Below are 72,089 nucleotides of genomic sequence, written 5' to 3' on the forward strand. Positions count from 1 at the left end.
GGGCATGCTGTCTATATCTGTCACCTTTGTTCAGGGGAAACAAAAACAGGTGAGGCGCTGGAGCTCAACTGCCAGCTAATTTAGCCAGTTGGCTGGGGAGGTGGGTCAGTAGTTAGAAATGCCTTCTCCACAAGCCTGATGATCTGAGTTTGAATCCCCAGGACCCATATCAAAGCCAGGCTAAGACTTTAGTGTCTAACCCCCTGTAGCTCCTGGAATACACAATGGTGACAGGACCTTATTTAAACAGGGGGAAAGGTGAGGGACAGAATCTAGAGACTATCTTCTCATTTGCACACCCACGTTGTGGTATGTGCACAACTGCACACACACATTAATAAAAATGAGGTGAAGACACGATAAGACATCCAGTGTTGACTGTGAGCCTTCACACATATGCATACACACATAAACAAACATACACTCTATAGCATACATAGAGGACTAGATCTGCAATCATATGCACTTCAAGAGCTGTCACGAAGATTAAAGGACTCCATACACGATTCTTAACAGCTCTCCCTGAGACATCAGCGTCCATGAAGCAAGCCATCACTATCCCTTAAATGTGTTTCTGGGGACAATGGATATAGTATTTGAAACCTAGATTTTTCCAAGAATACCTACAACATATGGTCTCCAAAATTAGAGATGAAACATCCAATAAGCAATATGTTTCTGGGGGGAAAAAAGTCCCTTAGAAACAGGAAACTAAAGAGAAGTTGTTTTGTTTTATTTTTTTTTAATGGAAATCAAATTCAGTCCTCGAAGTTACTCTCTTAAGGGCGGCTCAAAATTGTTTAATAAAAGAGTCTTTCTTGAGACAAAAGATACTTTTATTTGACTGATTCGCCGTCGCTCTCTATATCATCCCCTACAAGTCGCCAGCACCCCCATTCATAATGACCCCAACATTCCCCTGCCATCTCCAATGCCCATTCTTGCTGCTGAGGGCTTTCTTTCCCATCTGATTTCTTTGGAGCCTCACCCCCGCCCCAGTACCCTCCCTCCCTCCCTCTGCTTTACAGTATAGGAACTTCCCACAGAGACAATGAGATCATTTCCTGCTGACTCAGCATGTCTCTGGCTGAGTCAGGACTTGCTGGGCCACCATGAAGGCTGTAATTAAGAGTGATTGTGGGAGTTAATACAAAGCCTCAGAAATGTCACATAAGGCCCCAGGAATTGGGGAGACCAATTACTGCACTACATCATCCTCATACACCCCACGGCCCCAGTGAATATCTCCTGGCTGGGTTTCTTCTTCGCATTACGCTTTCTTGCTGGTCGCCAGCCAAGATGGATGGCCCAGGCCTCTTGGAAGAGAGATTACACAGCTCAGGGCTCCAGCCCTGGGCTTCAGGAGGTGCTAGGGCTTAAAAGGAGAAATGACAAAAAAGAAAGAGCCCTACCCTTAGCTACCAGTGGTTTTTGTCTTTTCTCTGATGCTATAAAGATGGCCATTTATACTGGAGAATATTATTTATAAAGAACAGAGGTTTTGACTTGGCTGGTAGAATTGGAAAGTACAAGAGTTCAAGTCCCTGGTCACCATCTGGTGAAGACTTCCTTGATGCATTGTCGCAAGGGAGAATATCACATAGCGACACCTCAGCTTGGCCCAAATGAAAGGGCTTTATCACTTTTTAGGTTTTCATGGATCAGCTTCATTTCACAATTTGTTATGCTTGCATGGTATATGGTCGTTACTCTGTCGCCTCTCCTTCTCCCTCCCATCCCTAGAAAACATTATGCTAAGATCAAAAGTTAAGAGAAATGAGCAAATGCCTTTAAAAATGTTTACCTACCAAAATTAACACAAATGTTGCTGATGAATTGATATCCAGATTTCATATTCTTATGATGTATACTTCAGGCCCAAAGACCTTTCCATGGTCATTTCACAAAACCTCAATCCATGCCTTCAAAGATGAGAAGAGAACTAGGTTATTTTCTTTACACCTGTAACACCAGGAAGAAAGCAGAGGCAGGAAAATGGCAAGTTAGAGGCCAAAGTGTCTCAAAAGCAAACTAAAAGTGGGGAAAGTGGAAGCATGAAAATGTTATTCATATCTAAGAACATGAAGGAATCTGGTTAAATTGAGCCTGCAAAAATTAAGAAATTATAGAACAACCTGATGCTTCTGCAGAAACATGACCAGCCTCAAATGTCATATTCTATGTTCTGTTTCTTGCATATCAGCTATACTATAATAGAGATATGTGTGTCTACTATAAACCACAAACAATATGGATTTGTATCTGAATCCAAGATATACATAACATTAGAAATTTGGTAGACATAATTCACCGCTATAACAGACAACCCTAGACAACTTTTATACACTCAATAAATAGGGGGGAAAGTAGATGAAAATTCCAAAGTCATTCCTGAAAGGGAACTCAAACAACAGAGGATTTGAAGGGAACTCCTTTACTGAATGATAATTGTGAACAATGTCCTCACATGACCCACTCAACGAACTCTTTTCCTCTGAGCTGCCAGCAGGCACACCCTGCCCTCACTGTCCACCGAACGCTGGTGTTTGGCATAGGAGGTTCATATGAGAAGATCACACCGGGCGCTATTTTATTCCCAGCATTAAGATCAAGCCCAGCTGTGTTAAAATCTAAGTGAAGAAAGCAAAATAAAAACAGCACATGCCCTCAGTTCAGATCCCAAAGACTCACTTGCTGCCACCCTTCCCACCCCACCACCTGCCATGCTCTCACCCCCACCTTAGGTAGACATCCCCTGCTCAGTGTAGGCTACACCAGTCAGAAGGGCAGGGAAGATGCCTGGCTGCCTTCTGAGCCCTCACACCCAAAATCCCAAAGACCCAACTCACTGCCACCCCTTCCTACCCATTAATAGGACAAAATAGCAGCCGATAAAATGGAAAAAGGGTTTTTTTTTAAGTTTTTTAACAACTTCATATCTGAAAGAGGGATAATATCCAAAATATATAAAGAACTCAAGAAACTATATTGAAACAAACCAAATAATCCAATAAAAAAAAATGGAGTACAGATCTAAACAGAGACTTCTCAACAGAGGAGTCTCAAATGGCTGAGAAACACTTAAGAGAAATGTTCAACATCCTTAGCCAGAAGGGAAATGCAAAACAAAACTACTTTGAGATTCCATCTTACACCTGTCAGGATGGCTAAGATCAAAAACACAAGTGACAGCTTTAAGCTGATGAGGATGTGGAGCAAGGAAAACACTCCTCCACTGCTGGTGGGAGTAAAAACTTGTACAGCCAATCCACCTCAAGACAATCAATCTGCCTCAGACCCAACTCTACTATTTCTAGGCATATACCCAAAGGACGTTCCATCCTACCACAAGGGCACTTGCTCAGCTTTGTGCATTAGCAGTTTTATTTATAATAGCCAGAAACTAAACAACTCAGGTGTCTCTCAGTGGAAGAATGAATAAAGAAAATGTACATTTACACAATGGAGTATTACTCACCTGTACCAAAAAAAAAAAAAAAAAAAAAATGACATCATGACATTTGTAGGCAAATGGATGGAACTAGAAAAAAAGTCATCCTGATAACCCAGACCAAGAAAGATGAATATGGCATATACTCACTTATAAGTGGATATTAGCTGTAAAATACAGGAAGACTATGCTGCAGTCCACAGACCCAGAGAAGCTAAGTAACAAGAAGGACTCAAGGTATGTCACATGGATCTCCATGGGAAGAGAAACAGAATAGATTTTGAGGGTGAACTTGGGCAGGGGATGGAAGGAGAGAATACTGGGAGAGATGAGTGGAATTGGGGGCCATTTCAGGGGTGAAGCAGAAACCTAGTACAATGGAAACTTTCTGGAATCCATGAGGGTGACCCTAGCGAGGGCCTCTTATAATGGGGGATATGGAGCCATAATCAGCCATCTTCTGTAACCGGGCAAGGTTTCCTGTGGTGAGACCTGGACAGCAACCCACAAAACCTTTGACCTACAATTTGTCCTCCCTGCAATATGTGTTAGAATAAATGTGGCACAAAACTTGTGGGTGTGGCCAACCAATGAGGAGTCTAGTTTGAGACCCATGCCATGAGAGGGAGCCCACACCTCAAACTTCCTGGAAGAACCAGAGGCTGGACAGCCCAGGGAGCTAAGATAGAACTAAACATGACTAGCAAAAACAAAAAAGGCCAGTGAAAGCTCATAGATGAAGTCTAGCATAATTGTCTCAGAGAGGCTTCATCCAGCAACTAATGGGAGCAGATGCAGAAACCCACAGCCAAACATTCGGTGGAGCTTGGAAAAATCCTGAAGAAGAGGAAGAGGAACAATTCTAGGAGCCAGAAGGGTCAAGGACCTGGTCCACAGAATCTACTAATCAGGGCTCATAGGGGCTCACAGAGACCGAAGCTACAATCAGGAAGCCTTCGTGGGTCTGACCTAGGTCCTCTGCATATGTGTTCTGGTTGTGTAGTTTGATCTTCATGTGGGACTCCTAACAGTAGGAGGAGGGGCTGTCATTGATTCTTTTGCCTTCTTTTGAGACCCTTTTCCCCCTACTGGGTTGTCTCATCCAGCCTTGATATGAGAATATGTGCCTCGCCTTATTGTAATGTGTTATGCCATGTTTGCCTCCTGCATACTGGAAAAGCCTGCTCTTTCCTGAAGGAGAACAGAGGAGGAGTGGTTCTTGGGGGTGATGGGAGAGACTGGGTGGTGGGGAGAAGAGGAAGAGGAAACTGTGGTCAGAATGTAATATATAAGAGAAGAGTAAATAAATACATTTTTTAAAAGGAAATGTAAGATGATAAGGGAATTTTTCTCCTTATGGTTATGTTTTCAGACACTGTCCATCAAACCCAGAAGACCCATAAACAAGAAGCTCCTTCTTTAAAATGGGGAGTGGGGTGTGGGTGGAATTGTAGCTTTCCTGCAGGCCCGGGTCTGAAGCATGATCAGTGTTGGCTCTGAACGACTAAGGCTTTGTCTATGATTTCATGGCTGAGACGCCAGTAAACTGAGTCCCCGGGTAAGCACCAGGGGCTCTTGTTGGAGTGGATGGGACTTTCTTTTCGAGTCCTGTAGACCCTAGGTCCTAGTTTTCTGCTGAGGGACTATATTAGCTACTTTTCCCATTGCTGTGATCAAATGCCAAACAAGAAGCCACTCAAAGAAGGAAGGCTTGATTTTACCCTACAGTTTCAGAGAGGCACACTCAGCCGTGGAGAAGACACAGCCACCAAGGAGTCTGTGATGGCAGGAGTGTGTTGATGGGACTCCCTGCTCCCTCCCGTGTTGGTGGAACAGAAAGCAGAGTGAGTGCCGGAAGTGGGGCTGCTGTAAATCCCTATATTAGCAAATTTTATCTTGCTATGATAAAACCTCATGACCAAGGTCTTCCTTGTAGAAGGGGAGATTTATTTGGGGCTTACAGTTCCAGAGGGTAAGTCCATGATGGTGGATGTGGGAAGACAGCCTATAGTAGAAACAGCAGCTGAAGCCACAGGCTGGGAGCTGGGAGCTCATAGCACAAAAACCACTTACAGGAAGCAAAGACAGCAAGCTGGAGCTGACACTAGCTGGTGAACTCTCAAAACTTCCTCCAGTAACTCCACACCTCCCCAGTCTTTCCAAAGAGGACCGGCTAGGCACCAAGTATTCAAATGCTAGGGAGTAAGAGGGTGTCTGTCATTCAGGCCATGAGAAACCCTAGGATTCACTCCCAACCTAACCCATGGTGGCACACTTCCTTTAGCAAGGCTCCACCTCCTAAGGATCTACAGATTTCCAAAAATAGCACTAGCAGCAGAGGACGAACTAAGTGTTCAAACACCTGAGCCTAGTGGGGGGTGGGACATTTCACATTCAAACCACAGTCAGGAACTTGGTGACGCTGCCCATGTCCTCTTAGGTTCACTCTTTTGGACTAGCGCTCATAAGGCCTATATGTTTAATGTATGTGTCATACATTAAACCATACAAATAGTTGTTCCATAGTCACAGAACAACTATTATGAATAGACAGACTAATAGTATATAAGGTCCTAGAGTCTATGGCCTTGATGCCTGTTCATGGAGGGTGAGCTGACTCGGGCCTCATGTTATACCAGAGCTCAGAGAGATTGGCTCAGAAGCCACTGCAACTGAGGAGAAATGACAGGTGCCCATGGTGGGTGGCTGGAAAGGAGCCACTCCAATCCCTTACGGAGTCCCAGTGTGAGGTCTTCCAAAGGGCAGTGCACACCTGACCTCCTCACGCTTCCTTTGATAGAGTGGCACCCTGGGAGCTCCCTGTTGTATTTGGGGCTAGTGGTGTGTGATAGATGAGGACAGAAACTGAATGTGGGTCACTTTCAGTGAGATCTTTCAAGAACCCTGCTGAAAGCATCCACATCAAACCAACAAACTTCAAACTGGATGCAGGTTCCACCAAAGCCACACATTGGTTGAACTCTCAAAAGAGCGGCCCAGCGCTGTTTGCACGCCCTGCCCAGGCATGTGGCTTACAGTCCCACACAGTCGAAGGCAGCCACTGGGCAGCTGGAGCTGTGCCCAGGCAGCCTGTTACTAATGATAATCTGTAATGGAAAAATTTTTAAATGTTTCAGCATTTTCCCTTTCTCTTTTTAAATCATGCTTAGGGGAGATGTTGGAGGAAAGATGGCAGGCACTGAGCTTTCCTTTTGTAAGAGGGAAGATTAAATGGTTGCATTTCAGGGGCTACGGAATCACTTTGTACATTGAGTTTGTAAAGGAAAACATTAAAAGAACCAGGAAGCTTGCAGAGAAGGTGTCTTAAGAAATGACACATTCTAGAAACCCATTTTCTACTCCAGCTCCTCCAAAATCCCCCCGACAGACCTCTCTTCAACTTCATATCTGTTTTTGGTAACCCATTAAGTCCTGTTAGTGCTGTACATGTGTGTGCCCAGTGGAGCATGGAGAACCAACCAGTGATCACCCCTTACCACCAGTCAAAACTTTTCAAGTCAAAGGACTTCACAGTTAGAGGACCTCTTTTTGACTGAGCTATTTTAAGAACGTTGAGAGAGAGAGAGAGAGAGAGAGAGAGAGAGAGAGTGTGTGTGTGTGTGTGTGTGTGTGTGTGTGTAATAAAGCTAGAAGTAGGTTGTGAGAAAATGAAAGATCTTAAGGAAGATGCTAACAAGAAGGAATAAAATGTAAGTGACAGGAAATCAAAAAAAGAAATTTATTGGAAGAATGAGGGGAACCAGAGAAGAGCAGGGACACAAGAAAGGGCATGAGAGAAGGGGAACCAGTGAGAACTAAGCATAATGACACGTATGTGTGAAAATGCCATAATAAACCCACTAGTTAGCCAGCCGTGGTGCTCACGCCTGTGATCCCAGCACTCAGTGAGGCAGAGGCAGGCAGAACTCTGTGAGTTTGAGGCCAGCCTCGTCTATAATGCGAGTCCAGGACTGCCAAGGCTACACACGGAGAGACCCTGTCTCAAAACAAACAAATAAACCCACTACTTTAAATGCATACATAAAAACTTAACTGTAAATGAAAGGAAGGAAAAAGAAAGAAGTAAAGAAGAGGACATCTGGCCCATGAATGATAATTCTTCAGTAATTATGAAGCATTCCAGCGGAATTCAAAGTAGAACCAAAGTCATCATAAACATCATGACTGTGCCTGAAGGGCACAATAGTAACTGTCCTCAGAATTTCCCACCTATGTGGAAGGACAGTACTGTTAATAAAATATGCTGTTGTGAGTCTGACTACACACAGACACACACACACACACACACACACACACGCACACATGCATGCACGCCACTTTTTTCTTCTGTTACCACTGGCCATTAACCACGGATTACTTGGAGTCCCAGCTATTGATTGCACTGTATTTTCAAAAGCCGGAGTTTGGGAGTCTCAGCCCCTGAACTGAACTGCTCCCGGACAGCATTCTTGCCTGTGGCTTTTGAGGATGCAGTGTTGTTTCTTCTCGCTCAGGGGAGGAATACTTGCCTGGTGAAAGGCAACACCGATCTTCAGTGGTACCCACTCCCCCCATCCAGAGAAGACTTTCACAGAGGAAAGACTCTCCAAGGGGAGGAGGGAAGGCAGAGAGGTAAGGTGGCATTTGTACCGGAACACAGGCCCAGGGTCTCTGTGTTTAAATCTCTACTTAAAGGAGAAGCTCGTCCCTCAGTCTTCAGTGCAATGGTGCTGCCATCAGGTCCTCAGATTCATTTTACAGCTGGCTTAGTGAATTATAATCCTGTGAGAGAGCAGATTTACCTGCCTTCTTCTACGTTCCCCTGTGCGCTCACGTGGACAGTGCGCACGTATGCCTGGCCTCGGCTGAAGGACACTCTGACCTCGGAGGAACAGGCTGCTGGCCTTCTTGAGGTGTTCTGTGGCGGTGGCAGCACCAGCTTTCCTGGGAGTCCTTCAACCCGATGGGAAGGGGCTTGCACTGGGTGGTGGGTGTGGTGCATGCACATTGAGAAAGTCTGGTGCACGCAGCAATTTCAGTTACTATTTCGGAGAATTCTGTCGGGAGTCTTGACAATCAATGAGAACTGAAAACAATTAGTCACAGTTGTGGATCTCTCCGAGTTCACGAGCACCGCAGCTTCCTAGGGAAAGCCACGTCTGGAGGCGGAGGCGGAGGCAGTGTGCAATATTGTTTTTAGGGAGACAATTGTGCTGCGGGCTCAGGAAACAGCCCAACATTCCTTTTCTTTGTTTAATCAAAGTTCTTTACATCTGCTGAAGGCTGGCTGGTTTTCAGAAGTGCCGCTGAGGCCCCCATCCTAGACAGTGCACTTGGTGTTGAAATTTGTACAGCTAATCTAGGTAAAATGCATCCAACCAGTGGAACTCACATGAAAACAATGGCATTCTCGCCACCAGTAAGAGAAATTTCCAAATTCCCCCGCAGCAAGGCAGGGTTCCTGCTTTCTTTCATTCCATGGCAGTAACCCGAAGGACTGCGAACAGACTTGCAAAGCAGAAACCAATTCCTCAGCTTCTGGGAGCAGTGTCAGGAAGAAAAAGATCAACCCTGAAGCAGTTCTCAGAACGGAAAACCCATTTCTCCTGCTTTTCATGGTTAACTCGGTGTGGTCTCTGTTCTGGTTTGTATCTTCAACTGCTTGCTTCTGGGCACATGACAGAGCAGGGTCAGGAAGGAGTGCTCACCAAGTCCCTTTGAGAGTTCCCTTTGTTGGGGTAGGCAGCTGTTTGGGGCTGTGACTTCTAGAAGGTAGGAGGGGCTGGGGCAGAAGACTGTCCCAGAGTAGGTACATAAGGACTTCTTTCTAGGCTGGTGGTAGGGATGTGGAGGCATAGGGCAGGGCTTCACCAGGGGGAGACAGGTGCTCTTCATGCACACGTGTGGACCCACGTAACATACACAGTTCTGCCAGGCATGATCCTAGAGTGACTCTATAACTGTGGGCACCCCCATATAACCCCTGCAGTTTCTATGTCCTCCTCTGTGAGTTTAGGGTATTCCCCCTGACCTCCGGTAAATTTGTTGTCGAAAAGTTAAGTCATGGTTACATGCTAACCTTGTGTCATATACAGGTAGCACGGGTTTATTGTGTAACAGACAACACAGAAGTTTCACGGGGCTTGACAAATGTCATCCCGTCTTCATTGTGGGCTCCCTGGCTTCTGCTTCTATGGCTAGGAGACAAAGGAGCTGGGCTAGATGGTTATTGGTCTGATTCATTCATTTGACTTGCCTTTGACTTTCCTGTGTCCTTTATTTACCTCTTCTCTGTTGTTCCGAGCTCATGCTGAGCTCCCTGGCGGGGACCTGAGTGTAAAAGTGCTTGTCTGTGCTCACATAAGGAGCTTATTTTCCCAGAGCCGTCCTGCCCTTGTCCCTCCCACTGAGATCAGCATGCCTGTGTGTGGGAGAAGGCTGACCATGTGGTCACCCTCATTCTCTTTCCTCCATTTCCCAGCACCCTTGGGGAGGGTGACAGACCAAGAGAGCACTGTATTCCTCAGGAAGCAGCAGGAGGTTAGATTTGGGTCCAGAAACTTCTCCAGGAAGAGGCATCCCTGAAGGGAACCACTGTACAGGAGATCTATACAGCCACAGCCTCAGAGGAACTCCTACACTTCACCTCCCTGTGTTAAAAATTAGGTAAATCCCAAGCATGACATGAAAATTCACTCTGCATTGCCCACATCTAATAAAATGTATTTGGAGCAAAGGATGCTGGAGGGCAAGATGCTCTGACTCCACATCTTCCCCTCAGTTGCAATGAGAAGGATGAGAAACTGCTGTGATTCCCTGGGGCCAAAGTGAGCCACATCCATCCCTTATGGACCATTCTCTTCCCCTGATCTGTAAAACAGAAACAGCAGGAAACAGAGACAAAGGCTGCGGACTTCTCTGGGCAGCAAGCTAGAAGGATCTGAAGCCTTGAGACATAAAGCTGTGGATTTACAGCCCAGGCTTCTTCTCCTTAACATGACTCTGGCCCCATGCCCTGGACAGCACATTGGCCACAGCTGTTGCAAATGGATTTATCCTCTAAGGATAGCGAGCTGTTCCCCCTCACATCAAAGATTCGGCTGCTAGTCAGACGCTTTCTGTTCTTCTTGCTGACTGGTACTTTAGAGTGCAAAGAACTCAATTAATCTTTATTCTCCCATCCCTTCCTGTCTTCCAATTTTTCTTCCTTTTTTCCTCCATCTTTTTTTCCCTTCCTTTCCTACTTTCTTCCTTCCTTCCTCCCTTTCTCCCTCCCTCCCTCCCTCCTTCCCTCCTGTGTGTACACACTCCTGTGTGGGAGTGCACATATGGGTTTGAGTATAAGTATATGAAGGTCAAAGGACACTCTGTGGTGTAGATCTTCTGGGTACCATCTCTTTTTGCTTAGAGGGGGTATTTCCTTTCCTTCAGCTTCCCCACAGGCCGGCTGGCAGAGAATGCTAAGGTGTACTCAGGGGATTCTCAGGGAATGGTGTGCCACATGATTGTCAGAAAGACTTCAAGACAGATGTTGTTCTGGGCCACTGTGCTGTCTACGTTCTACAAAATGCTCTCTGTAGTTCCGTTGTTGAATTTTCTTGTCTTCTTAAGATGTTAGGAAGTCCGACTGCCATCCTGGAAGCTGAGCTGAAGAAGAGACATCCATGAATGGGAGTCCCTGCCCTACCTGGCCAGGAACACAGCCTTGAAGGAAAACCTGACCTCTTGAAGGAAAGAGTGGGACAGAGGTTAGAACTGAAACGAGACAACAGAGTCCACATGAAAAGCACAGGGTTTGTACACTAACAGGTACTTAGGAGTCCGTTGTGCCATTTTATAACCTGAGAAGAAACCTGCACATGCTTTAGCACCTTGGGTTCTTCTTTTTTATTATTACAGTTTATTTACTTTGTATCCCAGCTGTAGCCCCCTCCTTCCTCCCCCCCAATCCCACCCTCCCTCTTCTCCTCCCATGCCCCTCCCCAAGTCCACTGATAGAGGAGGTCCTCCTTCCCTTCCATCTGACCCTAGCCTATCAGATCTCATCAGGACTGCCTGTATTGTCTTCCTCTGGTAAGGCTGCTCCCCCATCAGGGGGAGGTGATCAGGGAGCCAGCCACTGAGTTCATGTCAGAGACAACCCTGTTCTCCTTACTAGGGAACCCACTTGGACACTGAGCTTGCCATGGGCTACATCTGTGCAGGGGTTCTAGGTTATCTCCATGCAGGGTCCTTGGTTGGAGTATCAGTCTCAGAAAAGACCCTTGGGCCCAGATTTTTTTGTTCTGTTTCTCTCCTTGTGGAGCTCCTGTCCCCTCCAGGTCTTTCTATCTCCCCCTTCTTTCATAAGACTCCCTGCACTCTGCTCAAAGTTTGGCTATGAGTCTCAGCATCTGCTTCAATACCCTCCTGGGTAGAGTCTTTCAGAGGCCTTCTGTGGTAGGTTTCTATCCTGTTCCCTAGTTTTCTCCCTCTTCAAATGTCATCCCATTTGCTTTCTTTCTTTCTTTCTTTCTTTCTTTCTTTCTTTCTTTCTTTCTTTCCTTTTCTTTTCTTTTAGGTCTGCCATCATTTATTTTTCGACTCTGCTGTTTTTTTATATTAATTACAGTTTATTCATTTTGTATCCCAGCTGTAGCCCCCTCCCTCATTCCCTCCCCATCCCACACTCCCTCCCTTATCTCCTCCCATACCCCTCTCCAAGTCCACTGATAGGAGAGGTCCTCCTCCCCTTCCATCTGACCCTAGCTTATCAGGTCTGATCAGGACTGGTTGCATTGTCCTCCTCTGTGGCCTGGTAAGGCTGCTCCCCACTCAGCAATAGGTGATCAAAGAGCCAGCCACTGAGTTCACATCAGAGGCATGTTGGGTTCTTAATGAATGCAGGAAACCACTGTTGACTCCTTTAAGGAGCATCTGGGGATAAAAGAGGATGAGTTACCAAGTGCCAGGCCTTAATGAAATACATTAGATGTTCATTCTGAACCCAGGGATGCCCTTGAATTCTGTCTGTGTTGGAAGGTGTTAAGACAGAGACTGGAATATAGTCTGTGTGGAAGGGGACATTGCTTTTAAAAGAATTCTCTCCTTTCTGCTACTCCCACCTCCACAGAAACATGCTTCCCAAAGACTTTTCAGCTCTGTGTAGTTATCGATTCCAGATTCCATTCTTGGGGGTCCTACATCCTTCTGAAGGCTTCAACCGTCCCATGTCCCTGGTTCTGAGACTGCCTGCCTGCACACAGCTGCTCCGGAGTACAGCTCACAGCCATATTCACAGGCAACCGGCTGGAAAGGGATTCACTGCAAGTGGAGCTCAGCTGAGCTGACCTGGACCTGGACCCAGCAATTGGGGCCACCTGCAATCTGTAGGCCAGTTCTTTCCCACATGGTGCTTCTGCCAGGATGTGAGAGTAACACCAGCGATTCTGTCACCATTTTTGCTTTGCCAACAGCACATTTCCAATTAAAAGCACAAGTTTGTGGGTGTGAGTCATGCAAATCATATAAATTCTGCCTTGTGATGACTTATTTTCTTGCCACCAAATAAATTACACACAGTGAATTTGGCCTACTTTCCTACCACCATGTTTATGGAGCCCAGGTTAACATACAGAGAATGGGTTGGAGTGACAAGTAATTTGACTCTATAATTTAGATCCTGTGAGCACATTATCTTAAAGGAGTGAAAAGTCAAAATGCCTTTTAGGAATCAAAGGATGGTTATCATCCCCAGGAACCTTTGCAGCTTCGAAAGTTAACCTGACAAGTACGTACTTGGGTTAGTTTAGCTTCCTCAATGGAAAGTTCAAGGCCCCAGGTCAGAGGGACTCACCCCTGAACTCTTGAGAGGTGCTGACCTGTTCAATGAGGCTTCTCTGAGCAGGGACAAGACAGCAAGCATTTCAAAGCCAAGTCTAACCTTGAACCTAACTCTGATGGTAATAAACTCTTGTCTCACTGGCCTAATTGCTTAAAAAATTATTATTATTATTATTATTATTATTATTATTATTATTATCAGTAGTCATTGTTTTATTTTGTTCTGTTCTGTTTTGTTTTGTCTTGTAATCTTGGGAATCAAATCTGTGATCTCAGCACATGAGGCAAATCTTCTACCACTAGTTTACACTCCCAAAAAGACAAGTTTAAAGGCAAGTGTCTTTTGTGTATGTGTGTGGAGGTTTGCAGGCAAATGTACACATGCTTGTGAAGGTAAGAGGTTAACATCAGGTATCTTTTTCAAGTTGCTCTCCGCCTTGTGTTCCTTGGACAGGCTCTGTCGCTAAACCTAGATCTCACTGATTCACCTAGACTTGCTGTCCAGCAAGCTCCTGGGATCTGCTTGTCTTTGCTTTGCCATTACAGATATTCAATGACACACCAGCTATGTGGACACTGGGGTGTGAATTACAGTCCTCATGATTTCCTGGCAAGCCCTTTTCTGACCACACTATCTCCCCATCCCCAGCGTCCCTTTTTAAAAGTCATCATGCAAGCCTGGTGAGCCTATGTTATGCTTCTGAGACCGGATACTGGTGCCAACTCCAACGGGCTATTCTCCCTCTGCTACTTAGAACAAAGGCCGTTAGTTTGAGATCATACAATGACAGACTTCAATTGACCAGGTCCTCCTACCCTTAAGCATTCAAACAAAGAAAATTAGACCTTCCCGAGGGAGGGTGGGAAGTTATATTAGGGAGAGTTACAGCTCTGTGGGGAGCACTGAGATTCCCTGATGATCAGCCTAGGGCTCCCCTGTTCCCACAGTACCCTTGCTGCTCAGAGGAACTCCTCTGGGGGCAAGCGTCTTGGCATCATCTAGGGGAAGGTCACAGGCACAGGCTCTTAGGCTGTGGTCAAACCTACCCCACAGAGTTTTCTTTCAGGCTAATAGTCCATGTGAAACCCAGTGGGTAAGAAATCAAGTGAAAAACAGTGGCATTAATTTGAACTCTGTTGAGTTCTGTGAGATGTTGCCTGGAGATATATGTAATTTCCTGTAATTTCACTAGGCACTTCATACAAGTGCAGTCATATGTACAATATGACCATCTTTTAATTGCCTGAAAGGGTTTCGGATGTTTACAGCACACTCTGCCTGCAGAAACCCTTGCTACTCCCTTGCAGCCCGTGCCAGAAATCCCAAGCTTCTAGCATTCTCAGAAAGCAATTAAAACCTAGATTGTCTACATCTCTTTCTTAAGCTGAGTCATCCATCGATTCACCTAAGGACTCAACTGTGTCCTCTACAAAGCACTGTGCTAAAGCCCAACTCTCCAGTGTGATGATAGTGTTTCATTGTGGTACCCACGGGAGACTGTCAGGCTAAGAGGAGGTTCTGAGGTTGTCTTTATTGCACTGTTGTCCTTACAAGAGACACCAAAGACCATTTCACCATCAGCTTCCTTTGCCTGGGCTACCCAGACATGTGGCAGGACATCATTCTGGGTGGGTCACTAGACTTGTCTGGCTTTCGGGTTTGGACTAAGTGTTGGCTGCTCTTGAATCCTCCTGCCTGCTGGTTTTCAGACTAAAACTTACTTCACTGATGCTTTTGTGTATTTGGGATACAGTGGCAAAAATAACACAGTGGATGGCCTAAATAAGAAACATGTGTTCTTCTTCATAGCTCTAGAGGCCAGACACTCCAGGTCAAGGGGCTGGCAGTGGCAGTGTCCTGTGAAGACTTGTTGCTGACTAACAGGCTGTAGCCTCACATGGCAAAGAGAGAAAGCTCTAACCTCTCCCTTCTTATAAGACTCCCAACCCCATTACTGGGGTTTTACCTTTATGCCCTCACCTGATCTCCATCATGTCCCCAAAACCCCACTCCTTAAAATCATCCTATTGAAGACATGGGTTTCAACATACATGTTTTTCTGGGACTTTATACATTTAGTTTTCACACATTACGATTCCCTGGTCCTACGAGTGAACCAGAACCTTCTATCTTCCAGGGTGTCCAGCTAGGTAACTGCAGATGTCCCATTCTCTGTAATTGTATGAGCTGATTCCAGTAATTATTCCTGTTCTGTCTATGTCTGTTTAACTGTCAAATTGACTCAGCCTAGACACCTGAAAAGGGAGTCTCAGTTGAAATGTTTACTGGATCAGATTGGTCTGTGAAGCATTTTCTTGATTGCTAATCTGTGTTGGAGGCCCCAGCCCACTGCGAGACATGCCATTCCTAGGCAGGTGCTCCTGATCTATATAAGAAAGCTATCTGCGCATGTGCGAGGAGACTAGTCAGCAAGCCCAGTTCTGCTGTGAGTTCTCTCAGTGATGGGCCTGGAAGTGTAAGCCAAGCAAACCCTCCCCTCCTCTAGGTCGCTTTTGGTCAGAGTGTTTCATCACGGCAACGGGAAGGAAACTAGAAGTCTCCCTACCTGGATAAGTACTTTTTCAGTTTCTCTGGGGACGTTTGAGTGGTGCAATACCTTAAGACAGCAATTGCGGCGGCAGGTAGCAGCCAAGTGCACGGGATGGTTCCTTTCTGGGCTCCCTTTCCTCTCCACTGATCTAGCTGCTTACCTTATAGAATCCCAGGAGAGGAAGTAATAAGCAGATAGGGACAAGTATGGTCTCCGGGGCCACGATGGAGGATTATCTACGTCCTGCTGAGGACAGACAAAGTACTCAGAGCGAGGATCATATCACCAGTGGACAAGGAGCTCAGACCATTTTCCTGGGCTCCCCTTCCCCAGCCGCTCCGGCTCTTGAATGAGGCTGAAGGCGTGAAGTCATGTGCCTCCAAGGAGGACAAAAGCAGCAGAGTAGTTCCTAGGAGATGTTCCTTCACTTCTTGGCACTCAGGACAGGAGAGGGTCTCAGCGGACCTCCCTACCATCTAAGACAAAACCTGGCCAGAAGCTAGTGACTCCTTCAACTCTTTCATGTTAATTTTCAATACTTTCCAATTTGGAGTCCATAGAATCTGAACGTTTTATGAGATGATTTTGTTGTTGCTGTTGTTTTAATGTAGGGTGGTGGAGGATGTTTCTCTTTAAGAAAAAAGTCACAGCTACAAAATGTAAGTGAATATTTATTTAGAATAAGAAAATCAAATTTTAAGAAGCAAGAAAGAAGCACAATTACCACAAACATCTAAAACAAAAGCACAACATTTTTTGTTAATTAACTGCTTGACACATCTCTAGGATATTTTTATTCTTACGTTTTTGGCTGTGTACTCAATGAAAAGTATTTCATTGGACAATAATTTGTAATTTTTTTTTTTTTTTAGATACAAGAGAGGGGTGACTTCTTGTAGCATGATTTATTAAAATCTGTTTTAATTTCTCACTGTTGGGATGTGTGAACTACACCATTCTAACATAGGTGTATGACTGTGCCTCTCAAACATGGGGACTCAAACAAAGCACATTTTATATGAATCATGTGTGTCATTGTGTTGTCTGGGCTCAGTATTCCTGCTGGAGGGAGCTTCTAGATTCCATAGGTATCGGTGCAAGCCACATTTTCATTCTGTGGTTTTTTTTTACATGACAGACGGAGCAAAGGATTTTTCCAGAGTAGTGTTCAATCTATGCACTCCCCTCTGCAACTAGCGTTTGGTAGGCCAGAACCACCCAAAGAGAAAAGCAGCAGCTGCTCATTTCAGGTGGCCAGAGTCAGCTCCCAGGGCTGACTTTGGAGAAGACGTGAGGAGTATCAGAACTTTGCAAGAAGCAAAAGGAGAAGACCTTATAATGGAGACTGCTGGCCTGGGAAGCTAGAGGCAGCTGGCTAGAGGCAGGCCATCATTGTTCCCTACCATCCGTCCTTAGAAGAAAGGACAAAAAGTAGAGATTGCTCCAGCGATTTAGTCAAGCCCGAGCCATCTGGGGCTCACTTCACAGAAATCATTGTTTCCAGCCTGGCTGGTCATTGGAATTGCAGGACAGCTTTCGCAGTGTGGCTGACCAAAGGTTGGGCTCCTGGGTTGTTTGTGGGGACAAGTGGGCTGGCTTCCTAGATGAGGTGCTGCAGGCTGAGGGTCAGAGTTTTATTTTTAGGACTCATCTGTCCAGTGTCTGTTTGTATATTCAGCTTCTGGCCCTGCTCTCCGGCAGGGGCGTGTCTGCTTCAGAAGAGCAAGCCTAAGCCCATTGTGTGTGTTTGTCTTTGTGTTTGTCCTGGAACCAGCTGAGCTTGAAAATGTGCTTTGGAACCAACCAGCGGTGTTTGTGCTCCTCCGGCAGCTCTCTGCAGTGCCCTGTAGACAGCAGGTGTTTTGTATCAGAATAGGCTTCTGTATTTAAAACTAATGTTTGAAAAATTAGTTATTTTTTTCTTGAGTCAGAGGCCTCCTATAGCCCAGGTTGGCCTCATACTAGATATGTAGCGAAGGATGGCTTTGAACTTGGGATTCAGCTGCTACCACTGCCTGAGGAATGCTGGGATTACAAGTGAAGCATGTACCATGGTGCCTGGTTTATACAGTGCTGGATTGAACCCGGGGCTTTGTGCATGCTAGGCAAACACTCTACCGGCTTCAGCCCAGGATATAGTTCTTAAGTAACTGTAATAGAAGAATAATGATTATTGAAACTGAGAATCCCTACGAGTTTTAGGCCAGTGTTGGATAAGTAAGCTAAAAGCCCAACTATGGAGTCTTCCTCCCTCAGGGAAGACGTCACTGTTCTTCATTTCTAGATTCCTGGGTTAATGCCACAGAAGGCTGAAAATACTATTTCCTGAAATTTATTCTCCAAACAGAGACAAAAATCATGTTGTCATTTTAAAATGTAAACTGTGTAAGAAAGAATTTGTTCCTAGCTGAGTTTTATTAAGGAGCTCAGACTTGATTAATTCTTGGCCAAGAAAAGCTTGTACCACTAGCAACTGAACTCTACTAATACTGTGATTAATTTATAAAAAGCTAATAAACACTATCTGGGGTTAATTTTTGCTCCTAAGATAGTTTGCCAAGAGCTTAGGAAACATCTCTAGAAGATTCTCCTTGTTAGGTCTGTGTACAGTTTGATGGACCCAGAATCCTTTTAGTAATTGTCAGTGAAAAGAAAAATCAATGCACAGAAATCTGTGCGCAGGAAAACTGAAATCTGATATGGAAATAGGAAAAACGTGAGGAATTTTGCATAATCAGCCAAATACGGTCCATCCTTAATGAACTGCAGCAGCTAGCATTGCCGTGGATTTTACCTTTGGAGTGACCCCTGCTTCAATATGCTCCAGGATCTTTGGGCACATGACTCATAAATAAAGCTTTAAGTCTACATTGTTAATTTATAGACTGAGCAGGTTTGGCTATGCCGTATCGCCCTTCGGTTTAACATTCCATTCCGCAGTGCATGCTGGGATGTTGCCTAATGGTCTCAATAGGATAAATGGAGAGTCCATTCATGGTCTGTGTACTAGGCAAAGCATCATGTTTAATACATCCTTAAGGAAGGCTTGCTTTGCCTTATATGCCTAGTATATATTCTCTAAGTAAAGAAATCCAAGAAGATGAAACTTATTACATTGGTATCATTATTAAGTGTTGGGGGTTGATCCCCAGGCTTTATACATACTAGGTAAGTTCTCTGTCACTGAGCCATACCTCCAGCCTTTAACAATACTTTTTCTGAAATTCACTTATAGCTAAACTATATACCGAAAGAATCAACAAAACGATGATCTACATTTTAGGGCAGATCATCTTCTTGCCTGTTTTCTTTTGTTTTATTTAGTTAAGATTTTTTTTTTTACATTGCCCAGACTGGCTTCTAACATGTGAATTTCAGTCATTCTCTTTCCTTAGCTTTAGGAGAGTGGGGGCCACAGTCTCCTCCACCATGGCTGTTCCAAGTCTTGTGCCTTAGCCAGAAAATGCCTCCATTTTCTGCCACTGTTTCTCAGTTTAGCTGCAAATTTCACCCTTAGTCAACGAGGAACTGGTGATAGGTGTGGAGAAGGAAGCCAGGTGGGTCTATTTGGGGTTTTACATCATTTCCTACCATGCAAGCCTTGTTGAGTGCTAAATCATACCTCCTCATTCTCTGGCGATTTGAGATGACATTTGTCCTCAGCTTGGAAGAGTAGTGAGTTAGACCTAAAGCTTGTTCTTCCATTGCACAACTTTTTGTGCACCCAAAGCATTTTTATTAGAGTGAGAAACAATAAAAACTGTTCTATCACTTCTCCATTCCCCTGCCCTTCTTTTTTTTTTTTTTTTTTTTTTTTTTTTTTTTTTTTTTTTTTTTTTTTCTAGTTCTGGCAGATTGAACCCAGAGACGTGTTCACTCTAGGTAAGCACTGTACCACTGAGCTACACCTTCAGCCCCTGCCCTTCAGATTTGTTTTTCTACACCAGGTTTTATGTAACCTGAGACAGTCTAAGAATAAGGTGCTCTGTAAAGCCTTCTAGTAGGTGGAGCCTCTACATAACTGAGAGCTCTTCCCTACTATTTTATTTTTCCAATTTCTCTCCTCTCTCCCTTTTTTCCCCCATCCTTTCCTCTTCCTTCCTTTCTTACTGTTCCTCCTACATACTTTCTCCCCGACCCCCTTCTTTTTAAATAAGACTAGGACTCAAGTATGTTATAGAGAGCCCTGTTCAGGGAAGAGAGTTTAGCATAGGATCTTAGGCAAGGTACTTAAGTGAGAGTGTGTGTGTGTGTGTGTGTGTGTGTGTGTGTGTGTGTGTTTTACTAGCAAACTGGGCCATGGGTGGAGTTAAGTTAAATAAATAAACACATGAAAAAACTGCATGGAATAACACCCAGGAGCCACTACCATGGGAACTACCATTACAGATAAAAGCCATCAAGAGTAGGGGTTGGGGCCAGGCACTGGCTGTGCTAAGGTCCCAAGCTCTGGTCCATTAGGAAGGAAAGCAATAGGAGGACATGGAAGCCTGAGAGGAGAGGAAGAAAGTAGACGAGGGGCTGGAGATTTCAATGAATTATTTGCCTGTATTAAAAATAGAAATCAGAACAGGATCTTCTCATGATGGCTTTTTTGCTGACTCAAAGAAGAATAAGGAAAATAGCAGCTCCAGTAGTTTCACACTCCGGGAAATGCCCACCTCTTAGGACTTTGAACTCAGGTGATGTACCTTTCTGTTGTAGGTAATGCTGTCAAAGAAGTTTTCAACCATCAATAATCCTTTCCATTTAAGAGGGCACTTCTCTCACTGCCTCAGAATTCAGGCTTTGGAAAATAGATCCGAAGCTATAAATCACACATGTGTATGTATATGCACTGGGGAAAATGACGGTGTGTTTGATGTTTTTGAGTAGTTTTGTATCTAAGTAGGACAAACCTTAGTTCGCTGTCAAAAGAAAACTCTGCTACAAAGGGGTGCAGCCTGCTGCGAGAGAGTTGAGTACATGGGTAGGATGAAGTTGTGACACAGGCAGGGTCAGGAAGAGCTTTTGCAAGCGTGTGACATTTGCAATGAGTTCTGAAAGCAAGGAACTAGAGATGGGAAGTGGGGTACCTTTAAGAAAGATACAAGAAGAGAGAGATGTCAAGTTTATATACTGAAGAGACAGCTTTCCCCAAAAATAGATTCTCAATAGACTACTTCATCAAATAGAAAACACCAATGTTGAAATGAACACTTGAGTGAAAAAACAAGGCCACAATATGAGCACACTTCACATCACTGTGGATAGACACAGTATCAGAACTGAATCAGGTACTTAACAAGCAGTTGTCAGTAGCATCCATAGAAAAGGCATCATTCCATTGCCTGGATGATGAACTGATATGAATTTACAGACATAAATTATATGTGATAAATGTGGTATGTATTTTATTTGATAAAGGCATGTGGACAATGTAAACAATGGACAATGTAAAAAGTCTATAATGTTGTATTATTTAAGAGCTGAAAGGCACTTAAACATACTAAGGTAAGAGCTGGCTGTGGGTAAAGCTTGCTGCTTGCCATCTTTGGTGTGTCAGCTGTCAGGGGCAAGGGAGACTGTTCCTAAGCGATGCCTTGAGATGCCCATGTGACCTGAGACAATATCCTTGCTGGAGACTGCTCACGCAGGCAATTAGGCCAACACAGGCACAAACGCATTTCTCTCATGCCAGCTTGAGCACCTCCATTTTCCATGCTGATAGAAAGTCTCAGATGAGAAAAGAGTGTTAACTCTTGGCCACACACAAGGTCCCAGAAGGGGACAGACTCATGATAGTCTCTGTGTATACAACGTGGCATCCCAGTGCTGGACTGGCAACATCTCAGCATCCAAGCCACAGTTTCTGACTGAAGGAAAATGTTGAGATGTTCCAAGGATGGCAGGAGGCCTTGTTTATTATGTCCACAGGGCTGTGAACTGTGGGAGATCCAGCAGAATAGGAACCAGGCTCTCGATGAGGGAATGTGATATTCCTAGCCATGGTTTAGATTGCTGGGAGGTATTGTGGTCTAAGAAACACATGTGTAAGTAGCAGCGTGGAGTTAGAAGTTGAGGCTCAGACCACTCCCTGCATTCTGCAGAGAGTTGTGCAGCATAGCCAAGGGCCTAACCAGAACACAAACCTTAATGAGCAGCTCTGCAGATGCCTGGAAGATCAGGGCAGTGACACTTTCCCACATTGTCCTCAAAGTGAAAGTGCAACCAAGAAGAGGTCAGAGACTGGGATTGTCGCCTGAGGCCGTGGAGGAGCAAGATGGCACCATATCTCAACTCTTGCTGTGTTCCTGTGTGATTTGGCTGACCCCACACAGTCCTAGCTGTCTTTAAACCATGAGGGGGTGGGAAGATGCTAACTCTATGCCTGGAACCTAGGAAGGGCAGGTCATAGTGTGCCAATGCTTTGGGCCAAAGTAAAAGACGAGTGGAGAATTTGGAGCCCAGGATAAATGTTTTCACTACACACAGTAAAGCAGTGAGCCTTTGCACAGAGAGGAAAACCTTTGGATGGAAATGTTCTGTGGGATGTGCTGAAATACAAAGCTGCTCATCATATGTCTGTTGCTTTACCACCTCACCTAGAGCACAACCCAGGTGGACAACAGCCTGTGAGCAAAAAAAAAAAAAAAAGGAGGACCAAGTGCATACACTTTTTGCAGATGACCCAGGCAACTGTTCATCTCACAAGTGTCAGGGCAGCTGCTTGGAATTGGAGAACAGGACTCTGAAATCTGAAAGAGATGTAGCTTAATTTGCAAGGGCTTTACCTCAGCTGAGGGGGTTTCCATCGCTTTCTCTGGAGACATAGGGGCTGATGGAGATGGTCCTGCAGCTTAGTAGAGTCCCATGATCTTGGGAGACATGAAATAAATACTTCCCTTTTCTCAGATGGTTTTAGTAGTTTTATTAAGAATAAGACTTTTTCTCTTTTTTTTTAATAATTTATTTAATTTTATTTTTTGTGCATTAGTGTGAAGGTGTCAGGTCCCTCAGAACTGGAGTTACAGACAGTTGTGAGCTGCCATGTGGGTGCTGGAAATCGAACCCAGGTCCTTTGAAAGAGCAGACAGTGCTCTTTACCACTGAGCCATCTCTCCAGCCTGACTTTTTCTCTTTTATATCCCTAGCTCAAAGTAGTAGGTCAGGCTGACCTTGAATTTGTAATCCTCTTAACTCATTCTATTCATCATTTGCCTATCATCATGGCCATCACAAGTATCTTATAAGCATTTCTTTCTCCTCCTAACTTTCTTCCCTGTCTTACCCTTCCTTCTCTTCCTCTTCCTCCTCCCCTTCTTCCTTCTCCCCCTTTTCCTTCCTCCTCCTCTTACTCCTCTTCTGCTTCCCCTTCCCTCCATTTCTCTTCCTCTACCTTCCTTGCTGCTATAGTGAGATATGTATCAGTTTATCCTTTATTCCTTGTTAATTTCATACTTGTATTTACTTAGTTTTGGTCATTTCCCCATCTCTCAGATCTATCTCTAATGCTTCTTTCCAAAAAGCCTCTTACTCTGATATCCTATTTTTGACCCACTGAGTTTAATTATAATGATTCACATGAGTATGAAAGGGGGACTATTTACTGGAGCATGGACAACCTGTCAGAAAGTGGCATGCCCTGTCACATATGAACTGTCAAAGACTCTCATGAGCCCTTCTCCCATGCAAAAGGAAATACCAGTGGCTTCTATCTTGTACAGGTCTTATATAGGTAACCACAGCTACAGTGAGTTCACGAGTGCAATGGCTTTGTCAAGTCCAGAAGACTCCACCTGGCAGCACTCCTTAAATGAACAAAATCATGTTTCTTCTGCTTTAAGGGCCCTGCTGAATTTTAAGAAACAATACTTTTATTCTTTTTCTTGGATCCCAGATTAGTGTGCTGCCAATTGCCATGTGGTTTCCATAGAGAGTTCATTGCATTGCCTTGGGCTGAGCTGAATTCTCCTCAGTAGATGGATGTCTCTTGAAAGCATGCACTAGTCATGCATAAACATCTTTCTAAGGGTGAAGCCTTCAGTTTGGTCCCCAAGTCTCATTTGGTTCACAGCTAGGATCTGTAAGTGAAGTAACACTGGATCCCAGAGACTCTCTTGCCCCCCAGTTGATCTTTCTTGTTCTCTGCATTTCCTAAGGACAGGCTTGGTGTTATATGTAAGAAAACCAATAAGCCTGAATCCGGTTCGGAGAGTGAAGTTAGGAGTTTGTGCACAGGTATTAATTAGTTCTAACCTGAAATAGCCGTGATGGAAACGTTCATGGAACATGATGGGGAATGTAGAGCTGTACCTCTCATCATGACACAGAAACTCATGGCAGGAGTGGCTCGCGGGGGCAACAGTATACAGTGGGGTGGTGAGGGTACTCCTGATGAGGGAGGGGGATGGCTAGAACCATCCATCTCCATCGCACTAAGGCTTTTATTCTTCTCGCTGACTGGTTTGGCTCTCCAGAGCAACACCAACTCAACTGAATTACTCTTTCATATGTACTTTTTGTATTCTGGATCATAGCTCTCATGTCTCTCCCAACTATTTTCTTTCTTGGGCTAGATGTTTTCCATTCCTTCATGTTTCCTATATTGAATGGTTTCTGAGGCCTTATATTCATGATCTTCTGTATTGCCTGTTTTCATTTGTGTTTTTTCTTTTATTAAATTTATTAATTCACCTTACATCTGTATCACAGGTCCCTCCCTACTGTTTTTTTGATCCTGACCTCCCACTTTCTTCCCCATGACCCCCTTCCCTTCTCCTCAGAAAAGGGGAGCTCCCCACCACCAACAACCCACCCTGGCACATCAAGTTGAATCAGGACTAAGCTTTTCCACTGAGGTCCAACAAGGCAGCCCAACTAGGGGAAAGTGATATAAAAGCAGGCAACAGAGCTCATGTCAGAGACAACCCCTGCTCTATTTGCTAGGGACCCTCATGAAAACCAAGCTGCCCATCAGCTGCATATCTGTGGAAGACCTGGGTTCAGTCATTGTCTTTAGTTGGTGCCTCAGTTAGTTGACTCTGTTGGTCTTCTTGAGGAGCTCTTGTCCCCTCTGCTTCCCTCCATCCTTCTCCTAACTCTTCCACAAGACTCCCCAGTCTCTACCTACTGTTTGGCTGTGGGTCTCTGTGTCTGTTTTGATCTGCTGTTGGGTGGAGCCTCAGCTATAATAGTCTCCTGTCTGCAAGAAGAGTAGTATATCATCATTAGTGTCAGGGGTTGGTTCGTTCCCATGGAGTAGGTCTTAGGTTGGGCTGGCCATTGTTTGGCCCTTCCCTCAATCTCTTCCCCATCTTCTTTCCTGCATACCATGTTGGCAGAGTAAATTTTGGTTCCAGGATTTTGTGGGTGGTGTGGTGTCTTCCTCTCTCCACTGGAAGTCCTGCCTGGGTATAGAAGGTGTCCACTTCAGTCTCCATATCCCCCACTGCTAGGAGACTCAGCTAGGGTCATTCCTGTATCTTCCTGGGAGCCTGCTCCATTGGTGGTCTTCAGCTTGTCCCAGAGATGTGCCCACCACTGGTTTCCTTCCTCTCTCCCAACTCTCTCACTTCCCACCCCTGCTCTCCTATAATCTGATCCCTACCTTTGTACCCTTTCCCACCCCCTCTCCCACCCAGTTCCCTCTTTTCATCCACTTCCAATGTCTATTTTATATTCCCTTCTGAGCAAAATTCAAGCATCCTCACCTGGGCGCTCCTTGTTATTTAGCCTCTTTGGGTCTGTGGATTGTAGAATGGTTATCCTATATTACATAGCTAATATTCAGTTATAGGTGAGTACATACCATGTGTGACTCTCTGGATCTGGGTTACCTCACTAAGGATAATATTTTACAGCTCCATCAGTTTGCTTGCAAAATTCAAGATTTCCTTGTTTTTAATAGCTGAGTATTGCACTGTATAAATGTACCAGATTCTTATTCATTCTTTGGTTGAGGGACATCTAGGTTGTTTTCAGTTTCTGGATATTATGAAAAAAGCTACTATGAGCATAGATAAGCAAGTGTCCTTGTGGTATGGTGGACCATCTTTTGGGTATATGCCCAGGAGTGGTATAGCTGGGTCTTGAGGTAGATCTATTCCCAATTTTCTGAGAAACCTCCAGTTGATTTCCAATATGGACAAGTTTGCACTCCCAACAGCAATGGAGCAGTGTTCACCTTTCTCCACATCCTTGCAAGAATGTACTGTCACTTGAGTTTTTGATATCAGCTATTCTGACCAATATAAGATGGAATCTCAGAGTTGTTTTGATTTGTATTTCCCTGATGGCTAAGGACAGTGAACATTTCTTTTAAGTGTTTCTCGGCCATTAGAGATTCCATTGAGAGTTGAGAACTCTCGATTTAGCTCTGTACCTGATTTTTAATTGGATTATTTGATTTGTTGGTAATTTTTTTAGTTCTTTTTGTATTTTGGATATTAGCCCTCTGTCCAACAGAGTGTTAATGAAGATCTTTTCACAATTTGTATGCTGCCAATTTGTTCTATTGATGGTGTCTTTTGCCTTATAGAAGCTTTTCAGTTTCATGCGGTCCCATTTATTAATTGTTGATCTTAGAGTATGAGCTATTGGTGTTCTGTTCAGGAAGTTGTATCCTGAACCATTGAGTGCAAGGCTATTCCCCATTTTTTTTTCTTCTATTAGGTTTAGCGTGTCTGATTTTATGTTGAGGTCATTGATTTACTTGGACTTAAGTTTTATGCAGGGTGATAAATGGATCAATTTGCATAATTCTACATTCAGACATCCAGTTAGACCAGCACCATTTGTTGAAGATGTTTTCTTTTTTTTCCATTGTATGGTTTTGGCTTCTTTGTAAAAAAATCAAGTGTCCATAGGTGTGTGGGTTTCTTTCTGGAACTTCAATTCAATTTGATTGATCAACCTGTCTGTTTTTATGGCAGTACCATGGGGTTTTTATTACTATTGATTTGTAGTACAACTTGAAATCAGGGATGGTGATAACCTCCAGAAGTTCTTTTTTTTTTTTTTTCATATGAAGTTGAAGGTTGCTCTTTTAAGGTCGGTAAAGAATTGTCCTGGAATTTTGATATTGCATTGAATCTGTAGATTGCTTTTGGTAAGAGCCATTTGTACTGTGTTAATCCTACCAATCCATGAGCATGGGAGATCTTTCCACCTTCTATCTTGTTCAACTTCTTTCTTCAGAGACTTGAAGTTTTTGTCATACAGGTCTTTCACTTGCTTGGTAAGAGTTACACCAAGGAGAGGCGGAGCCAAGATGGCGACTAGCACACACAGTTTCTGAGCTGTGGAATTGCTAACCATCTGAGTTGGTGCGTGGAAGGACCTCTAACCCAGGAAAACAACGGTGAGGCTTCCTAAACAACAGGGAACATCGCAGGAGGTGAAAACTTTGGTCTCGGGTCACCCGGAGACATAACTGCCTGGGATCTGCAGTGGCTGTGGCAGAGCTCCAAGCCCTTTAGCGGCAGGTGCCAGCAGTACCCGTCTCGAAGTCCCAGTCCGCGCGGTGGCTGCACCATTCTCCCAGGGCCCAAGTCTGCTAGACGCCATACTAGCTCCACAGGATCACGATCACTGACAGTACGGCCTGCCCAATCCCACAGTGACAGAAAATACGCTATATACTCACCAAAACCAGACAGAAATGCCACACTAGCTAGGCACACCAGGCGCTGGGAGAGCACAGTGAAGAGACCCCAGGACTTCCCAGAAAACATCTGGACCAGCAACCCAGTCTCCAGTTACAATGGGACTTTCTAATCTGATGGCGGAGCAGCACTGAGCTGGCGGGGCACATCAGCCCTCCAGTTTAAGACTAACCAGGGCCAAACGAGAAAACAGAAAGTCTGTTTACCCCGATTCCTACTGACGTGACCACCTTGAAATCTCCAGCTGCAGCAAGACCTCATAACCTGGCAGTGACAGCAGCACGGAGCTGGAGGAGCACATCAAAGAAGCAGGGCCAAACCAGAGAGCAGAGAGCCCAGATAACCCTGATCTCTGCCAAGTGACCTGCCTGTAAGTGAGTGCACCCTTGAGAATCTGCAAATCCCCAGATCCTGGGTCCTTCTAAAACAGAAGCCAGGCATCGAACCCCCTCCCACCCATATACCCACTTTGGGAAACAGAGGGGCACTTGGGACATTGAAGTTCCTGCTCTGTGGGTCTAATTGAGGAGTTAAGGCAGTTAATGCCAGAAATTGCGCTGCGATCATCACTAGAGCCTGCGACATATACAGTGCAGAGCCTCTCTCACACACTCAAGGGTTCAACATTAGCCATCACTCTGTCCCTCGAGACACATGCCCACGCCCACTTACACACACACACACACACACACACACACACACACACACACACTTGCATTTGCCTCTGTTTGCGCCTGCGTACTTTCCTCCCACAGGTACAGCTAGTCCTCAGCACACGCTAAGGACACGGGACCTCTCTCAGCTTGCTGAAGAACTCTCCAGATGCCAGAGAAAGACAGTACCAGTCTGATTTGCAGAATCCAAAAACAAACAGGGAAGGTTTCAGATAAGCCAATGGCCAGGGGTAGGTGAAAGAACACTTCCAACATAAATCAGGACATCATGACTTCACCAGGAAACCCCAAAATAGATGGCTACTCCAATTCATCAGAAGCACAGGAAAATGACCTTAAAGCCATGCTTACCCAATTATTTGAGGCTCATAAGGAGGAAATGAACAAATCTTTCAAAGAGTTGGCCAGTCAATTGGAGGTAAAGAAAGAAGAAATAGACAAAAGCCTTAAAGAAACACAGGCAAACATAGCCAAACAAATAGAGGCACAAGTAGAAATAAAATTAGTGGCATATAAAAAGGAAATGAACAAGGAAATAGAGACCATCGTAGAGAGACTGGAATCCAAATTCAAACAGATGAAAGAAATGGTGCAAGGCATGAAAACAGAATTAGAATCAATAAAGAAAACACAAAATGAGAAAACCCTTGAGCTGGAGAACTTGGAGAAAAGATCAGGAACCACAAAAGTAAGCATCACCAACAGAATACAAGAGATGGAAGAGAGAATCTCTGGAGCTGAAGACACACTTGCAGAAATTGATACTTCTCTCAAAGAAAAAGTAAAATCAGAAAAGTTCCAATCACAAAATATTCAAGAAATCAAGGACTCTATGAAAAGACAAAATATAAGAATAATTGGAATTGATGAAAAAGAAGACTCCAGGCTCCAAGGTCCAGAAAATATTTTCAAGAAAATCATAGAAGAAATTTTTCCCAACTTAAAGAAAGAGATGTTTATAAATATACAAGAAGCCTACAGAACTCCAAATAGACTAGACCAGAAAAGAAACACATCACGTCACATCATAGTCAAAACACTAAATCTACAGAACAAAGAAAAGATATTAAAAGCAGCCAGGGAAAAAGGCCAAGTAACATATGAAGGTAGACCTATCAGAATCACACCGGACTTCTCATCAGAAACTATGAAAGCCAGAAGGGCCTGGGCAAGTATCATGGAGGCTCTAAGAAATCACAAATGTCAACCCAGACTACTATACCCTGCAAAGCTTTCAATCAACATAGATGGAGAAAACAAAATATTCCATGACAAAACTAAATTTACGCAATATCTACACAGCAAACCAACCCTACAGAAGATACTAGAAGGAAAACTCCAATCCAACAAAAACAACTTCACCCAAGAAAACAGGGCATACAGATAATATCCCAACAAAAACGAAAGGAAAACAAGCAATGAAACAGGGTAATATCACCGACTCCATTACAAAAGGAACTAACATGCATTGGTCACTACTATCTATCAATATCAATGGACTCAACTCCCCAATAAAAAGATACAGACTAACAGAATGGTTGCGGAAACAGGATCCTACATTCTGTTGCATCCAAGAAACACACCTATGCAACAAAGATAAACACCACCTCAGAGTAAAGGGCTGGAAAAATGTTTTTCAAGCAAATGGTTCCAGAAAACAAGCAGGAGTAGCCATCCTAATATCTAATAAAATAGACTTCCATCCAAAGTTAATCAAAAAAGATAAGGAGGGCCACTATATTCTCATCAAAGGAAAAATCCACCAAGAGGACATCACAATCTTGAATATCTATGCCCCAAATACAGGAGCACCTACATTCATAAATGAAACATTATTAAAGCTTAAATCATACATTGATCCTAATACCTTAATAGTGGGAGACTTCAACACCCCACTCTCATCAAGGGACAGATCAACCAGACAGACACCAAATAGGGAAATAAAAGCACTCACAGAATCCCTAAATCAAATGGACCTAATAGACGTCTACAGATCTTTTCACCCAAACTCAAAAGAGTACACCTTTTCAGCACCACATGGAACCTTCTCCAAAATAGACCATATAGTGGGTCACAAAGCAAGCCTCAACAGATACAAAAGGATTGAAATAATCCCTTGTATACTATCCGACCACCATGGACTAAAGCTGAACATCAACAACAACAGAAACAACAACAAAAAAAACGACACGCACATGGAAACTGAACAACTTACTACTCAATGACAGCTGGGTCAAGGAAGAAATAAAGAAAGAAATTAAAGACTTCCTAGAATTCAATGAAAATGAAGGCACAACATAACCAAATTTATGGGACACGTTGAAAGCAGTGCTCAGAGGAAAATTTATAGCACTAAATGCCTGCAAGAAGAAATTTGTAACATCACATACAAACAACTTAATGGCCCAACTTAAAACCCTAGAAAAAAAAGAAGCAGATACACCCAAGAGGAGCAGACGGCTGGAAATAATCAAACTCAGGGCTGAAATCAATCAATTAGAAACAAATAAAACTATCCAAAGAATCAATGAAACAAAAAGCTGGTTCTTTGAGAAAATCAACAAGATAGACAAACCCCTAGCCAAACTAACTAAAAAGCAGAGAGAAACTATCCAAATCAGCAAAATCAGAAATGAAAATGGGGACATAACTACAGATACTGTGGAAATCCAAACAATTATTAGGTCATACTACAAAAACCTATATGGCACAAAATTTGAAAATCTAAATGAAATGGATAATTTTCTTGACAGATTCCATCTACCAAAATTAAGCCAAGATCAGGTAAAAAGACTGAATAGCCCTATATATCCCAAGGAAATTGAAGCAGTCATTCACAGTCTCCCCTCCAAAAAACGCCCTGGACCAGATGGCTTCAGCGCAGAATTCTACAAGACCTTCAAGGAAGTGCTAACACCAATTCTCCTCAAACTCTTCCACAAAATAGAAACAGAAGGAACACTACCAAACTCATTCTATGAAGCCACAGTCACCTTGATACCTAAACCACACAAAGATCCAACAAAAAAAGAGAACTTCAGACCAATCTCTCTTATGAACATTGATGCAAAAATAATCAATAAAATACTTGCAAACCGAATCCAAGAACACATCAAAGATATCATCCACCATGACCAAGTAGGATTCATCCCAGGCATGCAAGGGTGGTTCAATATACAGAAATCCATCAATGTAATCCACCACATAAACAAAATGAAGGAGAAAAACCACATGATCATCTCCTTAGATGCCGAAAAAGCATTTGACAAAGTCCAACACCCATTCATGTTTAAAGTCTTGGAGAGATCAGGGATACAAGGCACATACCTAAAGATAGTAAAGGCAATATACAGCAAGCCTATAGCCAACATCAAACTCAATGGAGAGAAACTTAAATCAATCCCACTGAAATCAGGGACAAGACAAGGCTGCCCACTGTCTCCATATCTCTTCAACATAGTACTTGAAGTCCTAGCCAGAGCAATAAGACAACTAAAGGAGATCAAGGGGATACAAATCGGAAAGGAAGAGGTCAAAGTGTCACTATTCGCAGATGATAAGATAGTATATATGAGCTACCCCAAAAATTCAACCAGAGAACTCCTTCAGCTGATAAACACCTTCAGCAAAGTGGCAGGATACAAAATCAACTCAAAAAAATCAGAAGCCCTCCTGTACACCAAAGACAAAAAGGCTGAGAAAGAAATTAGGGAAACAACACCCTTCACAATAGCCACTAATAACATAAAGTACCTTGGTGTGACTCTAACCAAGGAAGTGAAAGACCTGTTTGAGAAAAACTTCAAATCTCTGAAGAAAGAAATAGAAGAAGATCTCAGAAGATGGAAAGATCTCCCGTGCTCATGGATTGGTAGGATTAACATTGTGAAAATGGCCATCCTGCCAAATGCAATCTACAGATTCAATGCAATTCCCATCAAAATACCAACTCAATTCTTTACAGACCTTGAAAAAAAGATTCTCAGCTTCATATGGAGAAACAAAAAACCCAGAATCTCCAAAACGATCCTGTACAACAACAGATCATCTGGAGGTATCTCCATCCCCGATCTCAAGCTGTACTACAGGGCAACAGTAATAAAAACTGCATGGTATTGGCATAGAAACAGAAAGGATCAATGGAACTGCATAGAAGACCCAAAAATAAACCCACACACCTATGAATACTCGGTATTTGACAAAGAAGCCAAATCCATTCAATGGAAAAAAGACAGTATATTCAACAAATGGTGCTGGTCCAACTGGATGTCTACATGCAGAAAAATGAAAATAGATCCATATTTATCACCCTGCACAAAACTAAAGTCAAAGTGGATCAAGGACCTCAACATAAAGCCAGATACTCTAAATCAGTTGGAAAAAAAAGTGGGGAACAGCCTAGAACTCATTGGCACAGGAGACAACTTCCTGAACAGAACACCAACAGCACAGGCTCTAAGAGCAACAATCAATAAATGGAACCTCATGAAACTGAAAAGCTTCTGTAAAGCAAAAGACACCGTCATCAAAACAAAACGACTGCCTACAGATTGGGAAAGAATCTTCACCAACCCTTTATCTGACAGAGGGCTAATATCCAGTATATACAAAGAACTAAAGAAGCAGAAAAGCAACAAACCAAGTAATCCCATTAAAAAATGGGGAACGGAGCTAAACAGAGAATTCTCGAAAGAGGAATATCGAATGGCAGAGAAACACTTAAAGAAATGCTCAACCTCATTAGCCATTAGGGAAATGCAAATCAAAACAACCCTGAGATTTCACCTTACACCCATCAGAATGGCCAAGATGAAAAACTCAAGTGACAACACATGCTGGAGAGGTTGTGGAGAAAAAGGAACCCTCCTCCATTGCTGGTGGGAATGTAAACCGGTACAACCACTCTGAAAGTCAATCTGGCACTTTCTCAGACAATTAGGAGTAGTGCTACCTCAAGACCCAGCTATACCACTCCTAGGTATATACCCAAAATTTGCTCAAGTACACAACAAGGACATTTGTTCAACCATGTTTGTAGCAGCTTTATTTGTAATAGCCAGAACTTGGAAACAACCCAGATGTCCATCAACAGAGGAATGGATACAGAAATTGTGGTATTTTTACACAATGGAATACTACTCAGCAATCAAAAGGGAGGAAATCATGAAATTTGCAGGCAAATGGTGGGATCTAGAAAAGATCATTCTGAGTGAAGTATCCCAGAAGGAGAAAGACAAACTTGGTATATACTCACTTATATAGACCTACAAGATATGATAAACATAATGAAAGCTACACACCTAAAGAAGATAATCAAGTAAGTGGACATGGGTGAAGATGATCAATCCTCATTTAGAAAGACAAATGGGATGTGCATTGAATGTATGACAGGAGTCTACCGCAAAAGGCATCTGAAAGACTCTACCTAGCAGTGTTTCAAAGCAGACACTAAGACTCATAACCAAACCATGGCAGAGTGCAGGGAATCATATGAAAGAAGGGGAGTTAGTATGATATGGAAAGGATAGGAGCTCTACAAGTACCAAATATATCCGGGCACAGGGCCTTTTCTGAGACTGACACTCAACCAAGGACCATCTATGGGTATAATATAGAACTTCTGCTGGGATGTGGCCCGTGGTAGCTCAGTAACCAAGTAGTTTTCCAAAGCAAGGGGAACAAGGACTATTTCTAACAGGATCTCAAGGGCAGGCTCTTTGTCCTCCCCCCTCCCAGGGGAGGAGCAGTCCTGTTAGGCCACAGAGGAGGACTTTGCAGCCAGCCTTGAAGATACCTGATAAAACAGGGTCAAATGAAAGGGGAGGAGGTCCTCCCCTATCAGTGGACTTGGAAAGGGGCAGGGAGGAGACCAGGGAGGGAGTTGGGGAGGGGGAGGGAATGAGGGAGCGGGATACAGCTGGGACACAGAGTTAACAAATTGTAACTAAAAATAAAAAAATAATAATAATAAAAAAGAGTTACACCAAGACATTTTATATTGTTTTTTGATAATTGTAAAGAGTGGAATTTCCCTATTTTCTTTCTCATCGACTTTATTGTTTGTATAAAGGAGGGCTACTAATTTTTGGAGTTAATTTTGTGTCCAGCCACTTTGCTGAAGGTGTTTATTAGCTGTAGGAGTTCTCTGGTAGAGTTTTAAGGGTCACTTGTATATACTATCATATCATTTGTGAATAATGATAATTTGACTTCTTTCTTTCCAATTTATATACATTGGATCTTCTTTAGTTGTCTTATTGCACTAGCTAGGACTTCAAGTACTATATTGAATTGATATGGAGAGAGTTGACAGTCTTGTCTTGTCCCTGATTTTAGTGAAATTGCCTTAAGTTTCTCTTCATTTAATCTGATGTTGGCTGTTGGCTTATTGTATATTGCCTTCATTATATTTAGGTATGGGCCTTATATCTCTGATCTTTCCAATACTTTCATCATCAAGGGGTATTGGATTTTGTCAAAGACTTTTCAGCATCTAATGAAATGATCATATTTTTTTTTCTTTCAGCTTGTTTATATGGTGTATTACATTGATGGATTTTCATATGTTGAACCATCTTAGCATCCCAGGGATGAAGCCTTCTTGATCATGGTAGATGTTTTTGATGAGTTCTTGGATTCAGTTTGTGAGTATTAAGTGTTTTTGCATCAATGTTTGTGGGGGATATTGGTCTGAAATTCTCTTTCTTGTTTGAATCTCTGTGTAGTTGAGGCATCAGGGTGACGGTAGCTTCTTAGGATGAGTTTGGCAATGTTCTTTCTGTTTCTATTTTGTGAAATAGTTTGAGGAATATTGGTATTGGCTCTCCTTCTATTCCTGTTATTCTTAGGTTTGGTCTTTTCAGTGTCCCAAATTTCCTAGACATTTTGTATTAGAAACTTTTTAGATTTAGCATTTTCTTTGACTGATACATCAATGTCTTCTATCATATCCTCCTCATCTGAGATTCTCTCTTTCATCTCTTGTATTCTGTTGGTGATGCTTGTGTCTGTAGTTTCTGTTTTCTTTCCATCTCTGAGATTGCCTCAGTTAGTGGTTTCTATATTACTTCAATCTCCATTTCCAAGTCTTGAACAGTTTTATTCATTTCCTTTTCTTGTTTGCCTGTGTTTTCCTATATTTCCTTAAGGGATTTATTCATTTCCTTCACCTGTGTGATTGTATTTTCCTGTATTTTTTTGAGGGATTTATTCATTTCCTCTTTAAAGGCCTCTGTCATTTTTAAAATATTTTTTCTTTCCATTTTAATTTTAATTAATTACGCTTTATTCACTTTGTATACCCCCCAGGGACCCCTCTCCCCTCCATTTCCAATTCCACCCTCCTTCCCCTTTCTCCACACATGCCCCTCACCAAGTCCACTGATAGGGGAGGTCTTCCTCTCCTTCCTTCTGATCCTAGTCTATCAGGTCTCATCAGTAGTAGCTGCACTGTCTTCCTCTGTGGCCTGGTAAGTTTGCTCCCCCTTAGGGGGAGGTAATCAAAGAGCAGGCCAATCAGTTCATGTCAGAGACAGTCCCTGTTCTCATTACTATAGAACCCACTTGGACATTGAACTGCCATGGACTACATCTGTGCAGGGGCTCTAGTTTATCTCTATCAATGGTCTTTGGTTGGAGTATAAGTCTCAGAAAAGACCCCTCTGCCCAGATTTTTTGGTTCTGTTGCTCTCCTTGTGGAGCTCCTAGCCTCTCCAGGTCTTATTATTTCCTACTTCTTTCATGAAATTCCCTGCACTCTGCCCAAAGGTTGGCCATAAGTCTCAGTATCTGCTTTGATACTCTGCAGGGTAGAGACTTTCAGAGGCCCTCTGTGTCAGGCTTCTGTACTGTTCCCTGTTTTCTCCTTCTTCTGATGTTCATCCTCTTTGCCTTGCTGTATGGGGTTTGAGTATATAGCCAGAGTCCTCCTTCTTGGTTAGTTTGTTTAGGTATACAGATTTTAGTAAGTGTATCCTATATTATATGTCTAATATCCACTTATGAGTGAGTATATACCCTGTGTGTCTTTTTGCTTCTGGGATACCTCACTCAGGATGATCTTTTACGGTTCCCACCATTTGCTTGCAAATTTCATGATTTCCTTGTTTTTTATTGCCGAGTAATATTCCATTTATTATTTTCATAAGACTAGATTTAAGATCATTTTCTTGATCTTCAAGTGTATTAAGACAGCCAGGGCTTGCTGTAGTGGAATAGCTGAGTTCTGGTGGTGTAATGTTGCCCTGAGTTTGGTTGAGTGTGTTTTTATACTGTCCTTTAGCCATCCGGTTGTCCCTAGTGTTGGCAGGCCTTGTGGTCCCTGATAGCAGTAGTCCTCTGGGACCCAGGAAATACTGCTTGGAAGGCACAGGGCAGGCCTTACCTCTGCTGGGTTTGCCTGGAGGAACCTGGCAAACAAATCGCTGTCTCTGTGTGTCTCTGTCTCTCTGTGTGTCTCTATGTCTCTGGGTCTCTCTCTCTTTTAAAGCAGGAAGATGGGACACTCCTGCTCTGAAGTATGCAGGGGGATATGCTGGAGCCATTGTGTTCTCTGCTATGAATCCCAGTCACTGTCATTCAGTCCTAACAATCCAGACATCAGGATTTCTATGAGGAAAAAATGCCACATACAGGTCTTTATATTTGAAAACTTGGTCCTCATCTGGTGGCATTGTTTTTGAAATGTGTAGAAACTTTAAGAAGGGAAATTTGTTGGAGGAAGTGAGCTGCTGTGGGTGGGAACTGATATTTATAGCCCGATGGAACATTCTGTCACATCTATGCTTCCCATTTTGCTGAGATGTGGGACGTTCCAAGTTTACATTCTCACCAACATGGAGCTGCCTGCCCTGGAGACTTCACCACAGTGGACTGCATCCCTAAAAACTGTGAGCCGAAACAGCCCCTCCTCCCGGAAGTTGCGTTTGCCAGGTTTTCTGATAGAGCAATAAGAAAAGAAGTTCTTTCGTGTATGCTTTGTGTAGTGTTCACCAACTAATGGATGATTTAGTCATTGAAACCCAGCACTAAATATACATAACATTTATTTTAGCTGGTGATCTTGGACTTGGACATATTGTTTCCAAGTGCCAGAACCTTGAATTACATTTGTAAAACTGGAAGCAGCTTAGAAAATTTGTTCCTGATTCATGCACAGAGACCCAAAGACAACATTTCTTGGGGAAATGTGTAATTTGCTTTAAGGTAGTAAGCCTAAATGTTTATTGAAATGTTAATTTCTCATTTCCCCATTTGAGACCTGCAGTATTGGACAAGCAAGGATGGGGTTTAGGCTCATTCTCTTTGGTCCCAGAGCTTGAATGGATTGAATGATTAGGAGTTTGTAATGTGAAGAGTTGACAGTAGTCCAGGGCAGGTGGTTGCATCTGGTTAGTGGAATGAATGATGATATTGTAGGTGAACACATATGTTCAAAGAGCTGTTTCATTGCGAAACAGAGCCTAGGCTGAACTTGAACTTCTGATCTTTTTGCTTCTAACTCCAGAATTCTGGGCCTATAGTCATGCATCACTATGCCAGGTTCATATGGTTCTGGGGACAAAACACAGGGTTTTGAACGTGCTTGCAAACATTCTAGCAATTGAGCCACATCCCCAGGCTCAAAATGCTGTAATGATGAATTGGTGCCAGAGGAATGCCGAGGGAGCTTGTCACAACCCTTGACCTATGACATCCTGTCGTTTGAGCTTGCTTCAACCCAGGCCAGGGAACATTTCCACACAGTTTCTAACACAGAAGTACAAACACAAGCTTGGAATTGTGTTTGTGGTATCTGTGCTGTGTCGGGTAAATTGTTCTTCTGCTTGACTGCAGGGAAAGGCTAACCTCGTGTTGAAGTGGCAGCACCTTTGGCCTCGGTGGGCTCAGGAGCTCAAAACTGAGGGGACTGATTCACAATTCTTTTCACACACCCCACAGCTCTGACTTCACACCATGGTAGACAGTATGGGCTTGGCAACAAGCTAGGGAAGAGCCTCCTGAAACATGTATTTACTGAATCACAACTCTCTAGACTGGTGCTCTATATTTATCAATCTAACATGGCTGCCAAGGTTCCACTATTCTCCTGTGGCTCTGATTCCAGTCAACTGTAACAATCACTATTTTTAATGTTGAGTGAATGTCACATTTTTCCTTCTCCTTGGAGGATTCTAATTATCTGTTTGTCAGACTTCCCTCTGAGAAAATGAATGTTCAAGATTTCTTGAAGGAGGCCTTCTTATCCTGGCTCCATCCTTTCTTGGCAGCTAAGTGTCTTTAGGTCATTCTGTATTTTTTTAAATACCTGGCTATACCTCTCCTATGTGTTTTTGCAACTTAATTTATATTAATGTTTCTTTCAAAAATAATTATTGAAGCCTCTTTTCTTATTTATAAAAATATATCACTATTTCTTCCATTATCTATAATATCAAAAAAACTGATTAAAAATAAATATGTGTATTCTGAAAGTAAACATGGTCATTGTTGAAAATAAATTAAATCTAGAAGTATGGGAAAATCTATCATTAATTATATCACACCAACATTGTTTTATTATAATGTAATGTGAGCAATTCCTCCAGAGTGTGGTCATGTGCACAGCCATCACTTCATGGAGATAAAAGTTGTATATCTTCCTTTCTTCAGTTATCATTAGCAATTATCCAACTCATGTCATCATATTAATATCAGTTGAAAATTTCTGTGTGGATATTCCATTTCATTTATCTTTAATGCTGTTTCTAAGTGATACCATAAGTGCCTTCGATTTAAAGGTTTTTCAGTTTCCATTTCTTTTCCATCAGGATAAAAAATATTATTATACCCAGGGGACAGTTTGTAAGGTTCTTGATACATATTTCCAAGTTGCTTTCCAAAAGGTTTGACTCCCTTTAAACTCCTACCAGCAATATGTGAGAGTGTTTATTGGCATGATGTATCCTATGAAAACCATAGCTACGAATTCAAAGGGGGAAAATAGCATTCTATATTAGGAGAATAGTGGAAGTGTTTTTCTGAGTTGAGCAGATCTCACAACATTTGAAGCACTTGGTTAACAAACCTCAGCAAATTGCTTGCCCATCAGTCATAATGGGTAGGCTTCCCAAAACCAGAAGAAAATACCAGCAATATAGAACTTGGGTGAATTCTATGTTCAGTGACCATGCCCTTTGCCAACTGCCATGGTAGGTCATCCAGTGTTACCAGAAAACCAGAATCATTCACTAAGTGCAGTGGTGCAGAAATAGGAGGTCCCAAAGATCTCCTGTGGGGAAGATGGCCTTACCTGGCAGCCTCAGATGCTTCTCCCAAGAGCTGACATATCAGCTGAGCTAGGAGGCTTGAAGGCTATGGAGGAAGAATGAATGGATGTTTCACAAGGAATTCTCTGCCAATTGCAAAACAGCTTGGAGTCTCAGAAGATACAGTGTCTCCGAGGAGCTGAAAGTGGTGGCAAAGAATTGGAGATGACAGGGGGAGAAAGAAGGGAGTTATCAGGTTGAAAGCTGAGCGAGTAAAAGATCAGGATGAGAGCTGTGCATTTTTAAGAAGTTCACACTTGACACAAGGCATTAGGGAATGAAGGCAGGTTCTAATCATCAGGGTAGCATGATGATGAGAGACAGAAATAGAAGACACAATACAAGTGGGAAACCTGAGCTAAGCCAGGAGAGTCACAGATGCTGCTTGATCTAAAATAGTGCCAGTCGGGTAGGAGAAACTGGGCATGGCAGACATAACCAATCCAAGTGGGAGCTCTAGGACTTGTTTGAAATAAAGACTCTTAAAAATTAGAATTAGGATTATCATGTTTGCTAAGATTACACCATTGAGGAAGGGTACGCAAATTATTGAATTGGAAAAAAATGAATTTAAACATTCTAAAATTTAAGTGTTAATGAAAGAGAAATTCAAGTAGGAAGTCACATGTGTGAATCTCAAGCCCATGTGATTATGTCTGACTTGGAAATAGAATAAGGCATGGGTACAAAGGAATCAAGCAAGACATAGCAATAGATGAAGCTGCCGGGACACAGGTGATGAAAGACATAGGTGATTGTGGTACTTATACATGATAGATAAGCAGCCACAGACTTGGTTGCAAGCCAGCAATGCCTATGCTTTAGCATCCTTTCACTTTTTCATTTGGTCCAGGACACAACTCATGTAGTAATCCCACCCACAACTGAAATGGGTCTTCCTGTATCTATTAATGTAATTGAATTGACTCCTCATTGGCATGGCCAGAGGTTTGTCACCCAGGTCGTTCTAGAATCTGTCAAGCATTCAAGTAACATTAGCCACCAGAACCAGGCATGTGAGCACCTCAAAGAGGGGAGTGAGAGGTTGGAAAGTGATCTGGGTGGCATGATGAAGGGCTGGGTTTACCCAGCCACAGCTGTGTCGGGAAGAAATGGTGCAATCTCTGAGATGCTAAAGAGTAAGATTGGTGAGATATGGGGGCCCTCTGGTAGCCAAGGGTGAGTGGAGGGTGGTATGGTGGTGTTCTGGTCAGGTTTGCTGCTTTCATTTGATGTACTTTCAGCCCTGAGTGTAACCTGACATGGAAGTGTTTTGATTATATTAGCTAGCAAAGTGGACCAGGTCTACCCAGATTAGCCAACTTTCTGAAACTCTACAATTTGCCTTGCGCTGTTCTCGGTGCTAAAAAGTGGAAGAGGTGTCTTGAAATTGGTAATCATTTTTAATAGTGTTCTCTCTGCTGTAACAGAACTGATGAGTCATGGTCCATTCAGTGTTGAGTTGTGGACACACTCTGAGCATGTTGTAATCTTAGAAGAGAATGGGGATCAAAGTAACCGCTGGGGGAAAGGCAGGATCTGAGCCAGCTTGGGGAGAATGGGAGCTATAAATCTGCAGTGCTATGAGTGTACGGTGATGGTGAAGCCAACTATCAGATTAGGCTGCAGGCTGAGGTTCTGTGGATTTTCTCAAATAAACAAGCTAGGCTAAGACTAGAGACTTTGAAGTAGGAAGTTATCCTAACTAGATGGTCTATTTTGGGTTCTATGATTGCCATCAAAATGCCCCCTGGCATCATCCCTTACTGCTTAAACATTCTGATAGCATTCTTGAAGACCTTTCTGTCCCTGTGAGGTGAAGTGCAGGGACCATCTGTATCCACAGAATGCTAGGCTTGATGCTAATGAGACTGGATGGGCAGGGATTGTGCCAGAAGCCACTGTTTCATGCTAATGTAAACCTGGATTTTCCGACACTGCCCTGGTTCGAGAACTTATAATGATCAAGAAAACTATCCTGTGAGCCAGGCCTAATGATAAAGGCTGGTAATCTCATCTGGTCAGGAGGCTGAGACAGAAGCATCAGGAGTTCAAGGCCAACTTGGGCAATGTAGTAAAATTCTACCTCAAGACAGAAAAAAAAAAGTCTGAAGATATAACTCAGTGGGAGAGAGCTTGCCAATGTGTGTAAGGCTTTAAGTTCAATTCCCAGTACAAAAAAAAAAAAAAAAAAAAAAAAAAAAAAAAAAAAAAAAAAAAAAAAGAAAGAATAAGAAAAAAGAAAGGTAGGAAGAAAAGGACACAGAAATGCCATTCAGTGCTGTTGTGATGGGAATGGCTCATTGCCCATTATAAACAATCTGAATACACTGTATGTTCACCTGGAGGGGAGGGTTCCAGACTGAGGAATAATGGTTCTACTGTCACCTGGGACCACATGCCTCTACATTTCTGTCCCAATGTCCCAGACTCCCACTAGAAAGGCCGTCTTCCAGCAGTAAATCAAGCTCCCATGTTCCCATGTTGTAGACGGTCTAGATAGAAGGAATTGTGTGAAAATTCTACCTGTCCATTTGTAAAGACAAGCCATGTGTTCTAACATAATCTACTGACCTACTGATTTACAAAGAGGTCAACATCTTAGCTGGTCAGTTACCCTGTCCATGTTAGAAGTGTTGGTTTGAGTCCTGGCATCTTAATCAGTAAGTTCTGGGGCGGGGGGGGGGGCCCTGTTTGGTATGCCTGTTGATCTTGAGTTCACAGAGCCTGCCCCTTAATAGGTGGAAGAGAGAGGCAATAAGAACTTTTCTGTTCATTTGTGAAGCCCAAATTTCTGCACTGAGAAAGCTCGGCCACAAGGTTTTGGAATAGTCCTGACAAGTTTCTGGATGCTGGTGGGGAATGGAGGATATTCCATAATTTGCTTTCTCCTGACTGCTGTATGAGGAGTGTGATATAGGAAACACTCCCCAACTGTTTCCCACAGCAGAGAAAGGTCTAGTGGCTATTCTCAAGCTTGATGCTCATGACCAAAATTTGCCTTTTTTTTTTTTTTTTTTTTTGCTTTGGCTCTTCAAAGAGAAATGTGAGCTCTCTGGTGGCTACTCTTCTAACATCATGTTTTTTCTCACTGACCTGTTATCCACTGGATGGAAACTTGTTGGCAGAGAGTAAGAAATGATGATCCTGGGGTCCCTTGACAGCTTGATTGACATATAGAGTATTACAGCCCTTACTGCAGCCCTCTGACTCACTATGCAAGCCTGCTACTGCATCAGCAAGTAGCAGAGCAATGTTTTCAGATAATAATTTTAGAGTCTTCTTTATCTTCTAAAGAGATTATCACTGTGGTATGCCTGGTGAGAAAAATAATAATTAACTAAATCAGAATAAATTTCCTAGCCCACATGGAGGATCCTTGTAAAAATATACTGCAGTTTCATTTCTAAGTACTGAGGTGATTATGTGTGCATACATGCATATGAGAGAGGGACTGATGGGGGTGGAGAAAAGAAAGAGAAGATGAGAAGGATGGATGGCAATGTTACCTGTTGTTTCATATTTACAGCACCAAAGCCTCAGTGTGGCTGGCAGTAGCAGCTGTAAATGAAACCTAAAGATGTCTATAAGGCGAGTTCTAGAAGTTTTGCTGTTTCAACCAAGAGCTCTGAAGTGTGGAATTGGTGTGGCTTTCTGAGGCCTGCTCCCATTACTATTCCCCCCCCTTCAGACTTTTCTCCATCCAACCCCTACCTAGACCATGGAACTCACCAAGGCAGGTGTCTTTCCTTTGCCCTAGGATTTCAACTTTGGTTTTTCCTTCTCTTGAGCATTGTACATTGCCTGCCATATCTGCAGCCAGATGGTGTCCTCTTCATTCAATAGCATAGAGATAGAGCTAGCATGTGGGGTTTCATGAGAACCTCCCCCCCCCATCTTCTCTCAAAATTCAGTCACTCAATAACATGTAACACAGGCACACCAATAGCTGGCTTCACTGATGCAAAGCTGCACAGCACAGACATCACCCTAACCTCCCCGTCTCCATGTACATGCTTCATGCTTCCGCTCTAGGACAACTCTGTCATTCCTCAGTGCTCAAGCTTGTAGTCCAGAAATCTCATTTCTGATCATATATTTGAGGGGAACAAAGCCAGCAGTTAGAGGAGATCTCTGACTCCCACCTCTCACCCTCACCACGGTATTAGCAGCAATATAGTCAGTATATAGTTGCACCCCAAGTGTCTGTCAGTTGGTGAATGGATGAAGGAATTGTGATGTATAGACATAATGGGAAAATTATCCACCTCATAAAAATGTAGGGGATTGTGCCATTTGGGACAACATGGCTTCATTGGAGATTTTCCTAAGCCACAGGAAGATCTCATGCCTCAGACCAAGAAGGGAGTGGTGGAAAAAGTAATTGTTTAAAAAGTTAAAGCAGTGCTTCTGAACCTGTGGATGGAGTCCCTGGGGATAGGATTATCCTCCCACAGGGGTTGCCTGAAGCCATTGGAAAACACAGACATTTATATTATGATTCATAACAGTAACAAAAATTAATTATAAGATAGCAATGAAAATAATTTTATAGTTGAGAGGGTACCCACCACGACATAAGGAACTGAATTAAAGAGTTGCAGCATTAAGAACCACTGAGTTAAAGGAACATTTATGAATGGCTCCTGTTTATGAATATGGTCTATCCCTGAACATAGTCAGATATGTGGCAAAGCCACAGAGGAATGGCCAAAGCATACAGTTGGGTTATAACATACTCTTTCCCACCCCACCTCTGACCACAGCAGAAGCATAGGAGGTCTTTTCCTTTTGCTAGTCCTCCTCTCTGGAATTTCAAAATGAGAAAAGAAACCACAACTGGAGACATTCTCTCTAGAAAAACACCAGGGGTAGGAGGAGAATGAAATTCTCTAGGGGTCTATCTCTTCAGTAACATAGGGAAACAGAACAATGGGGGAAAAAAGAGGTGAGGTGTGGGGAGATGGAAGAGGGACCCTAAGACTAAGGGCACTGAGCCTGTGAGCATAGGAGAGCTGATTGTTGTGTTTCAGTTGTGTTTGAACTGGTAATGTCTAAATGAGGGTGTTTGATACTGAGGGGCTTTCAGGGCAGAAGGAGAAAGAAAATCAAGATCCATGATATGCTGTGTACAAGAAATGGGCATAAATTACTATTTGGGCTGTGCTTTTTAAACTATACTGTTTTTAGAGTGGATATCACAAGTGATGGTTCAATAAGAGTTGCAGATAAAAATGAAAGTGCAGGAATTTTTAATGTGAGATTTCAGGAGGGTTAGAAAAGAAATAGGGATGAAAAAGAAAAAGGAGGAAGCCAGTTAAACAACATAAATTTCCTGAACACCTGTTCTGTTCTGGGGCTGGCTGTGATCCTGGAAAAAAAGATGACTAACAGAATCGCCCTTGCTCTCCGGCATCGCACAAATCACGGGGAGGGAGATGTGTTTATCAAGGACTTCTAAGTACGTTACATGGGACGTGTTGCCGCAGTGCTTCCAAACTCTGAGGCTCGGCACACTGGCCTCCCAGCTTGCACAAGTGGGTATGCTGTGGGTGTAGGCTGCCAAGGGAGACTGGCCAGCTGAAACCTGTGCCGATATCTGTGGAAAGCAAGATGAACAGTTAGTTCACAGTGTAGCATTAATGAAACAATCATGAGCTCATGAAAAACCCGTACATATTTATCAGCCACTACAATGTAGATAGTATACCAAATGCTTAAAAAAGCATTCTCTCACTTAATCTTCCCACTCACCATATGTGTTGTAAGTTGGTCACTAGAACTATCCTTATTTTTACAGAAGAGCCTGAGCTTCAGTCGGGGAAGATGATTTCATTGCTTGTCATTGGGTCAAGGGTTAAGTTAGAAGGGAGCAATCACCCCATGACTCATGCCCCAGGGACATGCTCAGGAGGAGAGGTGGGTCAGCTGGTTCTGGGACATGGCTAAGGGAGTTTGTCTTTTTTTGTGGAGTCTTGCATGGGCTGCAGTGAGAGATCAGAGTTCCACCTGAAACTCACCACAGAGTGTTGATGAGAGGCAGCAGGGGCTGTCAGTGGAACAGAAAAAGATGAGCACTGCACTGTGTGGTGTTTTGGACAGTGTGTTAAGTGTATGCGTGCTTGAGCATGTGTATATATTATGTGTGTGTAAACAGACGAAGTGGTGTAAACAAGACAAAGCACACATTCTAATGCTCAATATGTACTGATTGGGAGTAGATACTAATTAAAGTCCTATGCCACAGAAGAGCCATGATTAGTCCTTCTACTATCCTTAACTCCCATCATGGTCAGATAAACTCATGCATTAAAAGGGGAATGGATTTTTATTGATGGAACTAGAGGTTTTTAAGAGATGTAGACTCAAGACAAGAATTCATTAAAAATTCTTTGAATCAGGGAGAGTCAAGCCTAATAGAAAAATGGTCCTAAGATTAGAAACACCTTCCATAGCCAACAAATACTTGATCTCTGTATGTTTATTGAGATACAAATAGAGAACACACTGACAGAGATTTATCCTATTAAGATGTCAATAAGTTAAAGGTTGAGAATAATATGTAATAGAGATGCCCGGAGAGCCCCTACAATTGGTGGTAGGAGAAGCCATTCTTGTGATTCCCATGGAAAACAAGCTGGCATTTCCTCAAATATCATCTGCTATGCTGATACAGCAATTCCACTACTTATCTACTTAAGTACTACTAAAGGTGTCTTGGGCAAGAATGTTCATAAGTGTTTCTCAAAAGTGGAAGAACAAGAGGGAGAAGCCAGCCACTAGCTAGAAAGTGACTGAATAGAAAGATAGAATAAAATAGGTAAAACAAGCTAGAGCCATAAGCAATAATGTGGGGAATATTACAGTACAAAAAAGTTAATGACGTGGGTGCTGTGGTTTGAATAAGCAGTCTCCCATAGTCTAAGACATTTGGATACTTGGTTCCCAGTTGGAGGTACTGTTTGAGGAAGCCCAAGATGTGTCATCTTGTTAGAGGAGGTGTGTCACTAGAGATATGCTTCCAAGGCTTAATGACTTCCATCAGTTTGTGTGTTCTCTCTGCTTCCTAATTACAGTTCAAGATATAAGCTCTTAGCTTCCTGTTCTGGCCACCATGCCACCACTCTCCCATCATGGATTCTTATCCCTCTGGAATTTTAAGCCCAAATAAACTCTTCCATAAGTTGCTTTCATCGTGGTGTTGTCACAGCAAAAGAAAAGTAACTAATACATGGGAGGCATGTATTATAATAGTATCATATGACACCATTAATCATCTTATGAGTGGAAAATTCCACTCAGTTATAGCTAACAGAACATCCTCATTTTAAATTAAAACAACTTAAAAGAGCTTCACATACTTTTATTAGAAGCACATACAAATACTGTTGATGTATATGAATAAGAAACTGGCAACTCCAGAGGAAGGTGCCATGGAATAGAAGCATGACCAAGTCAGCTAACTCTCAAGGCTTCCTACATCCTTCTCTTTTGAGCTGGTAGATTTATCAGTACTTTATAAATAATTGAAATATGACTTAACTATGACTAATGGACAAACGTCTGTGGACTGACCACTTTCCAATCATTTATGACTTTGTATGGACAAGGAGGAAAAATCTAGTAAGCTGTATAGGCAAATGATTCCTAGGTCAAGGGTTCTAACCACATTTAGTCAGTTCTGAAAAAAAAAATCTTTGTTAACTGACTTGAATAAGAAAGTTGGTGCCGGGCACTGCTGCAACAGTGCCAAGTGGGCACCGAGTAGCACAGTGTTGGACAGAAAAACAGCAGGGCTTTATCATCCCAATACAACAGGTTGTTGGGTGTCGCTTGCATCCATGCAATGTATATGTTTGTGTGTGTGTGTATATGTGTGTGTGTTTTCAGTTTAAGACTTCTAGCAGATCTCTAAATTCAATAGAAACCACACATACCTATGGAAAGGTACTTTCCAATGGTAAAGATGAGAGGAATTTGCCTTTGTGTATTCTGCACACGTGGGTTTATTGTAACAGACCATGTGTGCAACTAAATGATTGAATGGAGAAAGGGTACAGGGATACCTTTCTATCATCTATCCATCTATCTATCTATCTACTGTCTATCATCTATTTGTTTACCTATTCACTATCTAGGTACCTATCATATAGCTATTATCTATCTTCTATCATTTATCTACCTACTATCCTCTATCATTTACCAATATACTTATCACCTATCAATATTCTATTATCTCTGTATTTACCTACTTACTTACCTACCTACCCACCTGTCCATCCATCCATCCATCCATCATCTAATCTGTCTCATATGGCAAGACAGAATCATTGACCAAAGAAAGAAACTTAGGGGAAGAAGCAGTTTAGAGAGGGCAGTGAAAGCATTTCACACTTGAGGGTTTGAGTTTCCAGGGAGATTGAAGAGTGAAAGTGGATCAGTGCCTCAACTTTATGACCAGAGTGGCAGAATGGGTCATAGAAAATGCAATTTAAAAAATATTGACTCACCTAGTAGAGAAAGGTGAAGCTTTCTGGGTAGTGAAAACTCCAGATTTGATTAGAGGAAAAACATTCAGAACAAGTGTGTAGAACAAGAGTTCTGTCATATAGGGAGGCCAAAAAGGGCCAGAGGGGACAGTGACAGAGCAGAAGAGGGGATAAACATGGCAGTTCCAGGAAGAGAAAGCATGCAGGGTGTGGGACAGGAGAAGCAAGTGCTGCATGGAGAGAGTGTTCCAAGGACTTGAGAGAGGAGCCTAGGAAGGGGCAGAATGGGGTGTGTGGCCAGCCATGAAGCGGGAATTTCATTGAGCATGGACAAGTTGGGTAATATCCTTTATAGACTCAGACATGAAAGTGAGCATGCAGAGCTCTGAAATTGGAGCCGGTTTTGAGGGCCCAACAACAGAGTTTGGAACCAGGCACAGGCAGGGTCTCAAGAGGCACAGATCCTGCTCTGACTGCACACCCCCTACACCCACAGTGCTGGCCAGCTTACAGACCATGTCCAACCAGGATGCAGCTAATTACAGGCCTGGGAGAAGAGGATGTTAATAAAAGGGCCATGGCAGAAGGGAAGCAGGGTGGTAGGGAAAGGCGCTTGGCCAAATCAGACTCGTTTCTTTTTTGACATAATGAGTGGGGCAGGGGGAGTATTTTATTTTTCAAAGAAGTGTCTTCTCTTGGGACTTCTCCCAAGCAAAAAGAAGTAACCCAGAAATGGGGGGAATAAAAAAAGAGCCATGTTGGCTCCCAATCCAGAAGTGGAACACCAAACCGGGGCTGCACTTAAGAAAAGCTGTGAAGCCTAAGGGCAGCCAGCAGGCCAGAATGGGTGTGCACTCCAGGCTCACAATGCCATGAAAGGTCATGGACATGAACATCGATCAGCCTATGAAATCCTCCACACCAACAACCACAGTGTATACCACCTACCAGACAGGCACAGCAAGGGGTCCACAGCTGGAACACTGACAACTTTGCAACTTAAAAACATTAAAAGGGAAAGATCAAATTAATGTCAAACAATATAAAAGGAGCACAGCCAGTGTTTGTGCCCGAAGGGGAACGGGGCCACTGTCGGGCAAAACCCTGCTCATCATTTCTTCCCTGACTAGTGTGTATATGCAACCAACCTCACACACTCTCTCTCTCATATCCCTTTTTCTCCTCCCTCTTTCTCTGTTACTTTCTCCTCATTTGCTCTAAATCTTTCATTTTTTAATCCTCCCATGCCACTACTTAGTGCCCCGCAACGCAATCAAATTCGAAGCAGATGAACAGGTATCTACCTGGCTCACACAGTAAGCCAGGAAAGTCTCAGATTTATAGAGTATTTTTGCACTCTGCCCCATCCATGTATCCTCTTCAAAGGTGAGAAAATGAAAGGAGTTTTGTGTTAACAAAATCCTGTCACCAGAGCTAGAGGGTTGATTCAAATAACAGATCAGCCTGAATTTCAGTCGGTCTTTCTTCGGTAATTTCTCTGTTCTAGCTATTTTGGCGGACTCTGAACACTCAGTGTAGGGACTCTAGCATGAGTGTCGAGCCTGAGAGTCCTGTATCTGTATAACCTGGTAGCATCTGCCATGCAAGGAAATTTGCCCAATCCACTCTGTTTTCTCTTACAGCTTTGCAACTTAAAAACATTAAAAGGGAAAGATCAAATTAATGTCAAACAATTTAAAAGGAGCACAGCCATTGCTCTGACTTGACAGCTGCCTGCCTGGCTATTCCCTGGACTCTAATTCACAGCCTGAAAAGATAACACAAGCCTTCTGAACATGGATGAAAATCTTCCAGCTTTATAATTTCTGTTGCTGTTGAAGTTGGCCATAATTATAAAGCAGCCTTTGGTTGCAGCTTAACTTAGTAGATAATTATCATAAAAGGTTCAGAAAAATCAGTTAAGAAGAATGAAGAAAACCTCATCTAAACTCACCTCGCTGCTTTAACTGCTATGGCAGGCTGGTCTGTTTCTTCCCACTTTTAATGCTTCTGTCTGTACACAATTGATTTTATACCATCTACCTTTTGCCTTGACCCTTAGCAGCATACCTTAGGCATTCTTCCAAATTTTTGCCAACTTCAGACGACTGCTTTATTACAGGTAGAGCGGCCACAGTCTCTGTGTGTGGTAAATTATTACACTATTTCATTTAGATATTTGAGGACATTCCAAAATTTATGATAATAATAGAGAATATGATTAATCTTTTTCTGGGATAAAGGTTTTACTGATCCACTTTAGACTTTTTTTTTCATATGTTTTATATATAACTGGAGTTACATTTCACATTCCTTCTCTTCATATTAAGTGGGGAACTATCTTGTTGGGCTTCCCAGATGAAAGGTAATTGATACTTAATATCTGAACATTTTCTCATATTCCTTTGTTGTATGTGTATGTATGCATGTATGTGCGTGTGTTACATGTAAGTTAGTATGCAGGTGCAGGTACCAGTTGACTTGTACATGCAGTGGCCAGAAGAATGTCCATTGTCTTTATCATTCTCTGACCTGGATATCTTGACACAGGGTTGCCCAGCAGCTTTTTGGCTATGCTGGCTTTTTATGTGAGGACCGAGGATTTGAACTCAGGTCCTCAGATTTGCAAAGAAAGCACTCAGACCCACTAAGCCATCTCCCCAGCCTTTTCTATGTGTATTGGTCAAATCACTTTCTCCAGTACTTATAATGTATCATGTGTACTCTCAGTAGTCACTGCTTTGAGAATAAAGTGCTGGCTGATAATATGCATGAACTCTGAGGCTGAAGGCAGAGTCTTAACAGTGTCTGCTTTTCATCAGGACCCTAGCAACACATAACTTCAGAATGGCCAAGCTAGCCTACAAAATGACAAAGCAAATGTTGCCAGAAAATAGAAGCTTCAGAGTATCATGAACAAGGGGAGAGTTGGCGAGAGTTATTGAAATGTGCATGAACTTACACTGACATTCCTGACAAATGGCTGGCTGCCCTCGTAGCTTTCGATTGGAGCACACAGAATTCTTCTGACACCGCCATTAGTGTTTTTCACTTCCCTTTGTCTAGCAGCTACTTCCAGAATACCACCGCATTGACTCGACTCTGCTAATTTGATCTGTCACATTCTGTGCGTCCATACATCCTTACTTATATTTAGAATCTGCTCGCCCGCTCTCTTCTCCAAATTCCAGGCAGATTTCAAATGCTACAAAGCCAGAGAATGTATGTTGTAACTTTGTCATATAAAACACATACATACACATATACATTTTAAGAACCTATCGTGAATTGTATGGCCTTTGCTCAGGGGCCTGGGGAGGAACTAGGAGAAGACAGTTTACACTGCAGTGTAGCAAAGACCATATTTTCTCGTATTTAGGAACAAAGGCATGTCAGGCTTTATTGAGCACATCACTAACTATATAACTAGCGTTAAACACTCTATTTGCAACTGTTGCTGTGTGTTTTGTGTGTGATTATCACCCCTAGATCTGCATCCTATAAAAAGATATTTCTGTTTGCTTAATTATAAAGCTCTTTATGAACAGGCTCCTCTGTAAATAGCTTGGTGCGGCTGAAATAGAAATATAATTATAATGAAGGCAGATGTTTGTGAGATACTGGCTCATGAAACTTGCTCAGAATCTACAGAGGAGCAACGCCGGAGCGTGTGTTTACTGCGGGCCAAAGCTGGAGCAAGGCATGTTTGCCTCTGGGCTGGGTACGTTTGTCTCCAGCTTTTGTTCAGTGCCCTCCGTGCTGGGGACAGAATGGGGCTTACCTGGCTCAGGACGGAGCAGAAAGGACTGAGACTGAGGGAGACTGAGGCAGAGCTGAGAAGAGCAGAGCACCTTGGGTCAGGTTCAAGGGGAAGAAGGAAGCCAAGCTGTGTGTGTTGTTCTACCCATTGTACAAATCGGGCTCCTTTTGGGGGGGGGTTCGGGACTAGGTAGTCTGCCGTGATTATGTTCATATCTGTTCAGGGGAGAGAAGCTCCTTCCTCCTAATGGCGTTTTCTAGAAGCTATTCACACAGGAATGTGAGGGGAGAAGGTTAAAAGGAATGCACAGTAAAGTGGGGAAAGACTGTAATCTGTGTGAGGTTTAAACACCTTGACATTAAATGATCATATGATCAAAGCATCAATTCCCAGCTAACAGTCAGTTTTATGTACACATCTTTGATTCAGGTGAAATTCCTTTTGAATTTCCTTGTGAGCAAGCAGACAGGGACTTCAAAGTCACCATCTTTTCTGCCCCCACTTTTTGAGTCAGTATTGTGGTGAGTTTTTAAAATGTTAATGCTTTTTTTTTTTCATGATTCTAAGAATCAGATAAATTAAAAGCCAGGTTAATCTGGGTATGGGAGTCTGACTGGGGATATAATCTTTATAGCCACACTTTAGGCAACTTCTAGTCATGTGCTAACATTTCAGAATTATATCAAAACATCAGAAGCACTAACAACAATTGCATATAACCATGAAGTATTTTGCATGTGTTTGTCATGAGGTGTGTGTGTGTATGTGTCTGTCTGTCTGTGTCTAGGCTTCTGAATCCAAGTACTAGTAATTTACAATAAGTTACATTTTTGACTACAGGATAATGTTAAGGGTCTTACCTGTTAGGGTAATAAGTTCTCCCTTAAGTGGTCAATTTCCCTCTCTCCCTCATATTTATCTATCTCTCTCTATATTTATCTGGAACCACTACATAATAAATACTCATCTGTATGCATGTGTATTTCTAATATGGTATATATACATATAAAGTATGTATATGAACACACACATAGACTGTATCTTTTATTATCATTTCTCTTTCTGGGGGTGGGCAGAGTCTCATGGAGTTTACACTGGCTTCAGACTCTGTATATGAGAGTGTATAGCCTTGAACTTGATTCTTCTGTTTCCATCTCTTCACTGCTGGGAATACAGGCATGCTACAGAACACCTGTCTCTGTACTGCTTGTCATAAAAGCAGAGCTTTGTGCATGCCTGCACTCTAGAAACTGAGCTATAGCCCTGTCCACGCGCCTCCTCCCTGAGCACACATCATCCACCATTTTTTTAACCACAGGTTATGATCATAAATGGCCATGGTAAGAGTTTTTTCCCTCAGTTTCCCCACCTCTTTTCATGAATGGTCTTAACAAGAGAGATTTTTTTTTACAAGCACTCTTCTAAATGCATGAATCCCAGCGTGGCTGATGGACAATTCAAATGTCCCATAAAGCTCAGAGGCCTTTGTCAGAAAGCTTGATGTCATTCGGCACTGAGCACTTGCTGTTTGAGTCTTCAAGGACAGGCAGCAAGGAAAGGAGTTGCATATTAAGTGCCCACTGTATGCTAAGCGACGCCACATGTGTGCACTCTGTGTTAAGCGAGTCTGCACGTGCTTTGGCATTCGATTTATACCAAGTGGGTTACAGTTCCTGGACACTTCCAAGTGAGGAGCTGAGTCTCAGCTATACTAGGCAGTGTCCTGGTTTGCACTGAAGAAAGCCTGGACAGTGCTTCTGTCCATATCAAATTTAGACTTGCTACTTAGGATTATTTCTATGGGTTCTTGGTCTTTGTGAAGGTCCTTGATATTCATTCACTGAGTTTTTCTCTTGAAAGGAAATTCTTGTCACCGGCTACTGTCATTAAAAATTGTCATGCTGTTGGGTAGAACAGTCCCTTGTTTTATCCACCAGGGAAGTTTGGCTTCTTATAAAATGTCCTGCCCATTCCTGTTAATGTGCTTAGTCATTTTCACATTTAGAAAATTGAGTGTTTTGTTTTTGATGAATAGTGCTTTTTATATAGTGGGGATATTGACTTTGAATCACCCTGCTTTCTTTGGTTTACTTTATTTATTAGATCATTCAAAGTGACCAATGATCGTCCTTGCTTTCATTCCATTATGTAAATGCTTTGGTGTCACTTTTTGTAAAGATCAATGAAAGATTCATCCCCCCATTCCTACCCCAACCCAAGACAGGATTTCTCTGTGTAGCCCTGGCTTGTCTCGAAACTCACTCTGTAGGATGGCCTCAAATTCAGAGATCTGGCTGCCTCTGCCCCCTGACTGTTGAGATTAAAGGCACGCACCACCATGACTGGTGAAAGAGTCATTCTTATATTCATTTTTATGCTTTCTTTTAGAAATATTTGTCAACTACCAAAGGAGCTGATGAACGCTGGCCTGGAAAGAGTCCAGATTTACCTTTGCTAGTATTTAGGATTCTTAAGTGATAGTTTCATTGGTGAATCTATTTCTTTCCTTTGGGTTGTGATAGCCTCTGCCTAAAGATGTGATATGCAATTCTGGGGACAAGAAGACGACATTTTCTGTAACTATTTGTCTATCATTCTCCTTCAATACTGTTCAAGATACAGGGTCTCTGTCTTTGCATGGTGGGAGCCAAGGAGGCCTCAGCAGAGGCCAACAAACCAGCTCAGAGGACAAATCAGAGGGAGCCTTAAAGCCATGGGTACAAAGAGGAAGAACTGATTTGGCCTCAAAGTGGTAAGAGAAAGTTCTCTAGAAGCAACTGCTCTGACACTGACTTTGGCCATGGGCTGAGAGGTTCCTAGGCCAGGTGTGTTTGCACTGAGGCACAACAGCTGCCAGTTAGGGAAGGAAGATGAGACAGAGCTTTGCAGAATTGCAGAGTTCATGATGGCTATAGGCTAGACTACTGGCACAGAGAGTAGAGGAAGCAGAGAACCAGACTCTGGGAGGCTGCTGATACAATGGAAAGGAGCCTATGACTCCTCACAGACAGAGTGGGGTGCACAGTGATGAACCTCCAAGACAGGTTAGTATCAGATACTGTCTACGATGAGTTTACTAATTGGATTCTTCCACCTATAGATAGATGTAATTAGTAAAGGGGGTAACGATGATACTTGGAACCTCAGCAATGCTTGGGCACAACTGAGGATATAAAGTTAGTATGAAATTTCCATTTATTGGTGAGGAGATGAAGATGAGCAATAGGAGGGAATGGGACCAAGTAAAATTTAAAAGAGAAATCTCAGATGTGTTAGTCAGACTTTGTGACTGGGTCAAAATGCCCAAGACAAACAACTTAAGGGGCCAAAGATTTAGTCAGGCTCATGCTTTAGGAAGTTTCCATCTGTGGTTGCTGGTTCTACTAATGTAGGTCTTTGTGAGGTGGGGCATCATGTAGGGAAGGCTAGCAGAAGAAAGCTGCTCATATTAAAAAAGTGAGGAGACGGAGGAGGAGAACATAAAAACACATAATCTTTAAAGGCATACCCCAGAGACCTACTCCACCCAGGACCCTGTCCTAAAAGCCAGTTCAGGCCTCACAGGATCAATACCTCTGGATACTGATAAAAAGATCAATCTTCAAAGCATGAGACTGGGGACATTTCAGATGTACACCACAGCAGGTTGATTCTAAAAGGTAGATGTCCAGACCCTTTTCAGCTTCAGTATTTGTGAGGGACATGTGTTCGATTGCCAAAATTCTGAAGCACTGTGCTTTGGTGGATCAAGATAAGAGAAATACATTTTCTCAGCATTCTGGAGGCCAGATGTGTGAAACCAAGGAGTCGGGAGGTTCTTCTGAAGGCCGTGAAGGACAGTTTCTCTCAGACATCATTTCTTGACTTATGTACATCTTTGTGTGACCTCCATGTTGCCTTCTCTTTGGATGTTTCTGTGTCGCAGTATCCTCTTCATTTAAGGACACCAATCTTATTGAATCAAAGCCCACCCTAACTGCACTGTTTCACATTAATTACCTCTGTAAAGAGCCTATCTCCAAATATGGTCACATTTGGAGTTAGGATCATCAACGTAGAAACTTGAGAGAGAGCTGACTTAAGCAGGAAGATGATTCTCAAAAGTATATCAAAAGTGTCTGCACATTTAGGGAGGGTAAGCACATGGTCCAGCCTGGGGACACACTTCCAGAACTGGTGAATGGATGGATGTGGAGGAGGCCCTGATGTTGACACAGGTGTGCTGGTTCTTCTTAATCTGTATGCATTTTTCTCAATGCAGTGGATCTTTGCAAAGCCGAGGGATTTCACTGATTGAGTTCCTACATACAGTGTGGCATTTGCTTACCAACTGCTTACTTTGGGCTTAGATATAACAGTCTCTTAATTCATACATTAGTTTAGGGGCTGCGTAGTGTACTGAATGTTGTGAGATCAGTTATTGACTTGATGTTGATTCTTCTTTGATCAAACCTATTTTGCATATGGTAAATATAAAATGATCAAAAAAAAAAAAAAACCTAAACACATATCCTTGAAAAGTTTTCATTTCCTTTGCATTATTTAATCAGTCATTGATTTCTCCCAGCCCCACCCCTCTCTACTTCTGATGGTACTGGGAATTGAGCCCAGGACTTCACATTTACAAGGCAAGTGCTGTTCCCCTGAGCCATATTCTCAGCCCTCACCCTTTAGTCACGGACATTAGCCAAGAAACTCTTCCTATGCTGGGTGTACTGGGATGCCAGGGGATAATATAACCTTCTTCTTTCAACTCTTGAAATTTCAGTCTAGTACAAATGACAAGGCAGACATGCAAAACACTCAAGACAGATGACACATGAATGGCAGCAGCTCTGAATTAGGCACAGATACTGCTCAAATAGAGGAGGGGAGGGGGAGAGGAGGAGATCTTCATTCTGGAGATGGGATATGCACCCATGACCAAGGCACTAGAAGTCAGTGTCCAGCACATCCTGTTCATTGCTAACAGAGTGTGACAACAAAATCAACATCAACAAATCCTGATTTCAGTACACTTTAACTCATGTGACAGCATGGAGACTGGAAGCACAGCTTTCTATTTGGGCTTGTTGGGGGCACACAATGGGGTTTCTCTTTTAGGGTATCTAGCCTTTGTCTCAGTAGTTACTAATTTTCCATTAGTAGACCCACAGGAAGGCCAACATGGAAACCCCTAGTAATGACATTTTAATGGATTATGCCAAAAGAACTTCAGAGAAATAATTTAAATATGCTGGAAGGGCCCATATGTTGCTGTTCAATATCCTCTGTGATCTCATTTTCTATATCAGGGGTAATAGGATATTATGTGTAACACAACCATGCATGTACAAGAAAGTGTGGCATTCTTTCTCTCTGCCTCTCTCCCTCCCTCTCCCCAAGCCTCTCCCTTCCTCCCTCCCTTTCTCTAGGGTACATGGAAGACTTGCCTTTCTTGCATCTTGATGTAGGAAGTGACCACATTGCGGAAAAAGCCTATCTACAGAGAAAACCATTAAGAACTGCAACAGGGCTTCTGAGCTTAGGTCAGGCTTACCCAACAGGCAACAGGACAATGGAAATTTTGTTTCTGTGACTACAGGGAGATGCTGTCGTCCAGTCACCTGGAAACACTCAGGAGCAGGCCCTTCGATCCTCCTGCCTCTGGTGCCTATGTAGCACAGACATCACTTTGACTGAGGCTTCCTAGACCCAGAACACAGGCCCCAACTAAGCTATGGCCAGCCTCCTGGCTCGTAGAACCAGATAACAAATACATGTTCTTCAAACCTATAAACTTTATGGAAGTTTATATGTAGTATAAAAGATGAATATAGACAGATAGATGGGAAGATTGAATCTGTGAAACCATAAAAACCTTTTTTGTCTATAAACTACAGGCCTATTATATAAATATGCTATGTTTGAAGGAAGCCTGGCTGAGAAAACTGAAAAATCAAGTGATCACTCTTCATTATTTGCTGTTACAAAAAATTCAGTGATAGTGAAGTAAGGTGGGGAAAATGTTCTAATTCCATTTTTGAAGGCAGCGTTACCCTGACATCAAAGTTGGAGAAAAACAAAAAAGCTGATATACTTGATGAGCAGTCATAAAAAAAAAAAAAATACTCAAGGAAACACTACGAACAAGCTGAATTTTAACACTTGTACTGAGGTTTATTAACTGGAGTTTATCTCTGGAATGCACAATGGTTTAACATACATAAGTCAATGAATATAAAATACAAATTAATATAGTGAAAGATAAAAATCCACATTATCACCTCCACAGACACAGAAAAAGCATGTGAATAAATTCAACATGGTTTTGTTCATTTAAAATCTCTCAGTCCATTAGATGTAGAATATATAGAATGTATCTCAGCAAAATCAAATGTTATATAGTAAACCTCTAGCTAATGTCATACTTAAAAGTAGTAAAAAGCTGAACGTTTTCCTTGTAAGTTTGAATACAAGACAAGGGTGTTCCCCTTCACCATACCTGACCAATATAAAGCTCAAGTTGACAAGAGTGAGAAGAAAACACTCAAACTAGAAATAAAGAAGTAAAATTATAATCAGTTTCAGATGATGCAATCTTTTATAGAGAAAAGTCTAAGACCCTATCAAAGCCTTGTAGAACTAATAAGTTCAACAAATGTATGGGATTCACAGTCAATCTATAATATCAGTTGCATATCTATATGCTATGAATTAACTACTGAAAGAGAAAAATGTGCTTATTTATGACAGCACTCAGTAAATCTGAACAAGGTAGTGAAAGGTTTGTACACTGAAAACTAAAAGACACTGATGGAAGAAACTGAGAAAAATACAGATAAAGTAGATGGGAAGGCATCCTGCGTTCACTGATCAGAGGAATAATCATTGTTAGAATGCCCACACTGCTTAAAAATATATGTATAAATTCAATCCAGTCAAAATCCCAGTGTCATTCTTCACAGAAATAGAAAGGAAGTTTTCATTTCTACAATGGGCATGCACCCACAGTAGCTACTACAGTAAAGAAAAATGCAATACCGGAAGTATCACACTTCTCAATCTCAATGTAAATGAATAGACATGCCAGTCATACAATATGGTTGGCATGAAAATAGACACACAGACCAATGGAACAGACTAGAAAGCATGCATACATATATATGCATGTAACCAAAATTTGACAAAGACACCAAGAATACAAACATGGAAAGGATAGTCTCTCCAATAAGACATTTATTTTATATGCATATAAAGATGAACTAAACATGGAGTAAAGACTTAAACTAAAGCCCTAAAATTCCTGAGTAAAAAAAAAAAAAAATAGAGAAAGCTCTTTGATGTTGGTCTTGGCAATAATTGTGGATAAAACACAAAAGTGTGGACAACAAAAATGAAAGCAGACAAGGGAGATAATATTAGACTGCAACACGCTTACCCAGCAAACCAAAACCCCAATCTCCCTTCTCTCTGAATCTGTTATGATCTCAATCTTTCATGCTTCATCCAGCCTTCATTCGTCCTCTTTTGATATGATCCAGAGTTCCACTGACATCACCTGGATTTTGCTGCAGTTGCTGGCCTCTTGGAGTATTGTATTGCAGGGCTCTGCTATCTTGTCTCTTTCCCTACTTTCCTCTTCCCCTCCCTTTCTCTTCTTCCCCCTCCCTCCCTTCCCTCTCCTTCCCTTGCCCTTTTTCCACCCCCTTCACCTTTTGTGAATAGAGGTGTGGATGATACAGCCTGGGTGGTATAGAGTGTAGGTAAGATGTGCTTATATAGTGTGGTATGTGTCTGCTGCTTTTATTTAATATTGAATTTTTAAAACTGGCTTCATGATCTCATGCAATCTCTGTAAAGGGTGTCTTTCAACTGTTACCACTTTACTTCCCAACTTATAACAAGGAAAGCTGACACACCTAAGGTTAAAACACATTCTCAGGAGACACAGAGTAGCCCACTGAAGAAATATCACTGGGAAGCAGATGGACACACTCTTAGTACTGTCTCCTCTGGACATCCAGGGATCTCCTTGAACTACACAAAGGAGGCACTGGCACCCAAGCATTGCTGAATGGTACAAACAGGAGAGAGTGAATAAACGTACCCTGTGCTTAAGACTACCAGAGACCCAGAGCTTCCACTCCAATAGAAACACCTTCCATCTCACCACCTGTATTCCTAGGGTAAAGGCAAGTAAACAGAGGGCTAGAGGGATGGGCAAGTTTAGGAATGGCATCTTCATCACCTGCATGACTGGATAACAGCAGCCCCCATGGCTTTTCTATGTGCCCAATACTTTATTAGCATTTTGCATCATTGTACTTAGCAATGTCATGGCCACTGGCTATATGTGGTTATGTGAGGTTTAAATTAATCTAGGCAATGTAGTTAGAATTCAACACCTTTGTCTCATTAGGCATATTTATAGGGGTCAAGGGCTGTGTGTGATAGAGAATACTTCCTTGGAAGCAACAATAAGCATATTTGCCCCAGCATGGAAAGATATAGATGTAGATAGCAGTGGCTTAGATCTGCAATAAGGCTTTTGACCACAACAAACTTAGTAATCAAAGAGACTGACCATGCAGTTAAGAAGCACCTGCTCTGCCTAGATTCACATGAATATCAGTTTTTCTAGAGATCAGGACAAGCAGAATTGAGGTGAATTGAAGGCTAGCTATTTGGCAGGGATATGGACTCTTAATGTACATTATCCAGGTCTAAGATATATTAGAATTTAGGTTTTTATTACCTGTCAGTGAAGCTTTCATGGTGTATTGACTGAAAATATGGTTGCATTCAGAAGTCCCTGAAATGTCTGACTTTTCCAGTTCAGTCTATCCCTACTGAAAAATCTCCTGTTTCAAGTTCATGCTGCAGAGGATAAGAGAATTCTTGAGTAGAGAAAAGTCAATTAGAAATTATCTATTTTGTCACATTTATGGAACTTGAGATGGGCTGTGAAGCCACTCACCTACAGTTATACTCCAAGGTAACCAGAGTCAAGGTGTGAGAGCACAGCTGCCCTTTGTCACTTATGGTTATTTGCAACCTCTTGTGCTGACTCTTATAAAAAAAATAAGACATATCTTATGATGTAGCACCTGTCATCTATTCAAACATATTTTATTAAACATCTATCAATGTGCTGGGCATTGTGACAGCTGAGCCATTTAGACACAGTTCTCTTCTTTTATGGCTTCAGTTTAGCAAAGGAGACAGCTTGTTGTCTTATAGTTGAATAGAATATGGTCTTGGAGAACTGAAACCATGAACTACCATAAAAAGTAGAGAACTTGGTAACTTTGTGAGCATCCCTAGTCATGGGATAAACAAAGGCAACATCCCTGAGGAAATCCATGTAGAGCTGAGCTGTGAAGACTGAATGGGGTCTAACCAAGTGAGGAGGAGGGAAAAAGTGTCTTTCTTTCAAAGGAAAGAGCAAGAGCTATGTCAGGGGTAGGAAAGGCAAAAGAGTACTAGCGTAGATGGGGTGATGGGGCGCAGACAAGGGAAGATCCATAGGCATGCTCTACAGCGAGACAAGATGCGGGAAGCTGAAGCCCAGACCATATAGAACCAGTAAACACATGGCTTCATCACATGAGCAATGAGCAGGGAGGGATTTTAACCCTGGAAGCTCTGTCCCTTCCAGCTTTCTGCATGCAGAATGGCAGGAATGAATCTCATACTCAGGGTCCACTGTTAAAAGTTCATGGTTTGTTTTTAAAATCCAAGCTGATAACTTCTAATCTGTATTAATAATCTATTAAGCAGCTTGCATCGAATGAAATTACTTATATAATTGGGTTACAGAAAACTGAGGAATTTTTATTACAAAGGAAGGATATTTTATCACAAATAGAACACTATATTCGGAGTCTAAGTTCCTAGGTTTATTTTATTTTGACAATTTTTAGCTTTGAGGCTTAAATAGTCCCTTAATTGTCCCACTTCTACTGACTCTCACAAGTTGGTTATGAGACCCCAGACATGGGACTATAAAAATTAATGAGTTTAAAAACTCTGTGTCTTATCTAAATATTTTATAGTTTCTACAGTCTAGGAGAATATTGTGGTTAAATGGTTCCTAAAAGTTGGTAAGTTTGTAGTACTGTTCTGCCGTGTATCTGACAGTCGGATGGGGGGGTGGCATTTGAGTAAACTCTTTTCTGTGTGGCATTTTTCTTACAATAGTTTTAATGATCCTTGGAGTTATTGCTTACAGTTCTTTTGTCAGAATACATTCTTAACAAAAGTGGAAAATGCAGCCCCAAAATAAAACTCCATATTCCCGTGTTATGCAGCATTCCTAGACCACAATGCATACAACTATGTCACATTCTAAAAATGTAGCCTGGAGCTTATGTCCTAGCTGAGCGTCTCTTAGCATCCAACATTTAGACAATCTCTTGCAGCCTTGCTCCAGGGCTGAACAGTGATTGCATTTGACAATGCTGGAACACTCAACACCTCAAAGAGTCCTAGCTCAGCAACTAGCATCCTGGGTAATGAAAATGTTATATATATAAACTTGTTTTATATATATATATATATATATATATATATATATACACTTGTAAAGTTTGGCAGTCAGGCTGCTGTCCACTGCACACAGTTAATTGTATTGCCTGGTTGCGTGACTTCGTGTGACTGGTCTCCAGGCTTTAGAAACTGATGCATTTGTGTGTGACTGCTCAGCATTCCTGGGACATTACTGCGATCACACTCCAGATGGAACATGGGGAGAGAATTAGGGGTTTTGCAAAGTTTTAGAGAACTTTTAGTCTTATATCCACTTTGATGAGACCTCTCTCCTGCTGAGCAGGACTGTGAGATTCTTGTCTCAGCCCTTAGTGGGTTCTGGGTCTTCACAGCATGCCCAGTCTGGTGCTGCTCTTCTTTGCCTTCTGCTTCTGAGTACAGCGCCCTTTCCATGCCACAGAAAAGCTTCCTGATTGAGAATATGGAAATCCTCTGAGGGAGGCAACCTTCATCCCTTTTTTTCTAACTTAATGACCCAGTTCTCCAGCTGCTTCAGGCACGTCGATCTTATTCATTCATCCCCTGTCCCCAGTCTGTTCCATTCTCAATGCACACTGGTGAGAAACAACTATATCCTAGTTCTAAATCGTTTGCTTCCATTTTGTATTAATGTTGTTTTTATGGATTACAAACCCCCCTAGTCTTAAAATTACTTGTTTTACCAAATGTGGCTTTTACAGAGGCATCTGATAACTTCTTAACTTACCCCCACTCACACATGCCTCAAGCATTCTAGGCAGACATTATGCCATTGTGCAAACTGTCCTGAACATCAAGAGCCAACAACTCTACAGACATATTTTTGGACACTCTATTATTATTTTTTTTTCCTTTGCAAAGCCTTCCAAGATAGTCTCCAAAACCGAATATGCTCGTTTGGAAATCCTCGAACATCCCAATGGGAACCTATGTGCCACAGACAATTATGAGTGCATTCAAGGAGGCTGAAGGGAGCTGTGAAGGGTCAAATATTTTGAAGTGATAATCCTGGTCACGAGTAATAGCAGGTATTTAAGAACAACTAACAAGTATAGGACCAGCCCAAGCTTGGACATATGGTTGCTGGAGGACTCATCCTTACATGAGTACTTTCTATATAGCCTTGTGGTAACTCCTGGAAGGCTGTGGTCACAGAAGTATCTTTTATGACTAGTTATTGTTATCTGGCACACAGTCAGGATATCCCTCCACTTACTAAGAAATAAGGCCAGCAAGCTGTATGTTTTGGTGATGGCTAAAGTGACTCCATTTTGGCTCTGGCAAGCTTCACAGGGGTGGGAGGTGCTGCTAAATATAGATTTAAAAAAAAAACTGTTTCAGATCCAAATGAAAATGTTCCAGACCCAGCAGTAAGGTCTGGTTTGTGTTGAGAATCAAGAACCTGGCTTAGAAGAGGTGGGGAGGGGTGGAAACTTTGGACCACAGTACCTAAGGCTGCTTCACACCCTTGTTATCTTCCTCATGGTGGGCAACTTTTGGATATTTCGCATGAATATCTATGCTACAGAAGACAGCACAGATATTTTTTGGAAAACTATATTTAGTGTGAGTTGGGGGATTACTTTGCTCCTTCCAGGAACCTGACTCTATTTAGTGCATCCTAAGGAATAGGAAAGGAAGATCACAGGAAACCTTCAGGACTCAGCAAGTTTGAGTGCTTTAGAAATCAGAGGGAAAGTTGAGTCTTATTTCATTTTCTTCTTAGCATGGTTGGCAATTAGACAATATTTGAATGCTGCATTAAAAAGAAATCTCTATTAGAGCAGAGAGGCAGGTCCTTCTTGTCCCAAGGAGACTTCTTATCATGTGGAAGCATGTCTCTAGAGGGCAGAACTCCAACCTTCCGCCTCATTCTCCCATGCTATGACATCCTTCATCCCAGAAACAGCTTTACTAAAGTGTGCATCATTCCCGGATTTCACTCCTTGTTTGAAGATGCTGGAAAGTTTCATTGCAGCCCTGAAGAGGAAAGAGCCTTTGTCTCATTATTCCATATTTCTCATCCCATAGACTTGCAGGGTCCAGATCATTCACACTCACCAAAGAGAATCAGCACATTAACATCATTGCTCTTGACCGCTAAGGACACCTGTCTCTGCCCTGGCTTCAAGGTCCATGTTGGGTGTGCCAACCTCAGAGAGCTAAGCACTTTGTTCTGAAACTTTAGCTCAGCCACAGCCTATGTTTTCTGCATCCAGATAGATCTGTGCAGAGACATTCATGGTATCCATTTGCCTGCTGTGAATATAGGGTAACAGCAGGCTCAATGCTTGAATTCCCTTCTTCCATATTAGACTCAGGTCCTGATGAAATGGGGTTACTGTTTCCAGTGCTAACGGCAAGATATTTAGCTAGTACGTTTCTTGCACCACAGTGGAGAGATATATCATTTATAGGTATTAGCTATATACAAATGTGTCACATCCTATGTCAAGATAGTTGTGGAAGGACAAAGAAGAGCTTCAGTAAGAGCCGTCTTTGCCCAGTGTCTCCCATGTTGAGGGCATTAGATGCCTTTCCTGAAGTTCCCTGTGAGCCTGGAACTGTGACATACTGTCTCTGAATCTTTTCACTATAGTTTTATGAAATAAAATGTTATTGTTGCCACCTTCAGAGGAAGAAATGCAAATTCAGGCCTTGGCACTATATACCCTTAATTCTCAAGGACATAGAAATAGTAAGTGGTAAATCTATAGCCTGAGCGCATGCCCTGAAGATTCCATAGGCGTGGCACTTCCTCTTCTACAAGGACTTCGGCACTTTGAAAATGAGTGAATGGATAGTCTATGCCATGAGCTGGATGACTTACTAATGCATTTGTAAAGATAGGTTATATAGACCTCAAACACAGGCTACATAGGATAATACATAATTAAGTACTTAAGTAGATCAGGGATTCTGGAATGATGTTACAAGAAGACTCTGTGAGCCAGCTTAATCCTATTATCTTCCCATAATCCACCATCAGACTGGGGATTTGAAGTAGCAAATATTTCCAAGGCCACAGAGCTGCTACCAGACTCCAAGCCAGTACACAATGCTTGGTTATCATAACACTAATCCATTACTCATTCTAATGTATCCCCCAGTACTGGTGGCTTCCCAGAATCAAAATATAATTAGTGTTTTATCTTTTAAAATAGTGTAAGTAGATTTTGTCCAAAATCTTTCCAGTGCATGCATTTTAATCAAAGCAGGAAAAGCAAACTTATTTATGACAATAGAAATGGCCCTTCATCTTAAATCATGCAGCAATATTTCAATGCATCTAGAAAGCCCAACTTTCACCAAAAATTTGTGATATCAGTCTGAGCCATTATTTACAAATGAACATGTTATTAGTGGGGTAATTTGGTTAAGTGAATATTGAACTAAATTATCTGGAATTTATAAGGTAATACTGATAATAGTTTTATGGAAAATTACTTTGAAATTATACTATATAAAGTTCACACATTAATAACATACCACACAGACACATAAATTATATAAAAGCCATATCCCTTTGCCTTTGAAAACACTGAATAATGTGGTGTTTTTGAAGCAGCAGAAGGTATAAGCTGTGTTATTAAAACCTGTTGGCATTTCAATGCTACATTAAAATCACCATAAACAACTAGGTGATACAGAGATACCCAGGTGATACCGCATCTTAGGATAGATGAAATTTGTTCCTCTTTTCACATTTTTCTTAATTTTTTTATTCTTATTATATCCTGACTACAGTTTGCCCTGTGTACACTTTTCCCACTCCCCTCTCCCCTTCCCTCAATCTACTCTTCTTCCACTTCCAGAAAAAGAAGGAGAAGAAGAAGAAGAAAGCAGCAGGCCTCCTGGGAATAGCAACCAAACATAGCATAATAAATTACAATAAGACTAGGCACAAACCCTCATAGGAAGGCTGAGTAAAATAACCCAGTAAGAGAAAAAGGTTCCCAAGGGCAGGCAAAAGAGTTAGAGATGCCCCCATAAAGAATTTTAGGAGCCCCACAAGAACACGAAACTATACAACCAAAAAGAACATAGAGAAGAGCTAGCTTAGGTCCAGCCTCTATAAGCCATGCTTAGTTGATTCCGTGGGCTGTAGTCTTATGCTGTCCTTGACCCCTGTGTCTTTTAGAATTCTCCCCTCCCCCCTTCTTCAGGGTTCCCCTGACTTTGCTTAATGTTTGGCTGTGGATTTCTGCACCTACTCCTCTTAGTTGCTGGATGATGCCCTCTGATGACAATCGGGTTAGGCATCAATCTATGAGTATAACAGAATATCATTAGAAATCACTAACATATTTTTTTTGCCAGCTGTACTTGGTTCTATCCTGCGTCTCTGAGCTGATCATCTTCTTGTTCCTGGCCATCCATGCAGTGGTGTGGGCCTCAGGTTGGATCAGTTATTGGTTGGCAACTCAAAAAAGTGCTGAGCCAACATTACCCCAGCACATCTTGCAGAAAGGATATATTGTAGGTCTAGGGTTTTGTAACTGGGTTGAAGCCCCAGTCTCACTGCTTGGAGCCTTGCCTGATCAAAGATGGCCAGTGTGGGCTCCATGATTCCTATTACTAGAAAACATCATCAGGGTCATTCTCTTAGATACCAGAGAACTTCCATTGCACCGGGTTTCTACATTATCCCCCAAATACTCCTAATTCCAGATGTCTTTCCCAGTATTCTTTCTCTCCACCAGCTCCACCTGAACCCTCCTATTCCCCACCCCACCTGCTTGCAGTCCACCTGCAAAATCTATTCTAGTTTCCTTTCCCAGGAAGATCCTTAAGCCTTCCTTGTTACTTGGCCTCTCTGGGTCTGTGAAATGTAGCACGATTGTCCTTTCTATTACAACTAATATCCACTCATCATACTGTATTTGTCTTTCTGGGTCTGGGTTACTTCACACAGAATAGTTTTTTTAGTTCCATTTGTCTGCAAATTTTATGATATCATTGTTTTTAACAGCCAAGTAGTATTCCGTTGTATTATGTACCACATTTTATTTGTTCATCTTTGGTTAAGGAATATGTAGTTTGTTTCCAGTTTCTGGCTATTATGAGTAAAGCAGCTATGAACATAGTTGAGCAAGTGTTCATGTGATAGGATGGGGTTTCCTTTGGATATATATGCCCAAGAGTGGTATAGCTGAATATTCAAGTAAATTGATTCCCAATTTTCTGAGTGACCACCATATGGATTTCCAAAGATACAGTAGAAAGATCAATCCTGGTTTCATTTTTTTATCCATTCTGTTAACCTGTGTCTTTTTATTGGGAAATTGAATTCATTGATATTGAAAAATATCGATGACCAATATTAAATTCTTTTATTTGTTATTTGTTGTTTGGTGGTGCTAGAGTGTGTGCATGTGCGTGTGCATCTGTGGGCATATGCACACGTTTTTCTTCTCTTTTTTTTTTTCTGCTGTAAGACTATTTATTGACTGTGGTTTTGTGGGCGTAGTTAACCTCTTTGAGTTAGACTTATTTTTTTTTCAATTATCTTTCTTTATTGTTTCTTTTTCCATTTTGCTTTCTTTAAAAGATTTATTCATTTTATCTGATTGTTGGTGTTTCTCTGGCCTTCTTTAAGGGATTTATTCATGTTTTTTAAGGCCCTCTATCTTCATAAAGTTGGTTTTAAGGTCATGTTCTTCTGTTTCATCTACATTGGAATATTCAGGGCTTGCTTCAGTTGGATAGCTGGGCTCTGGTAGAGACTGACATATTTCCCTGGCTATTGTTGATTGTGTTCTTACTCTGGCATCTAGGCATTTGGGTTTGGAGTGATTATAGGTCTAGGTGCTGATTTCTGAGTTTGTCTTTGTTAGACTGTTTTGTCCCTTGGTTTCTGTTTCCTCTCTGGTCTTCTGACCAGAGTGGCCTGTGGTTGACTAAATAGTCTCCACTTGAGTTGATGACTAGACTCCTGATGTTTGAAATGGCCTCTTATCAAACAGGAGGTTTCTAGCCAGAATCCAACATGGATGCTGTTCTAGCCTGGGAGTCCCACAGGAGTTAGAAGCTGGGATATGGTGACAAGGAAAGGTGGGTTGGTTGTGGGTTGGTTAGGCAAGCACTGAGAGATTGGGAGTAGACTGCTATTGAGCAGGCTACCTGGGGTTCTAAGTGCCAGTGTGGTCTTTGGTGGAACAGGGAGGCTTCCTCTGGAGGTGTGGGCTGGGATATAGTAACAAGGAGAAGAAGGGCTATTGGAGGTAGGCTGGGCAGGCTCTGGGGGAGTATTAGTAGTCTGAGAGCAGGGGCTTACCTGGCATTCTGGGTGTCAGCTTGGTCTCTGGTGGAGTAGGGGGCTTCTATGGGAGGTATGGGTGCTGACTTGGTCTCTGATAAGGTAGGGGAATTCCACAGGAAGTGTGGGCAGGGATATAGTAATGAGGAGAGGAGGGGCTGTTGGAAGTAGGCTGGGCAGGTGCTCAAGGAGTATTGGTGATCCCCTGGTAGGGGGCTTACCTGGATTCTTCTGATAGAGGAGACTTACCTTGGAGTTGTGGCCTGGGATGTGGTGACAGTGAGAGAAGTGGTTGGTGGTAGGCTGTGCAGATGCTAAGGGTGCTGGTGGTCCCAGACTTCATAGGTTTCTAGATGCTAGTGTGGCCTTCCTCTTCTTTTAAGAAGAGTAAAGAAAAAAAAAGCCTACATATAAAGAGAAGATGAGATGAGCTCCAAATAGGAATTAGGAAAGGCTAGTGCCATCTGTCATTATTCGTTATATTTTGTTGCACTAAAATAAGTCTAATCATTAAAGGCACAAGTTGTTTATGTGGTAAAAATATAAAAATAATTTCCTCATTAGTTCCCAGGAACGATGGCTCCTTTGCCTCTCTATGAGGAAGGGACACCACTTATAAGGCCAGGTGTGACAGCTGGCAGTGTTCAGACATAGGGGCCACTGTGTATTCACCCAATTCCACCAAAGTCCCATGCTATCTTGTGCATGTCTCCATGTAGTACTAATGTTCAGTACTTTAAGTTGGTTCTGTCAAATATTTTATTATTAAGACAGAGTCTTATTCACATGACATCTTTTCTGGCCCAAGTAATACAACTACTGCTTCATCATTTACCCTGATCTGGCAGCCACATGAGTGAACTTGTTGGCTTCCATGTCTAATCCATCCACTGGATGGTTAACAGTCTTAATCATCTCTGTGAACATAATCACCATTATTAACTTAGATTGCTGTGTCTCTGTTAAATAATGGAAGGAGTTGTTTAATTAAGGGGGAATGAAGCAAAGAAGCAAATAGAGAAACCAACTAGTATAAACTACATAACTCTCAACATCAGTGCGATTTCTCTATGTTCATGAGCACAATAGGGATAGATAATCATTTGCTTATCTGTGAGGTAGACTAGATGGCCTTTTGGCCTCTGGTACCTTTATAACTCCTTATACCCAAGGAATTCTTAAAATTGTCTTCAGCATTGTATCAGTTGTTTTCCTTTTTCAGGATGAAGGTGATAACTCCTATAGCTCAGTTTTATTTTTACAGATTTCTTATAGATGTACCAAAATCACATCAATTACATCAGATTAGTTGCTCTCTTCTACATATACATCTAATATGTCAACCATAGTTCTATCCACATACCTTTCTTTCTCCCTTAGTTTCATTTCTTCCTCAGAGATTCCTGAGGGCCCAATGTTGAAGTTGGAGCTAAATGGTGTTGATAACAAATGTTAAGAAAATCAATGCAAGGGCAACAAACTTTTCCCTGTAAACAGGGAAAGCAAGCCTTCACCAATGAAAACAAACTTTCACCTGCATCCACGTTGTTCCATATGCAAGATTTGCAACCAGACAGCCTTCACTGGACTCTGCACTCTTACAGCTCTGGGCACAAATGACAGTGTTTGGACCAAAATATTTGTTGGCAGAAAAGATGAATGCCATTTTCAAGTAAAACTTCTATCTTGCTGCTCAATCATCTGAGTTCCCTCTCTCTTCTAGGGGTTGACTGCATTGGAATGGCAGTGTTTGGGATTATGGACACTTGATAAAAGGATCCTCTGTTTCTAGGTGGGATAAAGTATTATATACACATGATTAATACCACTACTGACCTGGAGGGCTAACACTGTTGAGAGAGGGGGAAGAGAGGGATGGAGGGTGAAAAAGCAAGATGGGGAAATAGGAGGGGATAGAGAAAATAGACTATTATGAGAAGCCAATGAGATTACAGGACTATTTGGTAAAACAACTTTACGTGATTGATACGACTTCCTCAATGAACTGACAGGCACTCCTGTGACTTGGTGGCCATCTCAATCTCCTTCCCATTCCACTTAAGAGAATACTCTCTTTGCGGGCAGCACCATCATCCTCAAACTCCAAGAAATACATTATCTTCGGGATAATGGAAGCAGATCTAACTTATTGGAACAAATAATAGACAAAGCACCCTACTGTGGAGTCCTTTAACCTCTGGGGCTTACCATATGCCTCTCCTTCCAGTCACACCCTAGCTTCATTAAATGTTTGTCTGCTCTTTACTGTCTCAACTCCATTAACTTCTAGGCCCATTGATAAGGCCCTTAACATACTGCTACCCTGACATAAAATTACTCCTACTCAGATGGTTGCCAAACTCTCAGGTCTCCCTTTCTCTCTCCTCATTCTTTCCTCTTTTTCTCTTTCATCATCTATTTATATCATCTATTCATCAATCAATCAGTCATGTTTTCTATCTATCATCTATCACCTCTCATCTACCTATCTGTCATCTATTTTATCATCTATCCAAACTGCCATTTATCAATTATCTATTAGGAAACTCTGATAAGTTTATCAGTAATTATTTATTTAACTTTTCTACATAATTTGGCTCTATCAAACTTTTAGTCTCATGAAGTAAGAAGAGATGCCCCCTCCAATACACACACACACACATAAACCCAACACCAACAAAACACTTTTGCTCTTCCAAAATAATACTCTATCCTTGACCTCTATGGTACCCAATTGTCCAGGTTTTCTTTACATCTGTGGAGCCTTCCTGCCTTTTTCTTTTTGAGTATTCCATTCCTTTTTCTGTCCTACAAAGGCTAGCCTTCTAATCCAGGCCACTGCTGTTAATACTTTACATGACAAAAAGATGCTATTTGAAGAAAAGTTACAGATATTTTTCTATACTTGTCTAATTTCTTCATGAACTTTCTGTACTTTGGAAATACTTTTGTTCAAGCACTCCTGGTATATTACAAACATTATCTATTTGTTATAAATAAATTTGCCTGATCATCATTTTTCTTTAAGCTTGTTTATTGAGATTAAAATAGATATATCTGACAAGTTATTTTTTTAGGATACTTTTCTAGCTGTGCCAAGAGTTAATTTTACCTTTCCCATCTTTGAAACTGTGGTTGCATTCACAAAGATTTTCAGTGGTGAGTTGAGAGAGATGTTTTCACGGTATTGTTTTGATCCATACAGAATTTATTTTCTAAAGAATAAGGGAAGGCTGCAGGGACTTTATTGAGCCTCATTTATTTGAGGGATAATGTCACAAGGTAACAAAAGCAGAGATTAAGGTGGTATTATCCCTATGTCAAGAAATGCCTGGAGCTTCCACAACCTGAAGGATGTAGGGAAATATGTCCTGGACAGACTTCAGAGTGAGTGAGGTCAAGCCTGCCTCGTGATGCCTCACAGTGGCAGCCTCAGGAAGCCGGCCCAGCACTCCCTCAGGCTGTTTTCTCTGCATCATCTCATTCCCTCTCGGTGTTGCTTTTTTTTTTTTTTTCTCAGATCCCTTGTTTCTCCATATCTGCTTTCAAGCTAAGCAAGAGGGGTACAATCTAGTGGCAAAATTTATGGCTGTTTCTGTTGCTTTTCTGTTTCATTGCTGAC

This window comes from Psammomys obesus, unplaced genomic scaffold (assembly GCF_907164565.1).
Source record: "Psammomys obesus unplaced genomic scaffold, mPsaObe1.curated_primary_1811, whole genome shotgun sequence".
In the NCBI taxonomy this organism is placed as follows: Eukaryota; Metazoa; Chordata; class Mammalia; order Rodentia; family Muridae; genus Psammomys; species Psammomys obesus.